Genomic DNA, 72,089 nt, shown 5'->3' with positions numbered 1-72,089 from the left:
AACATATATTTTTTGAATTTGATTTTTTTTAATGGATGTCTACTAGAGAAAATTAATTTGAAAATTAGAAAACGTAGTGCAAATGGTCAAAATGCATAGAAAACTTATTTTGTTTTTTTTTTAAAATATTTTGAAAAAGAGTATAAAATTGGATTATAACAGTTGTCCTTCATCTTTATAGTACTTAAGGCACAAAGTCTTGTAAAAGGCTTTGTGTTGTAAGCTTGTAAAGAAAAAGATAATGTTTTGTCATTATCGTGTGGATTCATAAATAAAAAGGAAAGTTGTATTAAAAATGCACAATGAGTATGATCAAAATGCAAAAGAGAAATATATTAAGTATCATGTAAGAAGGAAATTCATTTAGATTAAAAAAAGGTAAATGTTGTTTATAATGTTATTTAAAAGATTGTATGATGATGAGTTGAAAAAAATGGTCCTACTTTTCATAAAGATAGCTTGAATATATGTTCTAAATAACATGCAAATATATGGGATGTTACATCGAATAAATAAACTTGAAACACTTCTATTGTTTGCTACTACATCATGTTCTTCAATTATCCTTTCTTTTCATCACAAAGTATAAGAATTGCAAGGAATTTTTTTAAAAAGTGAAAAGACCTTAGAATTTACTTTAGTCTATAAAAGATGTATCATAATTTGTTTGATTTGGAATATTTTTATGAAGCTGATTTCTATAATCTTACAAAATTACTTTATATAGTTGATAGTAGACTATAATTTATGATGTCTTTATCATTTATTATTTTAATAAATTTAAAAGTTTTTCTTTAGCATTTATGTAACAAGAGTCACATGCCATTGACTCTTGATTTTGGTTTGTATGGTTCCTACTTGTATTCTTCATGGAGGACACCTATCCTCCATTGCATCATCATTGTTTCCTTTTATTTTATTTGTTTTTATGTTGTTCATGTATAATAATAAAAATATGTAGACATTAAATAATTTATAGAAGATGGATAATATGAAGGTTACCTCTAAAAAACACCTTCTAGTTCCAACTCACTTGCAATTTGGCATGATAGATCCGACATATATATCCCACTAATATTCTTATTTTTTCTTCAACAGATCCTATACTTCTATTTCTAGTAACTTATAATCCAAGTGTGAATGAAAATAGCTGCATTAAAAAAATAACACTAGAACTTTTTAATATCTCAAAAGAGGTCAAGAAACATACAAGTTTCATTGAGAGGTCAATGTATTTATTCATTTCAATTTAAGAAAGGTATAAAAAAGGCTTACCATATTTAACACTGAAATTGTCCAATTGAATATGATAAAAAAATCAAAACTTTAGTTAATCACTTTGTAACACAAGCAGTGATGAAGAACAAAAAAAATTATCATTAACAAAGAGCAAAACTATTATCCACACTAAGTTCTCTACGCCATGTTGATCATTTTGCTTCAGTCTCTAGCACATCACATACTAAATTACAATGAACCATTTCAAGTTTTTTTTTCAAAATTAACAAGAATTAATTAAGGAAGGGAAATCACCATTCTCCTCCTCACATGTTACTTCATTGGAATGGTAACATGACTTTTTTTTTAAAATTTTAAATTTTAATTTGAGTTTATTGAAAACTAGACTTTGTTATTTATTTCGTTTACCTTTATACGAGATCATCATGGTCTGATAAAAACATCATGGTATTAGGTTGATGCTCAGTTTACAATCATCTACTTATTTCTATCATATTATTAAATAAAAAATGGTATATGGTCTATCATATTGTTAAATAAAAAATGGTTCTTAAAAAAATGTAATTATTATGAATTGAGCTTCTTGATTTATTTTGATTTACTTTCTATAAGGTTATCATGATTTTAGAAATACATACCGGTATTGGATTGGTGCTCGGTTTTTTGAGCATCTATTTTTTATCATATTATTAAATAAAAAATAATTTTAGAAAAAAACATAATTATTGAGAATTAAACTTCATAATTTATTTTGATTTACTTTTTATAGGGTTATCGTGGTCTCTGAAAAACATACTGTTATTGAGTTGGTGCTTGATTTTTCAAGTATCTATTTTTTATCATATAATTAAATAAAAAAGTTTTTAAAAGTTATTAAATTCAATGAAGTTTATGACTCAGGTCGTGAGTTTGATAGGTTAACCTAGATTGACTCGGGTTGATCTAATGTGTTGTTGTTTCAATATTTTTTTTAAAAAAGATACCATTTTGAAAATATCTTTAAAGTTAAACCACATTTTTACTAGTCTTCCAAGTTTTCTTTAACTTGCCAAGGACCGGGTCACGCCAAAACAACTCCTATACAATTTAATTTGAAGCTCGAGCTAGGTAAATAGTATGGCCGAGAGGTTTTAGGTTCAACCCACTATGTTGGATTTAATGACACTATCTGGGCACTTTTTTACATGAAAAAAGATTTAGTCCCGCCACAACATAGCATATGGAATTATCTAGTCTAACTTTAAAACAATTCATTTACTCCCTCTCCTCTCGGTGTCGTCCATAATGTTATTATCCACTAGACCTGCTTCCAAAATTTTCCCTTGGTCAATATTTTATAAATGCTTGCCAACAAATAATATGTCTATTCTTAAACTTTGTCTAATGATTCTTCTTACATATAGTCTTAAGCCAAAGTGATTAAAGTTAAAATTACACATTTTCTTAAAATGTCATTTGCCTAGAATTTGCTAAAATATGAAATTGAACTTTTGCCTAGGATTTGCTAAAAATATGAAATTGAACTCGTACTTGTTTATTCATAGATACAAAGAAAACACCTTTATCCTTCAACCATATTTTCAATAACCTTAAAAGTAATGTGCCAACCGAAAGCATTCCAACCATTTAAAATATTCATATCCACAACCAACTTATTAAGTTACCTCACTATCAATGTAATTCAATCCCTATTTTGTCTCCTTTTTCATTCTTTATGATACACCTTCATAGCCATTATTTCAATTGAGATGAATTAAATATTTTTAAATTAATGACACTTCAATCCCTTTTTATAGTAAAAATATATTTCCCAACTTGACTAGGTGATACTTCACTCGTCACCACTAAATTTAACACACACTAAGTGTCTTTAAAGTTTCTTTAACTTCTTTGACACATAGATCAAATTCTAGAAATGAACATGAAATATATGATAAAACTATCTAAAATACATGTCGTTGAGGTTAAAAGGGATAAGAAATTGGATTAAAAAAGATATGAATGCAATAAAATACATAACCTATCATTAGTGAATCTCATTTTAGGGTTTAAAAAGTATTGTAACGATGTAGTTCTATTATTTTATGTAAGTTCCCATTGAAATTACATCCAACAAAAAAAAATGGTTGGATGAATAAAGATAAATTGGCAGGACTGGCATATTGTGTTTAATTTAATGCACACAGACAAAATGAAAAAAAAAAGCCTTCACGCTGCTCTAATGATTAACCATATACTTTACATAAGTAAATGTATAGATAACCATATTAATGTTTGAATATACACAACACTTTTTTCTAAGTATACATAATGTTTATAGTTTTTTAGATTCACAAAGGGGTTACTTAGAAATTATGTCAAATAACAACTAAACTATTATTTTTAAAATAAATCTATCCATACAAAAGGTATAAGTTGCCAATCAATCTTATTGATGATGGTAATTAATAATAACAATAAGCAATTACATAAAGAGCAACATCATTTAAAGTTATCTTTTAACTGTTAGTGCTTTAAAAAAAAAGGGATTTGATTCCCACCGATCTTGACTAGTGTTAGAGGCCTCTCAAACTTATTTTGACTCAAAATCTCCATCCTTATCCATAATGTCAATGTGGTTTACTCTTACAGGTTACTTTCATTATCAATTCCTAGATAAAAATATATTTAGGAATAAACCAAAAATGGTAAGAAGAGGAATTACAAATACATCAACCAACTTATATTAACAAGATGCAACATAAAGATCCTGGAGCAATACATAATGTGGGCGAGCATAACATATTTTTACAACATGTGAATTGAAAGGTGGATAAAGAAACAATTGTGAGAATGCATAACTTAGTAATCAAATTATATCACAAGGAAAATAACAAAAGATCATTACATTTAGGACCTTTGGTGAGATGTATGAATGAGTAAGTTATAATCCTTAAGAAAACATAAAATCAAAATAAAGAGTTGGTTAATCTAATTAAAGAGATAACAATACTCACATATAAGAACAAAAAGCCAAATATATTTAAGAAGCCACGAAAGGAGAAAGTAAAAAGCAAGATATTTTTGGTAACTAATTTGAGAAAATTTCATCCTTAAAACTCTTTATAAGATTTTTAGATTTTGATTATGTCAACAAAAAATGGATCATCATCACCAAAGGATAAGAATAATCCAGAATAGGGTTATTTGGTTATGCAAAAACAATTAGAGATGATGAACTCAATGTTTGGAGAGGTTATGAATGAGATGACTAGATTGAGAACTAAAATAGCTAGCCTTCAAAATGGGCTAGTCTATAAAGGTCTCAAGGGCAGAATGCCTACGAGATGAGATATTTAACCTTTAGAGAAGTTTATAGTTGAAACTACAAATAAGAAGGCTAAGGATTTTGATCATGATTATGGTGTGAGGATTTAACAGCTTAGAATACACAAACATGGGGAGTTTAGCCACATGATTATTTCACCCGTAGAAGAGCAAATAGGGAGGATGGTTTTTATGATGGTTTGGATATAAATTTGAGGAGTATTAAGATGAAGATTCTGATGTTTTAGGGAAGAAACTATTTTAAAGCATATTTCGAATGGGAGAGGAAAGTAGAGTTAATTTTTTTATTGTCACCATTACTTTGAGAAAAAAATAGGTAAAACTTGTTGTTATTAAGTTTTTGACTATGCTATTATTTGGTGGGTTCAGATTATTTTAGATATGATAAGAAATAGAGGAAGACCTGTAGAGACGTAGGATGAGATGAAAGAAATTATAAGAAAAAAAGTTTGTCCTTGGATATTATTACAGAGACTGCAAAGTTTGACTCAAAAGTCTAAAAGTGTGGAGATTACCATAAAGAAATGAAGATTGTCATGATTAGAGCTATTGTTGTGAAGTATAAAGAGACTATAATAGCAAGTTTCTAAATGATTTGAATAGAGAGATAACTAATGTGGTTCAATTACAACATTATATTGAGTTAGATGATATTGTTCACATTGCTACCAGGGTAGAGAGGTAGTTGAAAAAAAAGGGCACTACAAGCCAAGTGGGTAATTCAAGTTCTTTTTCAATTTTGTGGCCAAATTATAGGAGAGAGGGGGTTGCCCCTTTAAATCCAAATACTATAAGAAGCACAGCTGAACCACCTAAGCCTACAAAGAAGGATTCAACCACTACTGTCCAAGGTAAACTGAAACTATAATCATGATATTAAGTGTTTTAGGTGTTTGGAGAATTGATATATAGCTTTACAATGTCTAAACAAAAGGGTTATGATTATGAGATAACATTGAGAGATTAAATTCAAAGGTGACAAATCTGAGGAGGGTGAGATGCCACTACTTGAGGATTGTAGTGATGTTGAGTATCTAGTTGATGGAGAGGCTTTGATGATTATGAGGTCACTTAATATTCAAATTAAGGATGATGATGTGAAGCAACAAATGAAGATCTTTCATACTAGATGCTATTTAAATAACAAAGTATGTAATATAATTATTAATAATGAGAGTTGTTCTAATGTTTCTAGTGCTACAATTGTTAGAAAATGAGTCTAAATATTATTAAGCATGAAAGACCATATATACTTTAATGGTTGAATGCATGTGTTGAAGTAAGAGTTACTAAACAAGTTTTGATTTCTTTTTTCAATTGGGAAGTATAAGGATGAAATTTTATGTGATGTGGTTTCTATGAATATTACTAATTTATTATTAGTGTGTCATTTTTATGTGATGTGGTTCCTATGAATGCTACTCACTTATTGTTAGTGTGTTATTGACAATGTAATAGAAAAGCCAAGCATAATGGGTTTAAGAATAAATATTATATTGAAAAAGATGGGAAGACATTCACACTTGTACCATTAATACCTAGATAAATTTATGAAGCTAAATAAGAAAGGTAAAACTAAAAGTTCAGAACAACCATGTAAAGATGTGAGAAAGAGTAAAAAAATAAGAGCATTGAGATAACAAATTTGGCCAAGGTATAGACAAATAGGGTTTTAGTTGAGAAAAGAAAGAAGAAAATAGAAAAAGAAAAAAAAGGATGAGAAAAGAAGAGTGTGGAGAAAATAAAGAAACAAATTAGATTTTATAAAAAAAGGAAAATAAATAAGCATATTTTAACACTAATGAACTTGATACTTGTATTTGGTCACGTTTTTTCCTTTTGTTTTCTTGGTTGTAAAATTATGAGGATGTATTGCCCATAGATGGTGTTTATATTATTGATTCAAGGAAGAATCCTTTTGAGGAGAGAGAGAATAATACGAGTCAACAAGCATCACCAAAGGATTCATTAGAGGTGCTAATTAGGCTCATTACAAGATCTAAAACTAAAAAGATCCAAGAGGAATTGGTTGTACTGATTATGGATATTTGGGTTAACAAGTTGCTAATCTACCAAACTAGATATTTGTGTACTATTTGGGACATATGCAGATCTATATGTTGAATTTCAATGTGATTCTAACTGGTTTAAAAACTAGATATCTCAATCTTTCCATACATATATAGTAGGCCTAATAATTCATCTAAACGAGAGAGAACAACATGTTTGAAGTCAGGCTAGAAATTGTTATACAAGTTTTGCTATTTGTTTCCTTTTGATTTATAAACTTCTTATTTAGTAAGGATTCCTTTTCTACAAGGAAAGCATATGTGGTGTTGTTAACCAATTTTTTGACCCAATTTTTTTTTATTTTTTTTAAAAAACCAAAAAATAGCAAAACAAAATAAATAAAAAACCCAAAAAATATGTTCTTAATGTCTTCGTATCATTTTTAGCATTTTCAACATCTTTTCCAAAGAATTTAACATTAAAAAATCTACTTTCGACACGTTTTAAACGCACTTATATAGTCTACTTTGATGTTGGTATTTTAAAAAACTCAAAACATAAAAAAATAAAGAAAGAAAATGCATTTATGATTTTAGTGGTCTACTTGTAATTGTGAAAGGAAAAATACTGATTTTAAAATTAGAAACCTTCTCACAAAGTAACCTAAATTTTAATCAAATGGTCCACAATCAATATAGTTAATCTAATGGTCCATATTTCTTTGCTTTGCCTCCAAATTGTTCCTACAAAGCAATAAAAATCAAATGAGTGATAGAGAATATTTCACTCTAAACATTTCACCATTCTAGACCGAATTCTTGATTGAGAAAACCAGGGTTTGTTCATTGTAACAAACCTGTCATAATAGGATGATAGAAGCATCATCAGATTATGACAGATAAAAAGAAAAATGTTATGGGTTCTAGCAACCTATATTAGGTAAAACATACTAATGGTGCTAATACCATTCATTTACGTAACTAAACAATTTCCTAGAATCTCTAAAAGACCAGTTCGGGATGCCAGTAACTATAATATTAGGTGATGACTCCTTTATCAAACCCAAGATCATTCCAGAACACCACCCGGGAAGTGTCGTCGCGACGCCACGCCCCCATGAAAAGGGTACGATAAGATAGCGACTCCACTAGGGATCTTAAGACTAAGCTTTGTTTTGTTTGTTCATGTTATGATAAGATTGATGTTTGTAATGAATGATTTACTTTGTTTAAGAGCTTTAGCATGTATCCTTTTTACATCTTGTCATGCAAAGGTATTCATGCATCACTTATATTATTTGTGAGGGCACACATTGAAAAACTTTAAGTTAAGTGGAGAACTGACAGTTTACTTTATGACTTTTAGTCAATGTTTAAGTTTGTGTAAACTCTAACTCTTCATTGAGTGCTTAGACTAGTAATAATTGGTACACATGTTATCCCATTACCTACTAAACCCCCTCATATTGTCTTCACCGGGGTGATCACTAGGATAATAAGAAACGTTTTTTAGAGATCAAGTAGAAAACTTACCGGGGTGATCACTAGGATAATAAGAAACTTTTTTTAGAGATCAAGTAGAAAACTTACCCTTTGTCTCACATAAAAGAATTATAACCTATCTCTAGGGTGTATACTCCCTACACATATTTTGCATCAAGGCAAGCCCTGCATGTAGCATCTTGAATTCAGAACTTGCGAGTGACACAATAGCCGTCATTTAGGAAATTCTCGATGTAGAGTCAGGTAAGAATCAAAATTTTTGTTCATCATACAATAGTAACGACCATGTATTTTGATGTTAAATTAAAGATGGATTATGTGAAATAGTATTTTTAGATTGTAGTTAAATTGGGTTTGATTTAAATTAAGATTCTATGTATGCTGTGGGTTGGTTTATTTGGCTGAAAAATGAACCAATTTTCAACCCGTCAAATATTTTTGTTACATATTATGATTCCATTTGTCATTTAGTGAACAACTTAGCATACATTTTATACTTACTTGATCCGGTTCAAAAAGGTTAAAAAAACTTATTCGGTAAAAAATAAATTTTGTATACTTGACAAATAACAACACAAAGTTCATGCACTAATTAATTAATAACTCAATTTTCGATTGGTCAAATGTTTTGGCTACCTGGGTTTCAAGGAAAAAAAATTATTGATTTTTAAATAATTCTACACGATTTATCCCTTGATTGTAAAAATTCATTCAAGTCGCTATATTTTTCTCATGCACTGCTCGCTCTTGTTAAGTCGTCACTGCTCTTCCTTCACCAACTGACCCTCTTTTCAGGGCTTATTCGTGCACAATCCAAACCTCACGTGCATGCCTTTCCTCTCATTTGCATGAAAAGTTGAAGAATTTGGAAAAAAAATTCATCCATTCCCTGGGAACTGCAAGAGAACAACATTTATTTTTTTAATTTCTTGAAGGTGTTGATGGGCTCTCCTTAGGATCGGACGTTTCGAGGGAACTACTAGACTCACGAAAAAATCATTTCAACAAAGTATCTACGTATCTTCATTTTTCTTACTCTTGAACATGGCTTTTAAATACAACTTATTGTAGCATTCGCAACTCGATCTCACTCTTATAATAATAATAATAATAATGGTGGTGGTGGCAATCAAAGGCTCTTATATAGTGAAACCTGCCAAACCAACATGGACCGGCCGCGTTTCCCTCTCTGAGTTGGATCAAATTGGAACAATAACGCATGTTCCCACTATCTACTTCTACAAACCATCGCCAAACTGGCTAACATCATCCAATGATGTCGTCAATAACCTTAAAGATTCATTGAGAGATGCTTTGGTGCCATTTTATCTACTAGCTGGCCGTTTACACTGGATAGGCCGTGGCCGCCTCGAGCTTGAGTGCAATGCCATGGGTGTTATGTTCACTGAGGCTGAATCTGAATCCAAGCTTGAAGATCTTGGCGACTTCCTACCGTCTTCAGAGTACAAATACCTAATCCCATATGTTGACTATACCGTTCCAATACATGACTTGCCTCTATTATTAGTGCAACTCACCAAGTTCCAATGTGGTGGTATTAGCCTAAGTTTAACAATATCTCATGCTGTTGTTGATGGGCAAAGTGCTCTTCACTTTATGTCAGAGTGGGCAAGAATCGCCCGTGGCGAGCCATTAGGCATGGTTCCTTTTCTTGACCGAAAGGTCTTGCGAGCTCGGGATCCTCCAATAGCTTCACAGTTTCATCATGCGGAGTTCGATCTTCCACCATTACTATTGGGGCAGTTGAATAACGCTGAAGAGAGAAAAAAGAAGGCAACTGTAGCCATGTTGAGGCTAACCAAAGTTCAGGTTGAAAATTTAAAGAATGTGGCAAATGAGGAAAGAATCAGTACAGATAGTGGTCGTGGTTATACTAGATATGAGACCTTGTCTGGACATGTTTGGAGGTCTGTTTGCAAGGCTCGTGGACACAACCCAGAGCAGCCAACTGCTCTAGGTGTTTGTGTTGATTCACGTAAACGGATGCAGTCACCTTTGCCTGATGGTTACTTCGGCAATGCTACTCTTAATGTGATCGCGGTTAGTCACGCCGGTAAGCTCATGTCAAAGCCCTTGGGATATGCCGCAAGAAAGATAAGGGAGGCAATTGAAACGGTGACAAATGCGTATGTGAGATCTGCGATTGATTTCTTGAAGAATCAACCAAACTTGACAAGGTTTCAAGACATTCACGCACTAGGAGGCACTGAAGGACCCTTTTACGGGAACCCAAATATCGGGGTGGTTAGTTGGTTAACCCTACCTATTTATGGCCTTGATTTTGGGTGGGGAAAGGAGATTTATATGGGACCAGGAACTCATGATTTTGATGGGGACTCATTGCTTCTGCCAAGTCCTAATGGAGACGGGTCTGTAATATTAGCAATATGTTTGCAGGTGGCTCATATGGAAGCTTTTAAGAAATACTTCTATAAAGATATATAGAACAATCCAGCTCTAGCGCAAGAAATAATAGCAGTATGACTAGAGAACAAGAAGAAATAATCAAGAAAGAGAGAATGACTAATGGATATGTTTACTTTATTACAATATTTTGATAAATATTGATAATTTGATGTGTTCTTGTATTAATAATGAGATGTTCAAGTTAAGGTTATTGCCTCATTACCAGTGGAACAATTGATTTTATTACTTTATTACATTGGTATCAAAGCTTTTATTGTTGTTTTCGTACTGATAATGAATTAACAACGAGTGTTTTCATGGTCGTATGGTAACTCATTGTAAACACCTTCTTAATTGCCTCTTGGCATGAGGATTAAATCAAGAAAATTTGTTATTAAACGGATTTGTATGATTCTTTATTCAAAGTTTATTCAAATGATAAATGGATGATTTTGTAGACTTGTAACTCCAATATACTTCATTGTTGTTGTTAAATTACAAAAATAAAAACAAACTAAATTTGATATCAAAATCATTGTGATATAGATGCAAAACACTGTGTCCACAATACTGTTCCACATTTGTTTTTTAAAATGATCCTTGGAATTTGTTTAATTTGATCCCTAGACCTTTTTTTATTTGTTCATTTAATGTCGCTTTTATTTGGGAATATGTTTTGCGTCTTGCTTTGGCTACTTAAGTTAGGGCATTTAGCATTGAAAAAAAAATTATCGCTCCATTGATGCTTAATCTGAAAAATCAAATAAAATTTTATTGATTTAGAACAATTAAAGTTATAGAGATTGAATTGAACAATGATAAATATTCAAAGACTGAATTGCATGAGCATGAGAAAGGTTCAAAATTTTATTTAGTCACCTATTCATTTTTATTTTTATTTCAATTAAATCCATTCACATTGTGTTTATTTGAGGTTAGACATAACCCTTTTTTTGGTTGTCTAGATATTAGGATCTTTTGATGTCGAGAAAAGATTTTGGTGCATGGTTGATACTCGATTTCATAAAATAAAATAAAATTTTATTGATCTAAAATAATTAAGACTTAAAGGATCAAATTTCAAACTCAAACAAATAGGAAAAATTGGGCTAAACGAGCATGGACAAACTTGCTGACGTTTGCATTGCATGCACCAACACTTGAAGGAAGCCGATACACTTTAGCAACGCATGTAACTTCCTTTAGTGGTTGAACATCACCTTCTTTGGTGGCATTGGAAGCAACTCAATGAGTTTTTTCATTGGGGCAGCACATGTCAACGAGTGGGCGGTGGTAAAGATCTAATGGCCTTTTCTTTTTTCTCATCCCTTTCTTCTCTTTCCTATCCTTGATTTTCAAGCTGAATTATCCAAATTTGCAAGGTGTCCTGCCACGTTCTTTTTGTCAATTTTAGTCATCTTTTTATCACTATTTGTTTTTTTATGTTTTTTTTTTGAATTGATATTTTTTCAATTTCATCCTTCAATATTGTCTTATTAGGGATTGAGTTTTGTGATTTTTCTCGTTTGACTTCTATAAGATAATCCCAGCCTCATGCCCTAAGTCACGGGTTCAGAAGGTTCCCAGCCTCATGCCCTAAGTCACGGGTTTAGAAGGTTGACCCCAGTTAATTTTTTCTTAAATTTTTTTAAAAGTATTTTTTTAATTTCTTTCTCTAATATTAGGCTGATTTAGGATTGGACTTCATGAGTTTTTTTTTCCTATAGGATTATCCCAATCTCATTACCTAGATTGCAAATTCAGGGAGTTAGCCTGAGATGGTTTTTTTTTTTGTTATTTTTTAAAGTTGATTTTATTTTCTATTTTTGTCATTCAACATTAGGTTTGTTCGGAAATTAAGCTTTATATTGTTTTCTCATTTTACCTTATATTTGTTTACCGCACTCACATAACCAATTTTCAATAGGGGTTGGTTGGATCACCTGGGTTTACTAGGATTTTTTTTCTTAAGTCCTTTTTATTATTTGAGTTTTTTTTTATTTCATCATTTTACATTTGGTTTTCTTAGAAATGGTGATTCATGATTTGTTTTTCAATTTTCTTTCTATAGGGTTGTTATAACCCATTTTAACCTTGAGTAATTTTTCTTCAGAAATAGCCAAAAATACTTTAAAAAACATTTGAAAAAAAGAAAATCTAAAAAATATTTTTTGCATTGATTGGACAAATGTTTTTCAAGCTTTAATTGGATATGATAATTGTTCCAATAGTGTAACTAAACTAAATCAGTTGTAATTAAAGGAATTAAAGGATCAATGATCAAATTTGACAAATTGGTATTATTTGGGAGGTCTTATTAATTCAATCAAGGTTTTAATTAGATAAATTTTTGACTTTTATAGTTTGTGACTTTAATTGAAAGTTTTGCAAGCTAATAACCACTTTGAAAAATGCAGGGAGAATGAAAGGGTTCACTTAATTTTGGCCAAAGACCCAATTGAAATTTTTTATTTTGTTTAACTTAAATTTGGTTATAGATTGCAAAATTAGAACTATAGGACTATTAAAACTGAAAAGAAAAGATATTAGTTTGTAAGGACTGCTTTGAACTTTCACCACATCAAATATTGTCCTCTTAGAGGTTCCATATATATACCAAAGCAGTCTCTTTTGTCTTCTTCCTTAAAGCAAAGTTGGAGGAAATAACCCTAGCTATTATTTTCAAAGAGTCGAATACCCAACCTTCTTCTTCCTTTGACTTGTATAAAACCCTAGTAGCTAGCCCTTTTAAAGCCTCACAATCGACATACCTCTTCACTATTGGTTGGCTTAATTTTGGGATTGTTTGGAGCCATGTTATTTGTCATCCTTTAATAATCTTGGCATCGTCTAGTCTTTGAGTAGTTTGTCTTTCACCATAAAAGGTTTTTTGTCTCTTTTTTCTTTTGCTGTTTTATTTAGCTGCTTTTCCTCAACAATTATCTTACTACACCTCACTATGACAACCATTGCATGCTCTTGTGTAAAACTTGTGGTCTTAGTTTATGTCTTAGGCCCTTCAATGATTGATTTTGGGTTGCTTGCACTTTGACAATTCATGTCGATCTTATTAAGTCGATTATCTTGCTTATAAATAGGTCTAGTTAGAAAATAAAAGAGAAAGGAAAACGAGGAACAATGCGAATGAAAGAAAATAATTTTTTTAGGGAGAAAACCTGAAAAGTACTAAGAATATAAAAATTAAGGTTTTAGGTCTCTTATGATTTTAGGAAAAAGCAAGTTGTAAAGTCTTAATTTTGTGTTGGAGCCTGAGATTTAGGGTTTTCAAAAGCCCTAGGTATTCATATATTTGTCTAATTAATCCTTAAATTACAAGTTTAGGTATACATCTATGCTTATATAGTTGATATTGTTGTTGTTGCTTCATTTATTTTATGTTTGATGTTTTGATTTTTAGGCTTTTGAAAACACACACACATTATTGTTGCCTTTATTTTGCTTTCCTTTTAAATTTGATATTTGAACTTTGGGCATTGTAAATATACGTGTTGTTGTAAATGTGTTAATAATTTCTATTGAAACCTTTAAGATTTTGAAATGGACTTGCGAATATTTGGGATGTGTTGCGTATGTGATATTCTAACGAAAATGGCATGGTTGACACCAAGGCTCATCCTTAGTAAGCCTAACTAGAACTCTTTAACTTGATAACTAAACTTATATGTGTTGCATATTGACTACTTGTGAGTTGTGTTGAGATTGCTTGTTATTTGATCTTCTTGACTATTAGGTATCTTAAGTCTTTTACTGAAGGCAGTCACATATGTATGAGCACTCATTATGTTTCCTTTGTGATACTTGCATCAGTGTGGAGTTTGGGGTTTACATGACATATTTCAAGTTTAGCTTTTCTTTTTTGAATTTATAGCATCAGCCTAAGCCAACCAAGATAGGTCTTTTGAAACTTTTTTGTCTAGGTGTTTTCCTTGCATATAGCAGAAAACTATGTTTCAAACTCCATCTTGTATTATTAACGTGTTCTTAAACATTTATATACTATTATAACCTTCTATTTTGATTTTAAACCTCAAACTATCAAACCATCAACAATTGTTAGTTATCCCTTTTTGGTTTTTAACTAAAACAAATCAAAATCATTCACTCATGCATCATTGGGCATTTGCAAGGCCCATTAGGTTCTGTCCCACATTAAAAGGCACAATGGGCTAACATTTATTTTTTTTTAAATAATTCATCTTTGTTTTAAAAATCATGTCAAAAAATGTTTTGCTATTCACTCTTGGTATTTAGGTTAAATACATTCAACATGGACCATTTACGTGGATATTAAGAGAAGTAACCAATTCTTTTGATTTTAAATAAAAATATAAAAAATTTAAGTATGGAAAATGTCTAAATCAAATATTCACCGAACAATTGAGAATATTGACCTATTTTAAAAATTCTCACATATGCATGTTAATAAGAATTTTGTTGATACTGTGATAAATAACCTAGAAAATGATAAGAAAGGGGACTATGTTAGAGACCTCATAACTGACAAGGACTCTCGTAAGATGATGCCCTAGTTGATAGTGAAACATTTGAGAATGCACCGCTAACCAAAGAGTTTTAAAGGAAATGTGCTAAGGGAGAGGAACTGGACAATTTGAAAGCTCATAAAGTTCATATTATCTTCTTAAAAAAATGTGTGCCTTATTTTTTTTCTCTATATTTACCTTGGTAGTAATTATGACTCAAATGTTGGTTAAAGGATGTTAATTGTGTTGAGCCTTTTTCAAAAATTTTAATGAGATCATGTATTTTCTATCAAACTCTACCTCTTTTATTTTATTTTATTTTATTTATCTTTTCTATATTTTACTTGTTTCTCCAATTCAGTTTACATACTAACATTAAATAATTTTTACTTCTAGGAATCCTGAAAGTTAATCTTTAATAAATACACAAACTTATTACACTGAGAATAACTGGCCTATCTTCAATGGAAACTTAATTACCATAGATGAGAAAGAATGGGAAGAAGTTGATATCAAGTAATTTAATAAGCTAGTTGATTCTTCAGAATGTACTTGGAAACTCATTAAAAAAGAGTTAGAATTAGTGAATGTGGGCACCAAAAAGAATAAAAAAGAGTTGAAGATAGGATGTTAATCTCAATAAATATGAGAAGAAGAGGAACACACAAATATGTTTTCATGGTCTTATACAGATATATCAGGATTGGATACAAACATTATATTGTATAGGCTACCCCTGATGCCAAGGTATGAGCCAATCAAGCAAAGTTGAGAAGAATAAGGCTTGCCATACTGGTTAAGGTTAAGGAAAAAGTGTGAAAACAGTGGGATGTTAGCTTTGTAGAAATGGTTGAATATCCATAATGGGTATCAAACATCATGGTAGTCCTTAAAAAGAATAACAAGATCTTGGTATGTGTGGACTTTAGGGATTTGAACAAAGCTACCTTAAAGGATGACTTTCCTTTGCCTTATATAGATATCCACCTATTCATTTACTAACATCTTCTTTAGATATAGTCAGATCAAAATGGCTAAAGAAGATAAGGAGAAAACCACATTCATCACTCCTTGAGGTACCTTTTGGTATAAGATCATGTTGTTCAGTTTGAAAAATGCTTGAACAACTTACTAATGAACAATGGTAACACTCTTTCAAGACGTAATTTAGAAAGAGATTGAAGTGTATGTCTATGACATGATTTCTAAATTAAAGAAGGAAGAACACCATGTTTAAACTTTTTTAAAGCTCTTTGAAAGATTGATGAAGTATCAGTTAAAGTTGAATCTATCCAAGTGTACATTTAGATTAAAATCAAGAAAGTTGTTAGGATTTGTTATGAGCGATGGAGGCATTGAAGTAGATCCTGGCAATGTTAAGGCCATACAAACCATGCCTACTCACGAGACTAAAAAGAAAATGAGAAGTTTTTTATGCAAATCTCTTGATCAAGTGGTCAAGCAACCCCCAATGAAATATGTAACATTTCAGAAAGCTGAAAATCAGGTTGATAGAATCCTAACCCAAAGATAACCTTGTATCTAAGAACCAAAGGTATAGAAAAAAGATTTGGACTCAAAGATAACCTTATATTTAAGAACCCTAAGTATGCGAATGATGTCATAAAACCAGTTAATATTCAATAAGTAAATGTATGATATTTGTCCCATTTAATATTCAATAAGTCTAGTAATAAAATAAACCTCTAAAAAATATCTAATGATCCAAAACAAATTCAAATTAAAAAAATTATTTTAAAATAAATAAATAAATAAAATAGAATAATAAAAATAAATTGTCCATGCTAAAATTTCTTCATGTAACCCGAATCTCCAACTTCACATTCTTGGTAGATTTTAGTCTGAACTTCAAACATGTCATTCTCTCTCATCTAGATATATTACTAGGCCTACCATATATGGTTGGAAATATTGAGATATCTAGTTTTTATCCTAACTAGAATAATAGCAAACTTTCACCTGTAGTGCCAAATATGTCCAAACATAACATGAAGGTCTAGCCTAATAGATTTGACAAGATTTATTTAGTAACTTCAAACCTCTGAAATAATATGTTACTGAATTCAATTTCACCGGAACAATTACCATAATATAGTTCCATATGTCTAGTATCTCCCTGTAAAATTATAGCTCAATCTGATGTACAGTTTGAAAGATACGCGCAATCTTGCAAAACTGGTCAGCAAATATTTTAAGGCAGACCTGATTTGGTTCATATCATTTTCTTAGGTGTTTGAACTACATAGCCTACTTCATCTCTCACTTGAAATCTACATATAAACCAAACTTCCACTTGCTCGAAAAGAAGAATCATGGGATATAGGATGAATAATGTCAATAAGCTGTTGATAAGATTAAGTAGTGCTTGCAAAACCCATCTTTTTTGGTACAGCTTGTACCGACTCCTTATTTTATACTTGACCGTAACTATATTAGCTATAGGATGTGTATTGGGCCAACGATGATTGTGGAAGGAAACACCAAGCCATAAATTATTTCAGCTAGAAGTTCATTAGTTGTGAGTCTCGTTATAGTATGCTAGAAAAACTATGTTACAGTCTTGTATGGAGTGTCAAACGACTTCAGTGGTAGATACTAAATTACAAATGACTTTAATAGAAAAATTATTAAATTGAGTTTGAAAATAACGATGAGAATTTTATCTAAACTCCAAATACAAATCAATCCAAATAAGTGGGTTTTTTCAAATAATTACCTTACTCAATTGAAAATGAATATGATGTGACATTTTCAAACCCAATCTAAACCTAAGTTGAGAAATATATATTTGTAACACACAAACAAACACACACACACACACACACACACATATAACATTTAGAATTTCATCATATAATATACCAATATATATTACTATTTTATTATATATTGAATAATAAATTACACTCAGATAATGATACCTCAATCTTGATAAATAAAATATGAAATTTTAAATTTTTTTACTTGTTAGATAATTAATAGAGTATGGATATAGTATAAACTCAACCCGTGTATATCCGTTATCATTCCTAATTGCATATTTAATAAATTAAATAAGGTAATTAAGATCTTATTTGGTTATTTTTATGTAATGAAGAATCTCTAAAATTTAATCAAGATATTGTTAGATTGTTTTATGCAATGAAGAATCTCTAAAATTTAATTGCAATTATTTTTATGTAATGATGAAAAATATCTAAAATTTAATCATGATTGTCGTGGGGCGCAAGCGCTGCGACGTCGTCTGGCGACGACGGAGGCTCTTTGTCATGCCTCCTGTATGAGGTGTTGTGTGTTGAGAAGGGTTTTTGAATTTAATCATAAAATTATGATTAATGTTTAGGAGTCGCCACCTAGTATTATGGTTATTAGGAACCTATGGTCTGCGAGAGTTTGAGTAAGGGACTGGTTGTGCAAGGGGAAGACGCATCACCTCCAGTGCACCTTACCTAAGGTAAGCTGCATTGTTGTTTGATTGTTTTTTTTTCTAAGTTAGATTTCTATTCGTTGGTCTTTTCTAAGGTTCAAGGTAGATTTCTCTTCATGAGAAAGTCTCTACCTTATTGGGTTAAATCCTAACCATTCTAAAGTCTGAATAACATTTATTTACACCTTGTATCTTTAATACCTGAGGGTGTACTTTATCGTGTAATTTTAGTCGCCACCTAGTATTATGGTTATTAGGAACCTATGGTCTGCGAGAGTTTGAGTAAGGGACTGGTTGTGCAAGGGGAAGACGCATCACCTCCAGTGCACCTTACCTAAGGTAAGCTGCATTGTTGTTTGATTGTTTTTTTTTCTAAGTTAGATTTCTATTTGTTGGTCTTTTCTAAGGTTCAAGGTAGATTTCTCTTCATGAGAAAGTCTCTACCTTATTGGGTTAAATCCTAACCATTCTAAAGTCTGAATAACATTTATTTACACCTTGTATCTTTAATACCTGAGGGTGTACTTTATCGTGTAATTTTACACCCACAAATATTAAAGTTTACATCTGGATCTTAAAAAAAATTGAAAAAAAAGTTTTTGATATTTTGACCAAACCCTAATAGATGATCATAAATTAGTCATGATATCCATTTTTATTTTCAAAACATGAGAAAGATGTAAGTTTTTTTTTTAATAAAAATATGCTTGGAAATGTTTTTAGGTTTTGGCCGTATGCATGGAATTTTTTTCGGAGAAAATTGGGTATTTTAATACTGGATTTGTATTTTATAATGTAAATATACAGCCCGATATTATGCAAAATTGGTAGAAAAATGTTTGAGGAAATCAAAAAATTTTCAAAAGGACTTTTGAAATTTTTTTGGAATTTTTTTGTTTTTTTATTATAATATATTATTATAAATAAAATAAATAAAATAAAATAAAAATCTACATAGGCTGGGCCGGCCCAACCATAGAAGAGGTTGGGTCGATCTCGGCTCGAAACTTTTTATTTATTTCTTTAGGGCCGGGCCGGACCTAGCCCAGAACTTTGGGTTGGGCCAGATACGGCCTGGCCCAACGTCCACTGCATGAGCAGTGGGCATGAATTATAATTCACGCCACTGTTCATGTGAACAGTAGGACCTGAATTATAATTCACGCCTACTGTTCACGCAGTGAACAGTTGCGTGAACAGTAGGGAGGAGGAACAAGAAGAGGGGGAAGGAAGAGAAAGAGGAGAATTACCTGACATGAGGGTGGTCTGACCGAGGAGGACGACGTGGTGCAAGCGATGGCAACGGTGGAGAGTTGAGCCGCCGGGGTTGCTGCTGCTCGAGTTGCAGGTGCTACTGCTGTCACAGTTGGTGTTGCGGTCACTGGCGGTTGGAGCGGCTGAGGAGAGAGTCGCTGCCTCTACTGCTATTAGTAAGGGTGGAAGCCGCTGGAAAGGGTGGTCGCTGCTACTGTTGGAGTCACGGTGGCGGAGAGAAAAAAGATTTTCATAAAGAAAAGAGAGAGAGAGAGAGAGAGAGAGGTGGTACAAACACCACATAAGGTCGTTGGAGTGTCTGGTTGTGATGAAGGTTGTGGTGGGAGGGACAGTGGCGAGATTAGTGGCGGCCGAAGGTGCGGCAGAGAAGGAGGAAGCAGAAAATGATGAAAAACAAGGGAGAAAGGCTGCTTTTTTTTTTGTCAACTTTGTACTTGATTTTCTTCTCCCTCAGACCATGAAATCCACCTATATTTATAGGCGGTGGAAAAGGGCAATCTTGTCTTCATTAGGGAAAAATTTTCAGCCCTTGATTTGACTGGAAGCATCCAAACCGTCGATTCAAAGTGTGCACCTTGAACTGCCAAATTTGACAGTCCAAGGCTGTCCGAGGTGGCCATTTTAGGCCAGTCACCTGAGCACTTTTGACGTTTATAGGCCTGAACGAACCATACACGGTGATAGAGGGATTTCGGGTGGCCATTTTGGTGCATGAGTTGTTAATTTTGGGGGACAAACAAGGCATTAAATGCACCTGCCAAACTGCTACCTTGACAGCTTCACGCGGAAGATGATGAACAGTGACCACGCGATGCGTCGCCTGGTATTTTTTTTTTTAACTCAAAAATGGCGTCGTTTTGGGTTAAAATTAGGGATTTCTGCCGATTTTCAATTTAGTCCTTCAGCTTTCAATTTCTTTCAATAGAATCCCTAATTGACCCTAAACTTTTGATTTAATGCAATTTGGTCCCGGCGGAACTTCAACTTCAGCCTCGGATTTACGCGCCTTTTGCAATATGGTCCTTGGTCTTAGATTTATATAATTTTATCCCTAATTGACCATTAAACTTTCAATTTCGTCAATTTGACCCCCAGATTTTGTCAATTAAACCCCTATAGTTTGGCACCTTTTGTAGATTGGTCCTTGACTTCGAATTTTGTCAATTTAACCCCTAATTGACCCCAAAACTTTAATTTTCTTGCAATTTGGCCCCTAATTTCAATCAATTAACTTGGTAAAAATTAAATTTGGTCTCTTAAAATTTCAATCTTCTCAATTAAGCCCAAATTAGGCTCTCAAACTTAATTGTTCACCAATTAAGCACCAAATAAAATTAATTGGACCCATTTAAAGTATAATTAAGTCCTTGCACTTAATTAAATCCTTTAATTATACCCAAATTAATTCTTAAACATAATTAAAATTTAATTTAGCCCGTGATTAAATCAAATTGACCTATTAAAAATTTAATTATGTCACTGGACTTAATTTTTATGCAAATTCATCCAATAATCATTTAAGTTAACCTTGAATTTCATTTTTTCTCTATTTTTGGGCATAATAGGGCACAATTAGGTCTTGAATTTCCTTCAAAAATTACAACTTGATTTCCCGACCTACTTTCTCCACGTTGCCAGCCTTTATTATTATTTTTTGTTTTTATTTTGAAAAAAAAATGAATTTTAAGAAATAACCCAAAATTGAGTTATGACAATAATCATGTTTAAATGCTATTTATGTAACAAAGAATCTCTAAAATTTAATTGCATATCTGCAATTAAATTATAGAGATTCTTAATTACATGAAAATAACCACCAAGATCTTGATTTTCTTATTCAACTTATTAAATAACAATAATTATGGTAAGAAAAGAGAATGCTATCAGCAACAATAAATATACTAATAAAAATATGATATATAAAATAAAAATATTTCTAAAACATAAAATTTATTATTCATTCTAATTATTTTTGTGTTTGAATAATTCATCAAAAATATAATGATAAAAATTAATTATTTCTAAAAATAAATTAATTTTGTTAGCAATTTATTTTACAAACATTAATGTGACAATTTATGATAGATTCTAGATTATTATATCATGTTACCATGAATTAAAAATTTTATTTGTATGAAAAATATCACATCAATTACTAATATGGAAGTTTTATTTGTTTTGGCAAGTAACTAAAATGAAAGTTAATTAATATAAAAAAAAAAAGTGATTTTTCTGTGATTGTATTTTTTTCGTTACCATCATCCACACTGGTTATCATATTCATCATCCATGGGATAAAAAAATATATAAATATTTATATTTATTTATCAAGTTATAAATATTAATTTGGGTAACAATTATCCAATAAAAGAGCAATATACATATATAGATATATGATACTAATATATACATTTCAATTAGATTTGAATCAATTTCAAATCGCATTTAATAATATTTATAATCTATCTATTTTCATCACATCAGATAAAGTAATTGTCTAACAAAACCAATTCATTTGAAACGATGATTCGTAGGGCATTATCATCCTCATACATCCTTCGCTATATATATATATATATATATATATATATATAGAGAGAGAGAGAGAGAGAGAGATCAGAGACACGCACACCTCATAGTCAATAGAACCAGCAAGATATCTCTTAATAATCTGTGACAACAGAGAAGATGGTTAAAATTATCCCATCTTATTGCTTTCCCCAGCTTTTTCTGCTTGCATTAGTATTTGGTAGGTATTATCTTCTCATATATTTCTCTTAATCATATATAGTCGTCTTTTTTCTTTAGTTTTTCTAATATGTTCTTAATTACATGTAATTGGATTTTGATTCATATATATACAGGGACAATCATGATATCAACAGTGGAAGGGAGATGCTCGGAGAACGTGGAAGGATGCTCATCACCACAGCAATCGAATAAAACATGCAAAGAGACTTTTGGTTTTTATCTGAGCGGCTGCAGGGATGAAGATTGTGACGTAGCTTGTTATAACAGACATCCTGGAATTCAACAGGGTCATGGCTCTTGCATCAGTGTTCCTCCCTACCTATCTTGTAGTTGCGCTTATTATTGTTAGAAGTTTGGTAATGTCTCTTGTCATGTCTGAACCTATGTATGTAGACATGGATTAATAATTCAAGAGATCATTTATCTTCCTCTATTTTCGTATCTCTCATCCTTTTTTTTTTAGTTTAATGTAGATATCCGGGTTAGTTTATGCGTACCTCGACTAATTTCACGGGTCCTGAAGTTAACGACTATATAAACCACCAGTGACCATCATATAAGCAATCACATGACTCGAATATGAAACTATAGAGAAAACAAATCTCTTAATCTCAAGTTTTTACCACTAAATCATCATCTAAGTAGTTTCATATCTCTCATCTTTGAGTTTTATGGAAGTCATATGGATTCTACATGTAAGATTTCTTTTAAGCTATCATACGGAAAAAGCACACACACAGAACATGAATTCTATGTTCAACACTTTATTTTGACTATTAAAACTTTAAAAATGATTACAAAAAATTAATAAAAGCCAATAACTAAAATATAAATAATAATCAAAAAGAGATTCTTTACACTTTTAAATAAGAAATTCATAAATTGTATGTTGTGTTTTTTTACCATTAATTGCTACTAATATTAAAACAACACTCCTTTTTTCTTCATATTTTTCATTTTCATACATATCACATCTAATTAAAATTGAAAAGTAATAAAATTATATCCAAATTCAATAAATTATTAAATTAGACCCTTTTTTCTTTTCTTTTCTTTACTTTTTTTTGTATAATTTACCCTTGATTAATTTTTTTATGTTATTTTTTACTCCTTAATTAAAAAGAATTTATAATAATTTAAAGATGCTAATATAATAATTTTAATTTACGAGATGGCAATTGCGGTTAAAGCAAAATGCAGGAGCCAAACATTTGGTTAAAAAAAAAAATTATTTACTGTTCATGGCCCCAACGCAGACGCAGGGTTAGAAGAAGCAGTCAAGGGCAAGGTTGTCAATTCCGTTTCGTTTCGTCTGGAATGGCCGAAACGTTCCATACCAATTCAAAAAACGGAACAAAACGGAACAAATTTCATCTCATTTTAAATCTCGATCCGTTCCGGATTTTTCGGCTAAATTCCACCCGGAACGTTCCTGTTTCATTTCACATATTTTGTTCCGCTCTTGAAAAGTCATTGAATTAAATTGAACCTTGTTCAATTTAATTAATTAAATCACCCAATTATAAAAAGTTCTTTTTTATTACAATTTTCAATAACAATGATATTAATAATAATATTAAAAATTATTATTACTATTTTCATTAACAATGATATTAATTTTTTAAAATTAGATTTATCACTAATATATATGGTTTATATTCATGTTGTTTTTTTCATGTTTATACTTTGTAGGAATTTGAGCAAAACAAAGGATGCTTTAAATTATATTAGCCTTGATAACATTAACCTAACTTTGTATTTAAAATATTTGTGTTAAAACATTTTACTTTCATAATATTTTGATATTTTGTTTAAGTTGAATTGTTTTAAGTTAAAGATCTATTTAATCTTGACTATTTAGAAATATTTTAAAATTTAAAATTATATTTGTTTGGCATTGTGTTTGTATTGCATAATTTATAATTAATTTATCTTGAATTTGAATAATGTTTGTTGAATATATATATATATATATATATATATATATATATATGAACAGTACAACCCCGAAATGGTACACCAAAATATTCCAAAACTGAAATATTCCATTTCAATTAAAAAAACAAAACACTTGCCGAAACAGAATTGACAACCTTGATTAAGGATGCTTTCACATGCTCCCTGCTTGTTTCAGTAAATAATTGAGCTCTCATTCTCTACGGGCTCTATCCATCGTAATAAATTAAATCCATGGGGTGCCAGATATTAATGCGAATGCCAAGCCATCACTAGCTTTCTTCTTCTCAATGATGATTAGGCTATATGTTTGGATTATGGTTAAATTATCTTATTTTTTTATTTTTTAAAATAAAAATTAAATTAAATTTTTATAAATTAATATCAAAAATAAATTTTATAAAATAAAAAAATATTACTTTAATATATTTTAAAACATAACTACCAACCTATCTGGTCTAGTAAAATAAAATAAAAAATTTAATTTTTTATTTTTAATTGTGTTTTATTTAAAAAATTAGTGTTTAACATTATTCAATGACACTAATGATAAATTAGACGGAGATCGCAATCCCAATTTTATTTCTGATGATATTTTACCTGATGTTGTTGCGCTCTTAAAAAATCAAGGAAATTGTAATCCTTGTCGGATGTATTTCATACGTGATGGAATTGTAAATAATTTAATAGAACAATAAAAAATATTTATATAAAATATTATTTATTTCATGATGTAATAGTAGTAGTTAAATCTAAAATATTTAAATTAAAAATCATCAATATTAATATATATTTTTTGAAATTATTTTACAACCTCAATTTGAAAAACATTCTTAACCAAACACATTAAATTATTTTTTTGTTGAACCTCAATTTCAACCACAGTTTTAACCAAACATATATAAATATCAAACCAACCTCAACCAAAAGTATTTTTTATTTTTTTATTTGAAATTGATTTTTTTATGTTTTCATATGGTTTTAATATGCTAGTATTAAAATTAAATTTTAAAAATAAAAAATATTATCATATATTTTTAAATAAAAAACATTTTAAAATGAATAAATATAATATAAAATATGGTTTTATATGGTTTTAATAAGCTAGTACTAAAATTAAATTTTTTTTAAAAATTATCATATATCATGGCATTGCGGGTAGGCTGGCGCCTCGAGATATAATATATGCACCGTATGCACGAACTGAATTCTAGTATGGAAATTATCATTATGCCCAAGAATTCTTCTTTTTCCTTTCTTTCTCTTTGACCAGCACTGTCCCATCCATGATTTAACTTTGAATAGTGAAGAGCAGAATATTCCAAACAGTTAAACAGTGAGACAAGAAAGATATACAAAATAATCAGAATGGAAGCTTTACAGGTAATTGGAATGATTCTTTTCCGGTATTTTTGTTATTGTTTTTTAATTTATATAGTTTTTTTTCTCACCCTAGCAATACTATTTATATAAAAAAAATAAAAAGTTAAAAAATCACTTATAGCCCCTTTAGCTTGATAGTTGTTCCAATTAATACATTTTCAAATAATTTGGTCACATTAAACCCTTGCTCTCAATTGCTAGTTTTGTGAGCCCGTTTGATTAATTTATCAAATTTGATGATGGCATGTGTCCACCATAAAATATAAAATAAATTAAAAAAATTAAAAAAAAAGGTCAATCAGTACTGTTAACATATGTATAAACATATCTAGAAGATGTATGTATTTTTTTGGAAATTGAAGAAAATAATTTAAGAAATTATAATTAGCAGCAGTATTGCATTTACATCACATTATTAAATCACAGAAAGAGAAATTAAATATCAAGAAGTAGAGTCCATCCAACTTTTTTGGTTTTTTTTTTCCTTAGAATACAATAAAATATATTTTTACTCTTAGAAAAGATAAAAAAAAAAAACAAGGCATATCATTTTTTTTATATATATACATAGATAATTATCGATTTATTTAATTATATCCTGCCATAAATTTTATTGTTTACACTTAGAATTTGTTTTATGTAAAAAAAAACATAAAAAAATATATGTTCATTTTTTTTAGATAAAAAAGTCTATAACTATGAAAATTAAATAACTAGTTAATTCCATTACAAGAATTATGGGAGTTAGTTCAAATATTTAATAGGATTATATTATTTAAAAAAAAAGGATCCGCACATGATGATTTTAAGACCAAATCTTATTAAAAGTTGCACAGACAATTTGGTCACGTTATTATCCGCACATGATGATTTTCAACCGTAGTTTTTTTCCCCCAAATAACGGTGCATTCAATGCTTATTTTCATAGTTTTGAAACTTAATCTAGTTTAATAATTAAATCACAAGTTAGATAAATTAATCCGGATTAACCCGGATAAAAAAAAAACATGAGACTCTCTATTTAACACAGAGTTACAGATCATCCACTCTCACTCTCCCTCTCACTCTCCCTTTGTCTCACTAGCTGCAAGAGCTCTTTTATTGTGAATATGGCAGCTGAGGTGAGCCTAGACTACTACTTGCTTTCCTGCTCTCTCTCACGATCCTAATGAAAGGTCAAGCTGGCGATTGAGTGAGGGGTCTTCGGGAACCTCTGTACGATATGAAGAGTTCTCCAGCCGTCAATATCAACCCGGCTTTCAGCAGACAAAGGACGCGCACTCATCCAGATTACGAAGAAAAAGAATCTCTCAATTCAATTACGAACCGTTGTGAGTGAACCTGGAGGGGCAAAATCAACAACTTTGATCACTAGGGATTTGTTTGGTGGTGGTGATTCTGTAGAGAGCGAATCTCAAGAATTGCACCTCAATTTGCAAGTGCCAAGTGGATGGGAAAAGCGCTTAGACTTAAGGAATATCTTTTACAAGTGCCAATTCTTTTGTTTGTTTCATGAGATCATCGAAAGGTTCTTGTTTAAAATTATGATTTTTTCTTCCTTTTGTTTTCTTCAATTTCTTTCTGTTGGTGCGAGTATTGATTTACTTTGAAATCCTCTGTTTGGTTTCTAAGAAAATGTAGAAATAGGAAATGAAAGTTTAAAACAACTTCGTTTCAGGTCTACGTAAAAAATAAAAGAGGTCGGGTTTCAGCCAGGTTTATCCGGGTCGTTCGGATTCCGGATCGACCTGTCGGGTCGACCGGGTTTTGCCGGTCTAACTCCCTGGCAGGTTTTTACTAAGACCCGGACCGGTTCCATGCCTGGGTCGCCCGGGTCCCGGGTCGATCCGCCGGGCCAGTCCGGGTTTTAAAACAATGCTTATTTCCTTGAACTTTTAAATTTATTTCTCAAAATAAGATAGTTTTTGCAACATAAACATCAAATCAACTTAAAAAAAAAATTATTACGGTTACAATTAAAAAAAATACTAAAACGTATATCAATAAAATTTTACTATAATACTAGATTTATTGTATCATGTATTGGAACAATGTAATAATATTTTTTCATTCTTAAAAAACTAATAAAACTTGATATTAGGGGTAATTGTTTTTTTTTTTTATGGGATCCATTGGATATTACTAAATTGATTGGGGATAAATTTGTCTATACATATTTTTTAACACAGTGAAATCATTTTATTACCACTAAAAGCAAAGTTATTAAAAATGGGATTTAAGAGTGTTTTGATCTTTTTTTTTTTGTTAGCACAGTGAAATAACTACATTACCTTTAAAAACACAAAAATTAAAACAAACATCTAGGGGATTCTTTGTAATTTCATTATGGCCTTTTAGTTATAAGCAATGTGAATGGGGAGCAAATTATTTTTTAACAGATATAAAAATAATTAAAAAAAAATAAAAAGTGGATAACATGTGCAACGCACCGGCCAAAGATTAAGAGGCACATGTCCTCTTTAGGTTGTGTGTGTGGCACGTCCTAATAATCAAATGTCACCTTCCGTGATAGGATTATAAACGTAACGACATCCTCTTCATGATGACCAGGTGCGTGTACATGGTTGAGCTAAGCAGTTAGACTCTGGTGGACTTTTTCTTTTCCTTTCTTCCTTTTTTTCTCGCTCCTCGCCTTTAATTTTGCGTCATCCCTTCCAAAAATAAACGTGTACTGTAGTTTATATTTATATCAATTTTAGTCATCATTATTTTGATTGTTATTTCTTTTGCTTTCAATGCTTTTTTAAGTTGTTTTTTTTTCAATTTCATCCCTAAACATTTTATTTCATATAGTTTTTTTATCCAGTTTGGTCCTCAATTTTTTTATTACTATTTTTTATTTTTTTTATTTTTCTTGAATTGTTTGTTCAATTTCATCATTTAAAATTTTATTTCATTTAATTTTTATATCTAATTTGGTCCTCATTCTTTTTATTACTATTTTACTTGATTTATTTTATTTTTCAATTTAAAGCTTCATTGTTTCTTTCATTTACCTTTTATACTAGATTTTGTCCTCATTGTTTTTATTGATATTTACTTTATTTTTTATGATTAAGAATTTTTCTTTATGATTTTTTTTGTATTTGCTTTGTATGGTGTAATCCTAGTCTCATGGTTTAGATCACTTGGTTTTGAAAATTAATCTGATTTAATTATGAAGTTTTTTTTAGTTCTATTTTTTAAATTAGTTTTATTTTAAATTTTATTATTCGACATTAGATTATTGGGCCCTGAGTTTCATTATTTTTTTTGCTTTTCTTTTTGTGAGATTATCACAATCTCATATCATGGGTCGCGAGTTAGTCAAGTTAATCCGGGTTGACTCAGGTTTTTTCTCTCAAAGTTTCATTTTTTGAAATTGATTCTGTTTTTTATTTTTATCATTTGGCTTTAAGTTATTGGGCCTTCATGATTTTTTTTCCTTTCTTTTCTATGGGATTGTCCTAATCTTTTATCTTGGGTTGATACTTAGTCGAGTTAACTGAGGTTGACTCAAATTGTTTTTTACATTTTTTTTAAACTGATTTTCTTTCAATTTTATCCTTCAACATAAGAGTATTAGGCCTTGAATTTCATGATTTTTTCTACTTTTCTTTTTGTTGGGTTATCTCGATCGTATATCCTAAGTTGTTGATCAGTTCACATAACCTGGGTTGACTCGAGTTTCATCATTGTTTTTACTTGATATTTGACCATCATTGTTTTATTCCATTTATCATGTACAAAGTTATCCTAATCTCAAGAACGGGCCATAAAATTGGCATGCTAACTCTAGTCAGGTTTTTATTTTATCCTTTTTTAAAATTGATTTTTTTCAATTTGTCCTTCAACATTTGATTTATTAGTAATTTAACTTTGATTTTTTTTCATTTCCCTCATTATGAGGTTATCTTCATTCTCATTCATTTCTTGTTTTGTTATCAAATAAAATCATTGCGATCTATTCAGAATATTTAGAGGGTGTTTTTTATATATAATATTAACAAATATCCATTTTCTTATTGTAAAAAAATAATGATTTCAAAAAACACATTCATAACATTTACGCTCTCTTTTCCTGCGTTAGAAATTAACTTGGAATCCTATCAATATCATGTTAGTTTAACATGCTCTCTAGCCAATCAGTTGGTTACACGTGACATTATTATATTCATATAATTACATATTTTCTATTAACAAAGGCTTAATTTATCTTTAATATTTATATATTATTAAATTAATAAATCTAATATTTAATTTGATTCTAGAGTATAGTCCATGGGACAAAAACTCTTTGCAAAGAAAATTATAAAATTGTTATAATTATGAAATTTCTATTGCATCAAAACATTGTTCCTAAAATATTCCTGGTCAATGCTATTTTAAATACTAAACATTTATTAGAGTTATAAAGACTAGTACATATTATTTTTCTTCTTTATAAAAGAAAGTAGTTGTTCTCATAAGCTAAGGTATAAGGAATATCTAGAACTAATATATAAGTGTTTGTCATAAGACATGTACACTGAACTGACCCGCATGAGAATTCCCTATGGAAAGATCATTTATATCCATTAAAAGGCTTACATGACGGTTGACGGTTGTGTAAGTGATCTTTAAACTTGAAATCATTAGTTATCTTATATAGAGAATGTTATGTTTTAATTTTGATTCACGTTATCTTAATTAAGGTAACAGAGGGGCATACATTGGGTATAAGTATAACATGAACTATACAAAGATACTTAAGTGATCAAGAGAGGATTCATCACCCTAGGTAAATTAGGGAAAATTTTTCATATGTTCTCAAATAGTTTTGACTGATAAATCCTTGGCCAAGGTGGAATGAGATTTGAAAAGAGTTTCAAATCTTATTCAAACGATCAATGACTACTATTATGTAGAGAACAAACATGATTTAACTTGGCAGACATACTTCATGCTTTAATGTTAAATCAAAATATTATTGATGAAAATATATTAATTATACTAAGAAAACAGTCACTGAAATGTTATGTCAAACCACTAATAACATTTCTAATATTTAGGGAATTGATTAGTATTTAAAAGTAAATTTTTATCAAGGTTTTATATCATCATTTTACACTTGAAGTATCAATAATTCCTTAACTAGAGCATGTTTTATAATAACATGTCTAATAATATAAGATACCTTTAATTTATGGTAAATATTCATCTTAAATGTAGGCCTATCATATAAATCAAAGGATTGATTGATGAGTTTAAATACTGAAATTAAGAAGACAAAGAGAGGGCTAAGCTTAGAAAAGAGATGCTGGTTCAGTCCAAACTGGAACACCATTTGGTTATTGATTCATAACTGGAGTTGTAGAACTTGGATTTAGGTCTGGTTTATATGTATGGAAAGTTAAGACATAGGCCTAAAACTTTCATGAATAGTCTAAGATTTAAAAGTGCCATTTTCGAGTTCAAATGGTAGCAACAATGGAGAAGTCGGAATCTGTCCTGCAGCCCAGACATTGTTCAGTGTTCAGCCCATATCTCGAGTTCTAGAAATCCAAATGCATCGATTCTTATTTTGTTGGAAATCTGAGACAATTTCCCAGAACTTTCATGAAGACTATCTATTCAAATTATGATGTTAGCAATGACGTTTTGTTCAGACAAGAAGATAAGAATTGTCATCAAGTCAAGATGTGGCCACCCACTCAACAATTAGTTATCAAATCAATAGTTTTGAATTTTGGCCTATAAAAGGAGGCATTTGCCATGCATTTAAGCATCTTAGTGTTTAGATCAAGATCACTCTCTTTCTTTATATTTTGTAATATTCAAGTTTTATTCCATGTTATATTTTGCTTAATCTCTTGTTTATACTTTTCATTTCCTTTACTATACTTATATAGTTATGTTCTTATCTTGTTTATCTATGTTTTTTTTATTCATAATGTTCAACTAAGTTTATTATGTCAAGGTGAAAAGGTTACACTAATAGTGTAAGAATAAGTATAGTATAAACTTAACATGGACTTTAATGTTTGATACTAACATGTTTTGTATTTATTATCTTACTCACTCTTAATACTTTGCTTGTTAAATGGTTAATCTAGATTTGTGTTGAACAACCCTTGATACAACAAATACTTGACACTTTCATAGCACAAGTGTCGGTTATACCATGAATAAGTTATCATCATGAAAGGAACTTGATTTGTTGTTAACATAAGTTATCACCATGAATACTTGACAATATTTACAAGTATTGACATTACTCAAATAAGATAATTAATATAATCATGTTAACAATTTATAATCCAATTGGAAACTTCTTTGTGTGTGGTTTCTAATTGAATAATAAAAAGAGTTTATATTATACTTATTGAAATACCATTAATGGATCCTCTAACCTTGATAATTGTTTTATATTTGTTTAAATCCTTACATCAATATCATATCTCAAAGCTCTTTTCAACTCCTTTTCTGTTATTATCTATTTCTTTATTTGTAGTTTATACAGTTAACCTCCATGTGGTTCGACCTCGGTTTTCCTGGGTTATTTATTACTTCAACACTCCTGAACTTGGGATAAGACATCAATCTTTTGATCGTGTCAGGAATCATGACACGTTGCTAGATGATACACATGATCTTCAAATATAAATTAATTAATTGTTGAATTGATAATAAATTAAATTGCTTAATTTATTTAATTCTATTTAATCAGAATTAGAATTTATATCTGGGCCAACATATTAAGAACCTAATAGATCACAAATATTAAGAACCATTAGTCAAAAATTAAATTCAGATGATTTAATTAAAGTATGACTTGATTAAATTATATTTTAGAAATTAAGGACTATAATATAATTAATACAGAGACTATATTTCTAGACCTATAAAAATCAAGTAAGGACTTGATTGAGTTAATTTATAAAATTATCTTGAATTAATATATGAATGTTATTTAGAGGGAAAAATTGATATTTTGCCTATTTATAGGTTTTTTCATATTTCCCTATAAATAGTAAGCTATATCTCTTTTTTTTTGTATGATTTAAGACATTTCTTACTGTTGGTTCATGTGGATTACCATTGGAGGTCGGATAATTGGATGACTTGTAGTTTGAGATAACTCAACCTTTAAAGAATTATTCAAAGCCAAAGAAGATTAGATTTTCAGGTAACAAAATCCCTAAACAACTCTAGATCTATCTAACAGGATCCTGAGGACTCTCGAATAATTTTGTTTTATTGTTTCCATTGTGTTTATGATATTTGAAAACCCATCATTTCATAGTGTGAATACAATTGCTAGTTACTTCCTAAACCCTATCCTTTCATCTTCTACTTCAATTCTATCATTATGAAATTTGTATGGCTTGGTTCATAATCGATTATGAATTTGGTCTCTAAATATTTACGAGCAAAGTTGGGTATTTCTAAATTAATAATGGGTGTTTTTGGCCCTTATTCATGTGAACTAGTAAAAGAATTGGCAAAAAGAAGTCATGCATATGGTTTTGTATATAGAACCATTGTTCTTATTTTAATTAAAGGGTCAATCTTGTGGAATAAAATAAAAGAACTCCCATAACTTTAAATTTTATTACTATTTTATAAAATAAATAGAAAATATTAATAAAACATTTCACATGAAACACATTTTATGGTATTTGACAAGTAATGATTTAAAACATGGTGATAGTTAAATGATGATGATGATGATGATGATGATGATGTTGTTGTTGTTTAAGTAGTGGTGATGATGGTAGTGACAATGATGTTAGTGGTGATGATGACTGATGGTGAGATTGTAGTGGTGGTGACGTGTTGGTAGTGGTAATGATGATGGATGAGATATGAGTGATGACAACAACAACGATACTAAAAGAAATGGCAATGGTGGTGTCAGAGGTAATAGGGATGGTTAAAATTGTTAGATGATATTGTAAGTTAATTATCATAGTAAAAGCGTAGAAAGATAATGAAATAATCTCTCAAAAAACTATCAACATGCAAAATAATTTCCCAACGAATTAATCAACTACTTTTATAATTTGATTATAAAATATTTTTTATTAACCATTTTTATTATGAAATATTTTACTTAAAAAAACAAAAAAAAAATATATATATAGGCTCCGTTTGTTTGCTGGAAAGTAGTTTCCTTTTGGAAAGCGAATTCCGGGGAAAGTGAATTCCGGGAAAATATTTTCCGATGTTTGGTAGTGTAATGAAAAATAAGTTGGAAAACATTTTCTAGTGTTTGGTTATGTTATGAAAAATGAACTGGAAAATAACTTATTAATGTTTTATTTTTTTCAAGTTTATTAAAATAATGAGGAATAAATCTTACAAATTAAAAAGTTGAATGGGAATAAAATTGAAAAAAAAATATAATTTCATAAATTATCTCATATAAAATAAATAATAATCAAAATAATAGAGATCAAATAAAAAATAAAAAAAAATTGAAAGATGAAGAAATTAAAATAATAATAATTAACATTTCATAAATTATTTCAAATAAAATAAGTAACAATTAAAAGAATGAGGACCAAATTTGATAGATAAAAAATTTCAATAAAAAAATGATAAGAAAAAAGTAAATAGCAATTATAAAAATAAGGACCAAAGTTAATATAAAAATTAAATTTTAAGGGATGAAATTAAAAAAAATAAATATTCAAAACAAAACATATATAGCAATCAAAAGTTTGAGGATCAAATTTGATATAATCAGCAAATAATGATATTTCTAAATTTTTCACAACTTCTGGAAAGTGTTTTCCGCCCAAATTTTTCAGGAAAACACTTTCCTGAAAACCAAGCCAAATTTTTCTTTGACTGGAAAGTGTTTTCCGTTGACCAACTTTTCTAATAGCAAACAAACACATGAAAGTTTGGAAAGTGGTTTCCCGGAAACTACTTTCCGGAAAACAAACATTGCCAAAAGGGAAAACACTTTCCTGGAAACCAAGTCAAATTTTCCTTTGACTGGAAAGTGTTTTCCGTTAACAGGAAAGTGTTTTCTTTTAACTGTAAAGTGTTTTCCGTTGACCACCTTTTCTAATGACAAACAAACACAGGAAAGTTTGGAAAGTGGTTTCCCGGAAACTACTTTCCGGGAAACAAACATGGCCTAAATGTAAAATATTTACTCAAAACAAAGCGCCTTAAACAATTAAAATTTTAAGTACCTCCTAGTTTATTCAATTAAATGAATTATTTATGCCCAAAGAAAATGACAAATTAGTAAACTATTAATTTCCTATTAAAATATCAACAATGATGTGAAAAGCCTCTAATACAACTAGTTGAGTAATATTTCTCGATGAGACAATATTTTTTAACTGTAAAGATAATTTTAAATATGTTTTCATGTATTAAAATCTAGTACCTCTTTTATTATATTTAAGTAAACTATCCAAGTTTAGATTGACAATTCATAATAAATTATTTTCTTGTAGTCTTGCAAATCTATTTACTAACTAAATTAATTTAGTAGCAATAGATTAAAAAAAGTATTGCATGTGAATTACTCTAAATGTGTTGGATTCTACACAATTTTATATTTTAAAATCTATTAAGATCTAATTTTCAATCTATTGTGGGATGTATCACATACATAAGGAAAAAAAAAGTTGGATTTTAATGTTATGATAAATAAGATTTATTAATATAAATTTTTTTTGTTTCTTATTATTTGGTGAAAAAAGAAGATTGAACATTAACAAATATACTAAAAAAATAGGGTGGCTATAATTGTTTATATAAAAAGTAAAACTACTCCCCAGTTCTTTCAATTAATTATTATACTTCAATTTTTTTTAATTAAATCTTTTTGTGACATAATTTTATGAGATATAGTTTGAGATTGAGAAAGTAAAAGAACTAAAACTGAGAAGACCAAATTGTTAAACAAGAGGAAACTACATTTCAATCCCTTTTGTTTTTTGGAATTTTTTTCTTTTGATCAAAATGATCATTTTTTTAAATGTTTTTAGGTTTGAGAAAGGAGAGAGAAACTCACTGAAAAACAACAAAAAAGAGAGAAATTTATTGGTTTGCCACGTTCCAATAGCTTTGATTCTCACCTTTACCTTTTGTTTTAAGGACCCTTGTTGGTCCAATTCTAGGGTCTTTTTGCCCCAAAAGCAAGTAAATACACATTTCCTTGAGGCATGTGCTCTCACTGTGGCCACTCTCTTTTTAGTAGTGAACTTTAATGACAAGTACCTGGTGCTAATAACAACATTGATTTGATGTAGGAGAGGCCTACCTAGAATAACAGTGTAAGCCAAGGCCATGTCAATGTCCATGAATGTTTGTTTGAGAAAGACACACTCAAGGTGAGTGCCAATAGTATATGAGATCTCCAATGTGCCCTTCACTAGTATGCCCGAGCCTTCTATCCAAATTAGAGGAGTTTTCACATGAGTTAATCTTAAAAGGGTTTATCCTTATCTATCACTTCTCTAGAAAGGATATTAACTGCACTGCCATCATCCACTAACACTTAATGAACTTGATGGTTAGAAAGGATTGTGGAGATGACTAGGGCATCTTTATGGAGGAAGGTTACCCCCTTTCCATCTTCTAAAGTGAAGATGATGGGCTCGTGTCACAGGTTCTAAAAACAAGTAGCTATAAAGACTTGTTTTCCACACTTTCTCTTCTCGGTGTTGGAATCACCCCCTGTTGAAGTGCTATCCAAGATCACATTAATTTCAGATAGTGCCTAAATAGATTGGTAGGGCTCTTCCCTACTTTTTCCATGATGGAAAACCTTTTTCACAAATTGACAGAGATAACTTTTAGCTATCATCCTTTTGATTTCTTTCTTCAAAGTGAAACAATCTTATGTGTCATGTCCTTTATCCCTATGGAATAGACAATACTTCTTAGAAGTGCAAGTGTTAGGTGGTGATCTCATGGGCGGAAGATATTGAACAAATGCTTTACCCTCGATGGCAGTAAAGACTTTTGTAAATGTGGCATTCAATATAGTGGTGTACATTTTAGGGTAGGTTAGGCGTTTCCTGGTTGGTCTCTTTTGACATTTAATAGGGTTATTATCCCTTCTATAAGAGCGATCTCGCTTGAAAGATCTCTTTGATTGACTTTCTTTATAGAAATAGAGAGGCATATATTATAGCACATTTGCCTCTTCACCTGTATATAGTTCTTCATGGTTTGCTTTAATTTCAACAAACTTCTATTTGGTAGAGCATACAACTTTTTCCACAAAGCTTTCCTCTTACCGTATTTATCAAGGCCTTAAAAGCCATTAGCTTGATTAATTCCTCAACCTTGATCATTTTCTTATTAAACCTCTTCAAATATACTCGTGTGGACTCATCATCTGCTTGAGTAACCCCAAAGAATTTTGTGAAACTTTTTTTAGCTGGGATGCTTGTGCTAAACCATGCTACCAATTGGTGTGAAGGTCACCAAAGCTTATAATGGAGCCTGACTTCAAATTATTACACCTTGTATTTAATACCATACACATATTGACCCTTTAAAGGTTTAAGAAGGATCTTGCACATGACATTATTATTCTGGATGACAAATTCCAGGATTCTCTATATATTTTATGTATGTTTTTTTTTTTTACCATAGTTGTACAAAGTCATCTTGGTGGAAATATAGTCATTGGGAGTACAAGTGCATAACACTTATCTTGACAAGAGAGAATCTCATATCTAATGAAGAATGGAGACATCTTCATGTGTATGCTCCCCCTGCAACTACTTTCTCACTCCTATGTCTATAAAGTTATAAGGAGTTTGAGGTTTCTGGCGTGGAATAACGAGATCGATGGCTAGCCTTCTTCTCGTAATGGCTAGATGAGTGTCGATAATACTTGTTATGTGCATGAGCATCATGACAACGTGAACGCCCTTTAATAGGGCTTAGTGACCATTAAAGATGAAAGCCTTATAACGTGTCATTCTGCCAAAAATCTTCTAGATAATGCAATTGTTTGCGGGTTCTTAGTGCAGTCTACAATGGTAGAGCTATAAAAAGGGTGTTGTTGTAGGTGCTAAGACTTGTTCAGGTGGCAAAACCTGATTTTGCCTCTAAGCTGCCAACATAACCTATGTGAAGAGTTGCACTTGGTTGATAAGCTGTTCAAAGTTTGGTTGGACAGAAGTGTCCACTATGGCAAGAAGATCTGTCATACATCCTATTCTAAGAGTGTCTTAGTTATTTGTCATTGATGGTGATTAGAGATAATAAAAAACTAGTACTGGTAGAACAATTGATGACTTTTTAATCATATTCTTATAACGATACCATTTGATGATGTTCCAAAATATAAAGTGCTTAGGAATAATATATTTAGCGATTAGATTATAGGTTAATCATAGGTTCTAGCAAGATAATCTATTCTCCATTATTTATGAAACTTGTAGCTTGTTGTAAAAAGCCTATAACCTGCAAGGTAGTCTCATTTGGTAGGATTTGAGAACCTTTAGATGACAAAGTCAGTGATCTTTAAGTAAATATTTACAATAAATGAGAGAATGGACATTTATTTTTAAGAAAAAAAGTGTTTGTTTTTAATTTTGATACGATAAATGCTATGAAATTAAGAAGGTATTTTTGTTGAGAATAAAGAATGTGAACCCTTTAACCTATATGATTCTAGGGGTATTTATACTCTTAGAACCCTGTAGAAAAGATACCTCTTAAGGGTTTACAAGGTCTTTCTACCCTTATAGTACTCATTAGAGATGAATATTCCTGACATTAACATTAATATGTGATGAAATATTCTTGATATTAATTTTAACAGGGGATAAGAGATGAATATCCTTAACATTAACATTATATATTAAAAGTCATAAGAATAAGTAAATGGAGCCTCATGGTCTAATATTGAGCCTATAATGATCTTCAGACCTTTAGCTATTTTTTCTTGACACGCTACAAAGCCCATGGTTAATGGGTATGGCAATGAGCTAAACCTGTATCCACTTGGGCTCGACACAGTACCAAACTTAAGGGCGGTGAGTTTGGCAGATCGCAAGACCCACGCCCCATTGAGCTTGGCATGCAGATAGGCCCAAGAATACTAGGTTCGACAGCTCACCAACTGCATATTCACATGGGTTCGGCACGATGATAAGCCTAATAACAGAAGGTATGATAGTTTGTTAGAACTATATCTACTTCAGCTAATCGCTAGAAAAAAAAAATTAATAATATTTAAATATTTTTTTATATTAGAAAAATTAATCCGGTCAGCAATGTAACACAAATGAATACTCTAGTCCATTTTTGAATTGAAGTGTCACGTAACGATACCTAAGACAGGGAGAGCATAAAACGAAGAAAGGAAGAAGAGATGTGGGTTAGTCCTTCCCTGTAATCAAACCCCACCTTTTACCTTTATCGCAAATAAAAGAGATCTACCTGAGATTTGTCCCCATCATATAACCATTTTCTTAATTAGTTTCCTAATCTATATTCTTATCTAGTTGAGTATCCAATAAATTCAGAAACCATGAATTAGATCCTTCCATGAACAAATATGCATAGCCTTTCTCTCAATTAGCTCCTCAACCTAGAACAGTGTTAGACAAATTTGTTGAAACAAGGATCCAATTGACTAAAAATATAGTTCCATGACCTTATTGAAAAGTAGTTGTATGATGGGCGGCGACCGACCCCTCTCGCCCTTTCCTCACAAAGCAGAAGTCAGCCCTCTCCATGGCCAACTAGTCACTCTCGGGCCATCTCTTTTCTTTTCCTCATTTTTCTATTATAAGTAGCATTTTTTTTTAAATTCTGTTTACAGAAAGAAATCTACCTGTAAAAAAGATGGATGAACTCACAAAGGTACTTTCCCTTCTATCCATTAAATTTGCGATGCCCTGTTCTTTACTTGAACATTTGTATATCACAAGAACATAATAGATTCTGACATCGACAACAAACACAGTAAATTCTACCTCTGGCATGCAGATTAACAAAAAATATCATGTATAGCCGACCCTAACTTAACTTAGATTGAGGTCATGTTGTTCTTGTTAACATGCTGTAACTGTTCTTTCTTTATTTACTAGATTTGATGAAGTCATAAAGGAACATTAACCTTTTCTTTTTTATATTTCATTTTTATCGATTTAATTTACTTTCAATTGAACCCTTAAAAATACAGCAACCAATGCATGTTTATACCACAAAAACAGCAATGGACAATGAAACCCAGATTTCTAATATTTATAATAAAATCTTTTTCTTCTCCAAATTTCTCAATAGTATTCGGTGTTAGAATCTTGACTAGATATTTTAATTAATTAAAATAGGAAAATGCAAAAATAAGTAGAAAGAAAGAGTTCATGTGTTCTCGTGGGGTGGCTTTTGTTGCCGTTAGTGATAAGCACGCCTGGCAACTCATCATTCCCTCCAACTCCCTTCTCTCTCTCCCGTTCCCTATTCTTCCTCTTCTTCTTCTCTTTAGGCCCCCACCTCTCTCTCCCTCTCTCTCCCCTTTTTTTTAAGCCTGTCCAGCTTTTCTCTCCTCTTCTCTCTGTCTTGGCAGCTAAAACAAGAAAAATTAAAAACAAATTCTAATCTTCTCTTAATTTTTGTGATTAGATTGGATCTGGGGTTGGTTCTTTATTGGATTATCGGCTTCATACACCAGGTATTTTCATGTCACGATTGTGAATTTCCCATTTTTTTTAGTATCTGTGTTTCTTAATTATCATCCCTTTTGCTGAATCCATTAAAGTAGACCACAATTTTGGTTCCTCTGTGGATGTTTGACATGTGGGGTTTTCTTGTTCGTATTGAAAGTAGCAAGATTTTGTTGTTTACAGTTTTTTTTTTTTTTTGGTTTTGGGTGCTCTGGGTTTGATCTGGTGTTTTTAGATTGGTCCTTTCATTGATCTTGGTTACGTTAGCTTATGTTGGCAATGGTAGGCTACTTGATCCAGCCAAAATTGCATCTTTTGATGTGTGGTTTAGTAAAATATTGTTTGTTTTTGAATTTCGATATTTTGGAAGGTTTATTTTGTTGGATTTTCAATGTAGGTTTGGTTAGTATTTCGTTTTCTAATGTTTTGTTATAGATTTTCTCGTCAAATTCTTCTCTTCTATGAGTAGTTTTGCTTTGATCATTGGTTGGTGTGCCAAATGTTTTCTAGTTGTGATTCCATGTTTTGACTCACATATTATCCGGGTTTATTGATTTCATATTATGGCATTGTCTTGGTTTTTGTGTCATTTTTATAATATTATTTTGTCTGGGATTTTCCATTTATTGGTTAGTTGCCTACTTAATACCACCATGCGAGTATATACCAAAACATTGAACTGTTTGATGTACGGTTCTACTTAGATGGGCAGAAAAGGGTTGGTTTTTGTTTTTGTGTTATAATCTGCTTTTCAAATTATTTTTCACCTAATAAAACACTAAATTAATGCTTTTTGGTATTTTTGAATGATTTTGATGTTTTAATATCAAAAATAAATAAAAAAAATTATTATTTTGATGCATTTTCAAATGAAAAATATTTTTAAAAAGTATCTTATATCACAATACCAAACACGCACTAATGTGATTGGCTTGAGTAAATGGGAGATAGAACCAATTGACAGACATACCTAGTTTGAGGCTAATTTCACATTTCAGATAGCCATGCTTTTAGTTGGATTAGTTGATATGCTGAATGGCATTGGCATGTTGTGTTTTATTAATCTAAAAACAAGTCTAGAATTTATAGCATCGATCTTCCAGTTGCTTGCACCATCTATCCTGCTGAGAATGAAGTTCTTTGATACTTTTTGGAAGCTAAGAACTTGAGCAAAAAGCAAATGATCGTAGTATTATGAGGTGACTAAGGATGCTAGAATGTGATTATGCAGTTTCCTCTAGAGATGTGATGATAGGAACTTAGTTACTGATTATATCTTAGAAATGGGAAAACATGTTGAATTGCTGAAACTGATACTCAATCTGCAAAAGGTATGAGTAAGTACATATGTATCTGGAATTTCATAGTTTTTAGTTTCTAAAAATTGAATGACAATATCATCCACCAAAGTTCTTTGTCTGGGATTCAGGAATAGGATACAACAACATGCAATGTGAAAACAAATTTGAGACTGCAAACTTCTGTTGAAACATCAGAGTCAGAAACAGATTTTAAACAGATGCATACATCTGTATAACGTTCTTATGGTAAACTTTGAATTTGGCTATGAAGCATTACAGTGTAAATGGGGCTATTCTCAATTCCAGAATTATTTTAGATGACTTACCTTGGGAAATTTTATACTTTCTGAGCTTCTGCCATTGACACACATCCTTAAAGGCATGTGTTTCCACTGTTTAAGAGGTTCCTGCAAAGTGTTATTAAACAGTTTCCTGTTAGTGTCCTCCTTTTCCAGAGACAAGTTTTTTGTATCGATGCTCAGTGTTGGAGATGAGATATGTTTAAGCATGCATTGTCAGTATTGAAGGATTCATGTTGAGCAGCTAATCAATCTGAAAATGATTCAGATCCGTCATACTTATTAAAATTAAGTCACACAAGCATGTTCAGATTTATTATGATCCTTTACCTATTTTGCATGTTCTTCCTTTAAATTGTACTAATAGGCATGGAGTCTGAATTGTTTTTGACTTTGTTCTATTTTAATTGCGAAGTTATTTTGTTTGCCTCACACCAAGAAGTTTCCGAGTCCCACCTCCTCTCCATTCTATAGAGTATAGAGTCGTTGCCTGAAATTGTTTCATTACTTGTGCCTTTTCAAGTAGTTTGTATCCTTTCTTTTCCATTCCATTAACTAATATAAATGATGCCAATTCATTTCAGGGTAATCCTTTCTCTATATTCAGCCTGAAGTTGTGGCCATCCAAATAATTGAAGAGCAGAAACAGTATGGCTGTGTCCATGAGAGATTTAGACTCAGCCTTTCAGGGAGCTGGACAAAAGGCGTATCCTTTGTTTGACAAAATATAAACCATATTTGAGTTATCTTTTTATCTTTGTTCACTTATGAAATTCTTTTTTGCGAGTTGCACTTTCTGAAAGTTCTGATTTCCTTTAATGTGGCTTGTATTTTAGTTGCATAGTAACTCAAGGGGTGTGAACTATTACAACCACCTGTGTTAATCTTAGATAGATATAGTTTTCAATTGTTCTATCTCTGCAAGACCATTCCTTGACAAATATAGTGGACTTGAAATATGGCGGATTGAAAACTTTCGTCCTGTTCCGGTGCCGAAGTCCTCTCATGGAAATTTTTTTATGGGGGACTCCTATGTAATTTTGCAGGTTGGTGTTTTGTTTCCTATTCATTGTGCTTCTTGTGTGTGTGTGCATGCATCTGCATCTGCATTTGTTTGTTCTATAAATGGTTGCAAAAGGAGAAGGGTTCATATGATCATATGATTGGGTAAATTGTTGGTTATCTGATTTTGTTTGGAGCTCTCTCCACTAGCTTTAATAGTGAGAAAGAAGATCAATCAGGTAGAAGTTTGGGGGGGGGGTGCATTGATGTCCTTTTTAATTTGTCTGTACTAATTAGTAAGTTGACTTGGTGAATATGGAAGAAAGTAGTGAACAAATGATACACTAAGAAGTAATTTTGAGTGAGCAGAAAATAGAATATAGCCTTTGATAGACAGAGAAATGGGGGAAACAAGAATTGGCTGATTAAGGTCTTGCTGAGTATGAATGGGAAGAAAGACTGTTTCTCCAACATTTGAATCTGAAAAGAGAAAAGCAAAAGAGACTGGCAGGTGTTTTGCTTCTCTTTTGAGTCTTCGCTGTTTGATATCAATCATCCATTCTGTTTTAGAGGATTCACTTATTATTCCTATCGATGGCATAGACTGTTCTTTTGAGTGAGTGATATAGTTATTTCTTACTCTCTCCCTCTCCCTCTCTCTCTGTTTTTATTTTTTGGATCTTCAATTTTCTGTGATATATCAGAGTGAAGCTTTTCATGAATTTGTATTGTATGATGCAATGTTTGTTTTCTCTCTGCAGACGACTGCACTAAAAAGCGGTTCCTTACGTCATGATATTCATTATTGGCTAGGTAAAGATACCTCTCAGGTCAGTCACTGTTTTTCATATTCTAGATGCTTTGCATCAACAGATTTGTGTCCATGATTTTGGTCTTGTGACCACACTCTTTTTAAATAGGATGAAGCAGGTGCTGCTGCCATTAAAACAGTTGAACTAGATGCCGCTCTTGGAGGCCGTGCTGTACAGTATCGTGAAGTACAGGGCCATGAAACAGAGAAGTTCTTATCTTATTTTAAACCATGTATTATACCACAAAAAGGTGGAGTTGCGTCTGGCTTCAAACATCCTGAGGCTGAGGAACACCAGACGTGCTTGTTTGTTTGCACAGGAAAACATGTTGTCCATGTGAACGAGGCAAGTCTGAAATTTGATTTTGTATTTATGAGGAATAATTATTAATATTATCAATCGTTATGTCTCTATATTAAGCTTCAAACTTTGGCAGGTTCCTTTTGCTCGATCCTCACTCAACCATGATGATATTTTTATTCTTGATACGAAGTCAAAAATTTTTCAATTTAATGGTTCCAACTCATCCATTCAAGAGAGAGCTAAAGCTTTAGAAGTGGTCCAGTACATCAAAGATACTTATCATGATGGAAAATGTGAGGTGGCTGCTGTTGGTGAGTGGAGAATTAGACTGGAGACTCTATATTTGATAGTTTAACGGCTATTGCTTGTTGAGTCTTAATTATTTGTCCTTTTCACATAGAGGATGGAAAATTGATGGCTGATGCTGAAACTGGAGAGTTCTGGGGTTTCTTTGGTGGCTTTGCTCCACTTCCAAGAAAAACAGCTAGTGATGAGGATAAGACTGATGTTTCTCTTTCTACCAAGCTGTTTTGGTAATTTCTTGTTTCGTCTCAAATTTCTTTCCCCAATGACATGTCTTTGCATGCCATAATTCTTCTCTACTCTACAAATTGTTATCATTTAGTGGAAATAGATATATCCTTGTGCGTCATTTCCTTGAATGGTAGCTTTCTCCTTTTCATCTTCTATGAAGTGTTCGAGGATTTTCTATGAAAAATAACATAACAGCTAGCGTGAATCACATTTCTTTCCTGCAAAAATATTACCAAAACTGTATAATTAGATACTGAAACCTTTCTTTTGCTCTCTTGCGTTAAAAATAAGATTTAGTGAATTACTGATTATTGAACCCAATAGTAATATCTATAGTTTTAACAGAATTACTTTATTCTAATTAACATATGTGTTGCCTTCCAAGTTTTGGAAGGGAGAAGAACCTGATGGGGTTGATTATTTGGAGCTAATGAACGAAAATTACATGGCAATCAATACCTATGATTTGATTTTCTCCATTAAGATAGATCTTTAAAGATGTGGTGGATGAACTATCATGTACAATAATGATGTAGTTCTGACAAAAAAAAATGTTTTCAATGAAAGTGTTGAGAAGGGGCAGGCAGAACCTGTTGAAACTGATTCTTTGACAAGGGAGTTTCTAGACACCAATAAGTGTTATATTCTAGATTGTGGAGCGGAAGTGTTTGTATGGATGGGGAGAAACACTCCTCTTGATGAAAGGAAAAGTGCCAGTGTAGCAGCAGAAGTAATACTTCATCCCATCTTCTTCAATGCAGAGATTATAAAATGTCTGCAATGATATAACTTCTCAATTTTCTTTGCTTGTTGATCTTGCTGATCAGGAGTTAGTCCGAGCTGTTGAACGACCAAAATCCCGTGTTGTTCGTGTAATTGAGGGGTTTGAGACTGTGATGTTTAGATCAAAATTTGAATCATGGCCCGAAACAACTAATGTGACTGTGTCTGAGGATGGTAGAGGCAAAGTTGCAGGTCAGCAGTTGAATTATCTCATAGATCTTATTCTTGTATCTTGTTTTCATTCCTGAAGTAATCTTGATCATCATTAGTTTTAACTACCATTCATTCTTGTCACCATTTTCCAATGCTCATGGATCTTCTTTTCAATGAATCTGCAGCTCTTTTAAGACGCCAGGGGGTTAATGTCAAGGGTCTGTTAAAAACTGCTCCTGCTAAAGAAGAACCTCAACCGTACATTGATGTTACTGGAAATTTGCAGGTGCTGTATGTGTTGTCCTAGTTTGTCAATCTATTAGGTTTGGACTTTGGATTCTAGGACTGGCATGAGACCCATTGTTTATAATTTTATTATTTAAAAGAAAGAAAATCCCATCCTTAGTTGAACATGAGTTGGAGCTCTAGGGTAAAAGATATATGGGATACCTGAAAGAGTAGTTCTCCAAAATTAATTTTGGAATGTGTAATGAAGTAGCGAAACTAGAGGATATAATTTCAGAATATGCAACTTATCTCAAACAAAAAATGCATGAAAAATATAATTTTAAGAGATGCATTTTGTTTGAATTTCAGAATGATTAGAGCTCAAGTCTTTCATATATGGTTTTGTCAGAAAATCAAGGGTTCCAAGTATTTCTGAAATGCTTTTTAAGTATTTTAGATATGTATGTTTGAATGCAGTTCCTCTCAAAAATCAAATTTATGTTCTCTCTTATTCCTCTCAACTAACCATGCTTCATAATACACAAGTCATATCCACAGAAAATGCTTTTTGATTAAGTTCTAATTATAGCTCCATTGTGATTGCACAGGTTTGGAGTGTAAATGGCCAGGAGAAGGTTCTCATTCCTGCTACAGACCAGTCAAAATTTTACAGTGGAGGTTGCTACATTTTTCAGTATTCATATCCAGGAGAAGACAGGGAGGAATATCTTATAGGAACATGGTTTGGGAAGAAGAGTGTTAAGGTAAATTTCAGGCATCCTATACTAACTTGTCCCCCCATTTCATTTTGAGTATGTGGTGCTGTCACTAATACCTTAGGAACATGTCACAATAGGAGTGGGGCATTCTAGGGTCCACTGTGGAATGCTATTATGGCTTTATTTGTTTTGTTTCCATTTCACTCATTAAGCTTTGAGATCTCATGCTTATTGGGGAAAGTGAAAGTGTTTGAGCATAAAATATAGCTTGTTTATATGAAATTTTCTTAGCACAAATACAGCTTGTTCATACTGCTCACCAATGATTCTGTTTAAGCCAGAATCTTCCTGGACTTTTAATACAAATAAATCTTTGCATTAATGTGCATAATTAATTGTGGTATTGGCATTGTTGAGACAAACATTTGGTAATTCGTAACATCCATATGTACATCCTTGCATAAGGCTTCATGGCTTTGCTTTCTTGTCTTTTTAACTTCCACCAGCTTAAGAGTTTTTTTTTTTTGGCTCCTTTGCTTCTTTTAAACTGTTTTTTTCTCAATGACTCTCATTTTGAGTGGTATAGAAACTGTTAAAATCTGTTTATCATCATATATTTGCCAATTCATTGGTCAGGCGTCTGCTAAGCTAAATCGGATGTGGAAATAACTATCAATTTTGGTTCAGAAAAATAAATGATTTCTATTTTTTAATCTCAACAGTTGTTTCTGTTGAATGGAAAATGGTGCATTGTCATATGTTGGAAAATTAACTCTTAAATTTGAATAATGGATGATTACGTATGCACACTTTTTTCCTGCGTATGGTATTCTGCTGAAAGCAGGATTGGTGCTCTGTGCAGGCTAGAATTCATTATTTATGTGCAAAACCCAGATTTTTATATACTTTGGTAAACATGAATTAGAGGCCTTGTCTTGCCTTCTTTGCCCTTTCTAGAAGTTTTGTAATGCTACATCTTCTATGCACTGATATATGGTACCTATTAGTTTACCCTCATATAATATATCTCACATTGAAAAATAGGAGGAAAGAGCTTCTGCTATTTCACTGGTGAACAAGATGGTTGAATCATTAAAGTTTCTACCTGCCCAGGTGGTATTCTTTTTCCTTTAATTATTGCTGTCTTGTAACCAGGAGATTTCTGTTCACATTTGGTACCTTTCTGATTCTATTTTGTTAGTAATTCTTAGGTTCGAATCTATGAAGGAAATGAACCAATTCAGTTCTTTTCAATCTTCCAGAGCTTCCTTGTCTTCAAGGTTTGTGATACACCTGATGAAACTTCAATCAAGAATTTATAGTGACAATAGTTTAGTTTTTAACTTTTTTTCCAACTTTCAACCAAATCAGCTAATTGTAAACTTTATCAGGGAGGTCATAGCTCTGGATACAAGAATTATATTGAAGAGAATGAACTCCCAGATGAGACATACAAGGAGGAAGGCATTGCATTATTCAAGGTTCAGGGTTCTGGACCTGATAATATGCAAGCTCTACAAGTTGAACCAGTATGTCATGCCTTTATCATTTTTGCTACAGCTTGTTGTTCAGTGTAATATTGAATGTCTTAATATTTTTAATCTTTACTCTATTTTTATCCTGACTCTTGATTGCCTTTTTTCATCCCTGGCCAATTTATACTTACAGGATACAGATATCCATAATCTTTTGTTCATTGCTTTTGAGTTGTGGAAGTGGCCATGAATGTATCAACACATTTCCTGAATTGAATTGCATGACCAGGCTGAGTTGCACAAGTCTTCTCATTAGGAAAAGGGAAATGGAGAAATAAGGAAAAGGATTCAAAATTAATCTGACATACCAAAATTAGTGTAAAATTCTTTGCTAAATTTACTCAAATTTTAATAAGACTCTGTTATATTAGAATCTGTTTTGTACATTTCAAAGTGAGCAGTTTAAATAACTAGTGTATAAATTTTTTAAACAGGTCCTAGTAATATGGTATTACCAAAAATATTTCCCCTAAATGCCTCTTGGTCTTATTCTTTTTTTTTTTAATACTTCTTGACATTATTCTAGCCGTGTCAGGTACAATTTGGAGTTTGGTCATGAGCTACATGTTGGTTATGGATCTAATTTTTGTCTAGTCTTTAGATTTTCAAGTTCTGTAACATGTTGGTTATGGATCTAATTTTTGTCTAGTCTTTAGATTTTCAAGTTCTGTATTGTTGTGTATATAAGATATTTATTTTTCTTCATCTGTACATTGAATCCAATCAGGTTGCATCATCACTGAATTCCTCCTACTGTTACATATTACATAATGACTCCTCTGTTTTTACATGGTCTGGAAACCTTACTAGTTCAGAGGACCAGGAACTTATCGAAAGGCAGCTGGATTTGATAAAGGTTTGATATTTCTTCCAAATAAGTTCTTTAAGTAAATTAATATAGCGTATCAGATTTCTTCTTGTTTGCTTAACTAATTATCCGGAATGGATAATACAATTACATGGAGATACATCATTTTTCTGGGTGAATGTGCTCATCAACTCATCTAAGAATTATTTTATATCAAATTAGATTCTTGTATACTTCATTTTTAAAAATTGTATGTTGTATGCATAAAGCTCATTTTTAGTTCTCAGATTATTTTGGTGTAATCTGGCCTCTTTTAATAGTCATCTCTTGTTTGCCTGTGAAATTTCTGCAGCCAAATATGCAGTCAAAACCACAAAAGGAAGGTTCAGAAACTGAACATTTTTGGGATTTGTTAGGAGGAAAATCTGAATATCCTAGTCAAAAACTTGCAAGGGAAGGTGAAAGCGATCCACACCTATTCTCATGCATATTCTCAAAAGGTAGGGAAAATGACCTTTCTGGTTTTGAGATTTGTTGTGCTGCTTTTCACGTATTTTAGAAGTCTAATTCTTTCCCTTTTCTCTCATGGTTTTGTTATTGCAAAAATTCACGCTCATCTGCAGGAAACCTGAAGGTATATTTACTTTCTAGTCAATCAATTCCAGGGTCATACAACTCTCTAGGTGTTATCCAAACTCCTGCTTATTTTAAAGCTGCGATCATCTTTAAAATTCTCATTTCACTTTATGTATTCGAGCTATGGATCTGGAAGGGTAGTCAGTTTTCAGATTTTTTCTAATGAGTACTTTGTCACAAGACTCTTATGTACTTTAGTTCTGTGCGGTGGCTATTATAACAAGTTCTTGTTATTGCAGGTGTCTGAGATATACAACTTCACCCAGGATGATTTAATGACTGAAGATATTTTCATCTTGGATTCTCACTCTGAGATCTTTGTCTGGGTGGGACAACAGGTTGACTCCAAGAGCAAACTGCAAGCCTTAACTATTGGAGAGGTATCATCGATTAGATAGTTAGATGCAGTAATTATGCATTACTTTGACAGTTGAAGCTTGCACTTTTTGCAAGTTTTTGGTCTGATGGCCATTCTTGACTGCCACTCAACCAGTTGAATCATTTATAGCTCTAAAACTAAATTAAGTGTGACTTGGCTTGAGCCTTGGTTAGGTTGTCATGCAACCAGTTTACAATAATTTACTGCTCATATCAGCTATGTTTTAATTTCGTTTTTGTTCCACTTTCTACAGAAATTTCTTGAGCATGATTTTCTGTTAGAGAAGTTATCTAGTGAAACTCCAATATATATTGTTATGGAAGGGAGTGAGCCGCCATTCTTCACACGTTTCTTCACATGGGATTCTGCAAAATCTTTAGTGAGTTAAATTACAATTCTTGTTAAGCAATCAGCATATATTTTAGGTTTCTGTGTGAGATCTTAGAGCTTTCATTTGGATGCAGATGCATGGAAACTCATTCCAAAGGAAACTTGCGATTGTGAAAAATGGGGGTACTACACTTTCAGATGTAAGATACTTACAGTTCTGTTATACTGTGAACAAATATCTCAGAATATCATGTAGTTAGTTTTCCTAGTTGCATATTTGCTTCATGCATCTTTAATCTATATTGGTAGGATGTTCATCTTTCTTCACATCTTTGATCTTTTCAAGAATCTCATTTCTTTGATCTCAAACATGGATCTCTTGTTGTTTAAAGCAATAGTATGTAGGTAATCTTAAATTCTTACTGTTGTTGATTTGGAAACTTACTATTTTGATTTTAATTGAAATATAGCATTTTTTTTCCACCCCAACAATAAATAGACAACTAATGAATGAGAAAAGAAAAGGATGAAGGCTGGTGCAATTGTTGGATTCAACGAAAAATAAATAAATATATATATATGAAAACAAAACTATTGGCAAGAATATGCCCTTTCCTGCTCAGAACCATACAGTAAAAGGTGTGGAACAAAATACACAGATGAAGGCTGGTGCAATTGTTCTATCTTGATTTATGTTAGGTTTAGATTGATGTAAGTTCACATGTTAGCTCCATTGGTTACTGATCTGAGCTAGCATTTTTTTCCACCCCAACAATAAATAGACAACTAATGAATGAGAAAAGAAAAGGATGAAGGCTAGTGCAATTGTTGGATTCAACGAAAAATAAATAAATATATATATATGAAAACAAAACTATTGGCAAGAATATGCCCTTTCCTGCTCAGAACCATACAGTAAAAGGTGTGGAACAAAATACACAGATGAAGGCTGGTGCAATTGTTCTAATGTTAGCTCCATTGGTTACTGATCTGAGCTAGCATTTTTTTTCCACACCAACAATAAATTGACAACCAATGAATGAGAAAAGAAAAGGATAGCTGTGAAATTTCTGAAGAGCTCATAAATTCTACCTTCTGAGCCTATCAAGTTTGCAATATCTTGTGATTCTTCATTGAATCCAACAATTCGTTGACATGCTTACTGATTTTAGTTCCCATATATTATTGTTACCACCATTCAATTTAGATTTGATTTCTGATTACATGTACTATGTGTTCTTAGAAACCCAAACGCAGAACACCTGTATCACATGGAGGCAGGTCCAGTGTACCTGACAAATCACAGCGTTCCAGAAGCATGTCTTTCAGCCCTGACAGAGTTCGTGTGAGGGGAAGGTCTCCAGCTTTTAGCGCTCTAGCTGCTAACTTTGAGAGCCCTAGTGCCAGAAACCTTTCAACTCCACCACCAGTTGTTAGAAAGGTATATCCAAAGTCTGTGAGCCCTGATTCAGCAAAACTGGCTTCCAATTCTTCAGCTATTGCAGCACTTACTGCAAGTTTTGAACAACCACCACCAGCACGACAAGTTATTATGCCTCGGTCTGTCAAAGGTATGTATCTTTGAGCTTCTTGTAAGCTATTTTCTGCTGAATCTCAAATCTGTAATTGGTACATAATTTTGATATTGCTACTTGCAATGTCTGAAGCGAGCCCTGAGGCACCAAAATTGACACCTGAGTCAAACTCCAAAGAGAACTCTATGAGCAGCAGAATAGAATCCCTAACCATACAGGAGGATGTGAAAGAAGATGAAGCTGAAGATGAGGAAGGTCTCCCAATTTATCCATATGAAAGCCTTAAAGTTAACTCGTCAGATCCTGCAACTGAAATTGATGTGACCAAGCGAGAGGTAAAATATGAACAGTTGATGATACTTTTTCTTAAGCTTTCGTTATTGACTTTGTTCTGAGATAGTTCTGTTCAATTGCATGCAGACTTACCTGTCAGCAGTTGAGTTTAGGGAGAAATTTGGGATGGCAAAATATGCCTTCTATAAGTTGCCTAAATGGAAGCAGAATAAGCTTAAAATGGCCCTTCAACTGTTTTGAGTCTCCCTCGTACCTCAGCTTTTCCTCCAGCTCCCTGCTGTTGAGATTGCAGGTGGAAAAGGCTTGCTTGTGAATCTGTGAAATTTCTTCCTGTGCAAAAGTTATATGGCATCGTCAATTAGTTCCGTTAATATTCTAAATGCCACACTTTTTGTTTCTTGCTGCAGTGGACGAACTTGGTTTCTCAGAATTTAAAAGGGACGGCATCAGTGCATTTTTAGCTGCTTCTGCCCCCAGGAAGCTTCTTTTCTCGATTGATTAAACAAAATCAGAGATTTTTCCCGTTTCCCCTTCTACACCCCCCCCCCCCCCATATGGTGGTTTGAATGTCTAGTTTATATTTACTTTTTTCCTTTATTTTTTGGGTTGAGTTAGCTCTATGGTATTCTTTTATGGCCACAGGTTGATTGAGAGCTTGAATTTTTGTTTTTCATTTTCGGATTAAATCAAATTGTTTTCATTGGAGAGTAGGGGCTTGAGAATGAAGAAAAATTAGGTGCATTGTACAACTGAGGATGTGAGTGTGTACAGCAGTGTAAAACCAGTCAAAGCATCATCTATTTTCAATAAAAGTGTGTTCTTTTTTAGTCTTTTTTTATTTTATTTGTGCTGAGTTCCTTGTGAGCTATTTTTCACCATGTCTGGATGTTCTCTTCAATATCTCATGTTTTCTCCTTGAGTGCACCTAATGCATTATCCGTTACCTCTGTGAATAGACGCAAGATATGGGTTTGGACTTGGCTTTATCCGGGAGATGGGAACTTAAGGACACCACCTAATTGTAATACTAAAAACAATATAATATACTGTCAATCATCCTGATAATTTTATTTTTTTTGGTTAAAGATGGCTTTATTTCAAATATTATGTCATCGTATATTATTAATTGTGTTGTTCCAAACATTATTTCATCAATATTATTAATTCTTTAAATAATATATATATATATATATATATTAATTATTAAAGACCAATTCTAAATTCCGAGACAACCTAATAATAAATGATAAAATTAAAAAAAAAAAAATTTAAGTCAACTTGAGTTAACATACGGAACCCGAGATCTAAGTCGTGAGGATGAGATAACCCCAAGTAAATAAAATATAATGTTCAATTTTGCACAATCCAAAAATAAAACAATGAAATAAAAAACAAAAACAACTAAAAAAATAGTAGAAAAATACTCAGCGAACCTAGGTAAGACAACTAAATCTCATGAGCCAGATCATGCAAATGTCATAACCTAATAGACTTCAAAATAGAAAAAATTATGAATCTCAGTTTTCAAACTAACTCAATGTTGAATCATGAAACAAAAAAAAATCCAATCTTAAATGAACGAGTTATTTGGTTAAGGGAAAATCTTTTGAAGAACTTTTCAAAAGATTAAAAAAAAAAAACTATCTAGGATAGGCAAACCCATGATAAGCACTTTTGCTCGACTGCAAGTGCTGCTCTACCTATTGTGTTCTTACCATAATTATGTTTCGGATTGTCCTTCCTTATATGAATATCCATGTGATAAGGATAAGAATATCATCTTCAACCTTTCTAGTCTGTTATCTTCTTAACAGATTGATATTCATGTTTTATAAAAACACTTCTTTTATAGTTATCTTTGGATAAATTTGTAATTATTTTCTTTTGATAAAACCTATTTGAAGTTCCTAAATAATTTATCCAAACAAACTAGGAAATTACAAAAATAATCTTGCTATAACTAATAAAATAAACTTGAATAATTCTTTATCTTATTTGGATAAACTAACAATTTAAACAAATTTATCTTTAACAATACAAATAGTTCTTCACTAATCCATGCCATATATCTTGATAGTTACAATCTTTCTCTTTGGCTAATTTGTGACAAAATATAATAAGGATGAATTAATATTCAAGTAGTTCATATAATTTGATCATAAACAAATACTTCATTAAAGTATTCTTGTAAGTTCAAATGAACAATGTTATGTAGCATGTGAATGGTTAATAATATTTATGTTACAATATCCTATTAGTTCCTAACATGTTTCATACAAATAGTTCATAACATAAAAATGTATAGGTTGCTTCCTAATAGTTCATAATATGTTCAAGAACTATTATGTATTAGATATTGTTATGCAACTACATGCTCAAGTTTAAAATGCATTAAGTATCCAATATAAAGGTTCCTATACTGAAAAGAATATCATAGTTATTATAGACCATAATATTTAAAATCCAATATTTATTACTAATTAAAAAATAAATAAAATTTTATAACAACATTTTTTTTCCTAGTGGGGTTTGGCTGGCTATTAGCTTGCTTGCTTCCTCTCCCTTCTCTTGCATGCATCTTTGTCTCTCCCTTGGTTTGGCACCAATTCTATTCCTCATCATCACCAGCCATAAACTGATGCAGTTGTTTGATGTCCAAACTGAGTTGAACAAGTTTGTCATTGATCTGCATAATATCTTGTTACATATATGTTAGTAACTTATCAACTACATCAATCCTCTGTTTTCTACTTACCAGTAAAATTATCAAACTGGTTTAATAGTACTTGTAATTGTTATATTATATTAAGTCAAATTTCTTCCTGATAATTTTCTCTAGTCGATCCAATACTTTTTATAAAATCCAAGAAAATGTTGACTAAGAAAATTTAGATTCTAGCATAATTATGTCTATTGTCTATTTCAATCTAATCGTTGAATCCAGCTGAAATTTCATGAGGGGTCTCTTGATATATATATATATATATATATATATATATATATATATATATATATATATATTTTATCTTAGATTAAAATTTTAGGTCAATCATAGTTTGGAAAGGCCTTGCAAGAGTGTCGATGGTCTGACAAAAAAAAAATACATAAATTAACACATTGACTCATTAATGATATTGTATAATTTTAGCAAAATTCTCCTCACTGCCATTTTTCTAACCGACAACCATTAAAGAGAAGAGGAGACTTGATTTTTGTTCATTATTCTTCTTCCAATCTAGTGCTTGTTCTTTCAAAAATTTATGCTAATGAATATGTAAGGGTGATTTTTGTTAAGAAAGACCAATTTAAGATATAAAACTTAGAGAGAAAATGAATTAGGAGTGTAAAAAAAGTAGAGAGAGAGAAACAAGAAATTTAAAAAAGGAAGAAGAATTAGAGGGAGAGCTTGCAAAGAAACCTTGGAAATGAAGTTCAAATGGATTGGTAAGATACTTTTTCATAAACTTTTACATTGTTTTAGTGTTTAGTCATAAAAATAGAAGAAATGCCTAAAGTTTCTTTCAAGGGTTCTTGAAAGAAAAATTGAGAAAAAGTGTGTTTAGTTGTAAAATTGTTAATTTGACATAGAATGAATGCTATATAGAGTAGAAGTTGACTAAAATTGAAGAAAAAATAAATAGAGATGGTTATTAGACTAGGGTCTACCATGATGGATACTTGGGGAGGGGATGTTTAATTGTTTATCATCTTGTTAAATTGGTATGTGATGAATGTTATTAGAGGAAAAGATGGGAAAAAATTGACTTATGTTAGGATTGGAAAAATGATGTGAGAGATATTTTTGGAAAAGAAGTTGTTAAGGAATAAGATTTTTATATTAAAGATATGTGTTTGGAAAGGATGTGGACTAGAGGTTTGAATACTTTGGTAATGGAAAAATATTGTTAAGATAATGGAAGGCTTTGAATTAATAAATTTAGTGGCCTTATTAATTTGGATACTTGTTAGAGAAAGATGAGAGTAAATATAAGGGAATTGTATGTGTGTTTGTGTGTTGTAATGTAAATATACATAGATTATTGAAATGTCTTAAAATTAATGGATGAAAATGAAATTGTGACTTGATGTGTGTGTGATATGATGGATATATGGAAGTTTAAAAAGTTTAAAAAGGTATATGAAATAAGAAAATAAATAAATCGAAACATAAAAGCAAGACAAGAATAATTGGCTTTATAATTGGTACATTTATGGCCATATAGAAAGAAGAAGAAGAAGAAGAAAAAGAAGAAAGGATGTCATAGTTTTATGTGAATATTAAATTGGATTGTGTGTGTGTGCATGTATGTGTGAGGATATTTGTTATGATATAATGTTTGGTCATGTGCTAAGAAAGTTTAAAAATTTATTATTGTTATTTATTTTGATTAAATGGTTAGTTGTGAATGTTGAAAAGTTTGAAATTGATATATCTATTGGAGGATTAATGTGAAAGCAAGAAAAAATGAAAATTAAAGTAGAATTTAGATTTAAATAAATGTTTTGTATGTTGTGTTATATATTAGAAAGAATAAGTATATATTTTTTTAAATTAAGATGTATAAATGATTAATTGAACCATGCACAATTATGGGTTAAACTATATGAAAATAATGAGATAGAGGAAAAATGTTTAAGTTTTATGTGAATTGGCTAATTAGACTTGGGTGTTGCATTTATGTTTTCTTAAATAAAAGTGCTTGAAAGTTAGTAGTTATGATAAATTGTAAATGTTGGTTCAATTGTCTAAATTGATGTGGTAGGTATGTATGAAAATTAGGTTAAAATTTTTAATGTTATATGTTTACTTAAAAGTGTAGACATGATAAATTATGTTTGGAGAAGATTTTATTAGTATGGGTGAATTTCATGATTAAATATGTATTTAGGTAAAGTGGGGAATGTCAGATGGTGTGTGATATATATCTTTTATAATGTTAAGTGCTTATGGACGATGGAAAAAGCCTTAGAAATTTACAAAGAAAATAAACTCTTATATTAAATGCATGTTGTCATGCTATGAAATATGTTCGAAAGTATAGGAAATAGGTTCGAACCTTTGATGTTAAAAATATAGAAGGAACAAAAATGAAAATAAATAGTCCAATGAATGTTTAGGAATACTTGAAAATATTGTTGAATGTTTTAACGAGGATTATTAAGTATTTAGTTGTTTTATATATGTAGTGAAATATTGAAATTTTGGAAATTGGTCAAAATGAATGAGATTGTGTTAGTTTTGATGTTTTAATGATATTAAGAATACTTAAATGTGATTATCATTATTGTATATTGGTTTTGATATATAGAACATTAATTGGGGATTTTGGGAAGATTAAAATGTATGAATTTATGTATTGGATTGAATTTATTGTTAGACAAATAGTTGGACGTATATGTTAAATGAATATTTATGGTTTATGTTTGGAAGTTGTAGGAGAAACATTTGAAGTGAGATTTGAATTCTTGAGAGCTTGTATAGAAGAAGATCAAGGTAAGGGATTGCCCTCCTTTACTCTTTTTAATTATTTTAATTGCTTTGGTAGTTATTAGAATTCCAATGAATAATTAATTGTGTTGCATATAATCTGAAATTTATGTGTTTTGTAACTAACTACAATGGCAGTAACCAGTAGAAAATTATAATAAATCACAATGGTAGCAACTTGTAGATAATTAAAATAAACTGCAACAATGGTATTCAATATATAAATTGAAATTGACCGTAACAACGGTAACCATTGCGTAATAAAATTGACCGTAACGATGGTATCTAGTAAATAAATTGAAATTGACTGTAACGACAGTAACCACTATATAAATAGAAATAGACCACAATGGAGGAAATAATTGTGCATAAATTGTAATCATTCATAAAGGTAGAACTCATAACACAATATTTATGAGACAACCACATGAGTGGAGGCTACCGATTAGATGTTTATGAGCCGACCACATGAGTGAGGGGCTATTGATCAGGTGTATATTGAGTCCGTTACATAAATGGAGGCTACTAATCAATTATTTATTAGGTCGATCATATGAGAAGGAGCTATGTTTTGGAAAGTATTTAAGCCAGCCGCAAGAATATGGTAAGTAGTTTTAAAATCAAACTTGGTGTAAATATTGCTATGGGCAAGAAAATAAATGGTAGGTGAGATATGCATATAGAGTAGAAAAATAATATATGAAAATTAAATGGACAGTGATGGTGGAAATTTGGATAAAAAGAAAATTGAAAGCAATAGTAAAATTTAATATTTAAATCAACCTCAACGGTGGGCCTAGTATTTTAAATATTAATCCAACCACAATATTAAGAGTTATTAGGGTTGAAGTATGAGATACGAATTCTTAAAAGAATTAGTGATTATGAACAATGAAGAGTATGAGTTTAAATATAAAAATGGATCAAATGAATTCAATGAGTTGATTAAATTGTTAACAGAACTTATAGACGAATGGATAAATCTAAAAATGCATGGATAAGACATAATTATTATGTAAATGAGCCAAGTAGGCATGAAAAATAATTGAGTGGGGAAAAAAATATTGTAATGTGCTATAAATGGGCATGTAAAATAATTGAGTGAGAAAAGTATTGTAGTGTGCCATAAATGGGTAGGTGAAATATTTGAGTTGGAAAAATATTGGAACTTGTCACCAATGGATGTAAGAAATATTTAAGTTGGAAAGAAACATTGAAATGTTCCATAAATAATTTAAAACAAATACTTAAAATCAAAAATAATTGTAGAAGTCGAAAGAGCATAAAATATATAAGAATTGAAGAAATCTATGTAAGAGTTAAAAATAAGTTGAAAGTATATTGAGTTAAAACATTTATATGAATGAGCCTTAAAGGACATAAAAGACATTGAGATTAAAAGTGATATTGATAAGCCAATAATTATATAAATGGATGATGAGATGAATTAATACTTTTAGTTGGTTGGAATGAAACAAATGCCTAGGAAGGCCGAGAAGGCATATGATGGTAATTACAAAAATATAAAATGTTGTATGAATTAAGGGTGTTATGAAATAACACCATAAATAAAATATATTTATAAATACTATGTGGAAAGGGAATATGATATAGAAACATTACTATTAATTCAATGAACATAAAAAAAGTGAGTTGAAAAGTGTATTGAGATGAGTTATGTAATAGATTGTAATCAAGGAATAGTTTACATATGTGATGACAATAATTAAATGTATTTAATGGAAAAAAGAGTTCATTAGTGATTGATAAGGAGATATTAAATTAAATAGGACATAGATTGATGTGCTTATAGAAAGGGCTGATGATATTATTTTATTCATATAGTTGTAAAACGTAGTAATCATGATGGTATAATTACTTATGGTAATTTTCATGATCTTATATGTTTTACAAGTATTTTTTTAAGGCCTTGTTGAGCTATATGACTTTTCCTATTGGATAGGTCTTGTTATTGATTGATGATTGCTATTTTAGACAAGTTTATGCTTGTAATTTATAAGATATTCTAACCACACTAATATGCAAGTATAAATTGTATATCAATATAATTGTGGATAAATTTTTTTTGGAGAGGTGATCTTGATGATGTCCTCATTATATTAAAACAATCTTCAACATACTTGTGAATATAATTATTGAAAACATGCAAATTCAATTAAAAGGTTTGGGATGTTACTATTGTTAAATAGCATACCATAAAGGTCATTAGATCTCACTTATAAGTAGATGAACCATTAGAGATCATTACTTGGATAGGATTCATGTATATAATCTTCATTAAGCAAATATTGCAAATGAATCTTGGGTGTGATAGAACCTTAACAAGGTATTATTCATGGAACCTTTCTACGATTTGTGCTAGGTTTAATGAGCCTAACATAAACTCTTTAGTTATTCATTGACATGGATTGATAGACTATTAGTCACAAGTCATGATCGGGAGTCACTAGCTGTAAATATGTCAAGCCACTAAGTATTATTAAAACATAATAATTGAGAGTGATAAAGACGGACCAAACCTTATAATGGTTAGGTTTAAACAAACCACCCACAGTTTAACTCATTATAGTAAACTCACTATCATCCATAGAGAAAGACAATTAGTAGATTAGACATAATAGATTGTTAGGAATACAAGACAAGGTTAGCAATGTAGGATGCTTTAAGGTGATAATATCTTTCCTTTTACATAACAAGTCCTTTATTATAGAACTCTGTAGATTAATTAAGGTTTTTTATTGACTATAATACTAGGTAACAATTTCTTTTTATAAAGTTTAGAACTTTTCTCGCTCACTACACGGAAAAGGCTTTTCCTTTTTAAGAAAAAGGACGGGTTGTCACGAAATCAGGTATAAAAAAATTATCGATAATCAATCATTAAATTATTTTTAAACCAACATTGTGTTTTTTAATATGAAAGAAAAAAAGATTGACTCAAAGCAAACAAAACAAATTGGTTTTCAAAATAGTGCAGATTAGGCATTGGGTAGGGTTTGTGCATGATTTGACCTAATTGGTAACCCATTGAACTTTCTTAAATATGATAAAATGACAAATAGTCAAAAGTGTGCAAGCTTGAGTAAATTATTTTTGTCCCTAATGTTTGAAAGGGATTATAATTTAATACTTTATGTTTATAAACTTAAAACTTAATCCTTTAATTCTTCCTAACTATGAGCTTAACAAAAAAATAAAGAAGATTTGTTTATACCCAAGATCTACATTAATACTTTTATTGGGTTTTGTTAAATCCTTACTAAGTTGATGTTTTACAAAGTATCTAAATGGTCAAATGATATATTTTAGAGTTAAAACATTGTTAATAGCCCGCACTCTACTGTTAGTTGGACCAAGTTTTTTGTAACATAAAAAAAAAAGAATAAATAAACATTATTAACATGTTTTCTAATAATGAATCTTTTTGTAATGAATTCAGAAAAAAAAGTAATATGATTGAGGTAGGAAAAAAATTAAAGAATAAAAAAAGAGAATTACCATTACAATCCACAACTAACTTATATAAGCTTCGTCATGGGTCGGGTCAAAAGTTAATTTCAATAAAAAATAATTATAAACGTTGTTAATGTTTTAATAAATTTCAATTAAAATTATATACCTGTTAGGTTAGGGCTTTTTTGACCCGAGTTTTAAACTAAATCAGGTTAGAGATGATCCTTATATAATCCGATCAACTAATGGGTGAAAGCACAACCCAAGTAACTTAGAAAAATCCAATTTGACTTACAAAAATTTAAGGATGACAATGTTTTAACATAATTTTTTAAATATGAGATGATAACGTCTTGGGCCAAACTAGGTTAATTTCATAAATACATGATTTGATTGTGTCTAATAATTTTATTTTTTGAATTTTTTTTTACTAAATCATGATAATAGAAATATTTTCAATAACCAGCACTAGAATTTACAATTTATAAAGTTCCTTCTACAATAAAAAAAATAATTAATTATTCCAAGGTGTCGAACACCTACCTGGTGTCTGTGCTCGTGAAGAGGTCCATTGTTGCTGATTAGGTCCTGCGGCCTCCTCTGTACCAACAAAAATTACTTTGTCATTGTTCATTCATTCGAACCGGTAAAATTCTAATACCCATTACATATTATTTGATTAAATCTAACATCTTTAATTAAGTTTAATTGACTTTTAATTGAAGGAGGACAAAACCCTCCTTTTTGAAACATTTACTTATTTTTTTCACAAAAGTCTCTATACAAGTTAACCTATCAACATCAATTGTTTTCAATTTGGTAATATTCCTTAATCATGTACAAGAAAACGATTGAATAATTATAAAAAACATTATGAAGGGTTTTACAAAATAGCACTTACAAATATAATGAAAAAGCTATAATAGTAATAAAAAAAATAAAAACTAAATGGTATTAAATAAAAACAATCTCAAATAAATTTTTAATCAATATATTGTCATGAATCTAAATTAAAATTCAAAGAAGAAGAATAAAAATAAAAATAAGTTAGGTGCGTGGGTCTGGATGGGCCAAGATGCTTGGCCCATAAAGGAGGTTGGCCCCAACGTGTCAAGCCTCTCTTTTTTTTCTTTTTTCTTTTTATATTAAGGGGCGTATCGTCCATCCCATCTTTTTTTTTTATAAAAAAAATAAATAATGTGTCATCTGTATTTTTAAATTTTAACCATTAAAGAAGTGGTTAGAAAATCAATTAATTCCAAAAAAACTATTTTGCAACCTACATTAATCTAAAACCACTCAATAAACACTTTTAAAACCTCAATGAACCAATTTCTCAACCAAACACTCTTCTAAATTCGTTTAAAAACACAAAATTAAGCATTTTTTTCTTAAACCGTTATCTATTTTTATCGGTAAGATAAGGAATAAAAAGCATCTTAATCAAATCCATGTAAAATAGAACCCATTGATGCCAACAATAACTTTTTTGATCATTGGAACATGCCTAACCAATTATATTCTGTATTTCCTTGTTTTTCAACAACTCCCTCTCTTTTTTCTCTGCCTGGAAAGGTAAACAAAATTGATTTTAAAATCAAAATGTTAAAATATTAGAAAATAAGGATTAAAAATGAAAAAAATAAAAAACTTTTTCAACACTGCAGGAAATCTTGGGAAGTTAGTCAAAATAAATGGTCAGACCTAATTCTATATAAATTAATTTTGAAAGAATCACATTTAAAAAATAAAGTAAATATAAGAGAATGAACAAAAAGAGTCAAAGGACTAGGTACTAATATATAAGTATATTGAAACTCCAGGGACACTTCAGCCAAAAAAAAGAGGAGAAATGCAGCACTGGCAGTATCGTTTATTATCAGCAAACCACTCAGCAAACAAAAAGAAAAAAGGAAAAAAGGAAAATACACAGAGACACAGAGAGGGGTTTGTGTATAAAAAATAAAAAATATATTCAAGAAAGAAAGAGAAAATAAAAAGAAAAAGAAAAATAAAGACAAGAAGTGCGAGAGAGAGGGAGAGGGAGAGAGGGAGAGGGAGAGGGAGAGTGAAAATGGCGGCCAGTGGTAGCGAGAGAGTAGCGGTGGAGTTGTGTAAAGGCATCAACGGTCTTGATAAGGTTGTGCTCCGCGATCCACGTGGCTCTACTGCTGAGGTATTATTCACAATAAAAACCCCCACCTTTGATGATTTTTTTTTTGATCTGATCTGAAATTGTTGAAAAAAATTTTTATGCTGAAAGATTTAATTCAAGATTGGATTCTATTAATATTTTGGATTATAATAAGAAATACATTAGGTTTTAGGATAATTCTTAAATTAAAACAGAAAGTATTAAGTTTAGGTTGCTTGTTTTTGCTTACTTTTTAAAACTGTGTTTGCACATCAACTTTCCTCCTTGGATTTCTAATGCAACTGTTTCTTTGTTTAATTTTTACTTTGTTTAGTTGTTTTTGATGATTTATCAAGTAAAGCGAGTGAAAGATTTCCTACTTGGATTTTTCGTACAAATTATGAAGTGATAGTTTCCATTTGAATTTTGATGAGACTAAGATCTGTGGTGTTTAGGATATCTTTGGCATATGCTCTTTAATTCGAGAAAACCATAGATTGGATCGGGTGCTTTCCATCTAAAACAATATCTTGATCATGGAGAAAATTTTAATGTTGTTGAGCCATGCATAGTCATTGTTTTATCGTTCAGTTTTGGTCAAGAAAAACAAGCATTCAAGTTTTGTTTTCTGTTTAAATCAATGATGATATGTTTCTTGTTTCTCCAGGTGTATTTGTATGGGGCTCACGTGACATCCTGGAAGAATGACCACGGGGAGGAGTTGCTTTTTGTCAGCAGTAAGGTGCATGCAATATTATAATTACTTTCTCCCTCCCTTCATTGTTCTGCATGTTTCATTCTGGGATTTCATGAAATTGTTTCCCATTATTAATCCTGAAGCAAAAGTTTTTAATATTTCTTTTCTGTAATATTTGTTACAAACCATTAATTAGATGTAAAGAGTGGTTGAGAAATAAAAAAGTACATTGTTTAAATCCTTAAACTAGAATAGTAGTGGACACTCTTGCTCTATGGGGGTGTCCTCTACTCAAACTATCACTTCCAAAAATATGCTCAAAGAAAACGTAGAATAGGGACATTTAAATCGTTTCACAAAATGATAGGGTAGTTAATTACATCTTTCACATTCACCAGGCTGTGTTGAGCTTTATTGTTTTGCTAGAAAATAAACCTCTGATTGCTAAGATATCATTAGAAATTCAGTCACAGGCGTTGGTTCTCCTTTGTACTGTAGTGAATGATATTGTTTAGAGTGAGTTAAATCTACTTTTCATACATTGGATATCTTGCCATATTTTGCTGCTTTGGATTTTTGTATTTCTTATGCTGCTATCACAATATTTTCATGTTCTTAGTCACCACTGTGCTTGGATGATATGAGAAAGGTTAATTGACCTGTTAGATATTTCCTGTGATACTTTGATCTCGGTCCTCCCCTCCCAAATACCATATGAAAAAATCAAACTGACAATAATTAATTTCTTGTGCAGGCAATATTCAAACCTCCAAAGGCAATTCGTGGAGGCATTCCGATATGCTTTCCTCAAGTATTTACTTACTCTGCAACTTTTCTTTTTCATTTTTTCAATTGGCTTCATCTTTGCTGAGAAAGCTTGCTCTGAATTTGCAGTTTGGAAGTCATGGTTCCCTTGAGCAGCATGGATTTGCCAGGAATAGGTTTTGGAGCATTGACACCGACCCACCTCCATTTCCCACAAATTCTAAGTCCTTTATTGATTTGATCCTTAAGCCGTCTGAAGAGGATATGCAGAAGTGGCCTTACAGGTGAAGTCATATAATCTTTTACCCCTTGGATCTTTATTTAGCAACATAGGTTCTAGAATCTTTATTATCCTTTCCCCACTCCTCATTCCCAATGGGATAGACAAAGTTACTTATTAGATCATCTTTCTCTTTGCTGTTAGTTGTGAGTTCCGTTTGAGGGTAGCTTTGGGAACCGGGGGAGATCTGATGCTGACATCTCGCATCAGGAATACCAGTGCTGATGGAAAGCCGTTCACTTTCACATTTGCGTATCACACTTATTTCTCTGTCTCAGACATCAGGTATTAATTAACTTGCTGTATCCTTCCTGATATTACTAAAATTGCATTGTATTTCTATTTACATTTGCAGATAGCTTTAATCTCTCAAAGTAGAAGTTGCAATTTTCTGCATTATGACAGTATCTGTCTTCTATGATGTAGTTGTTGCTTGCATGTTTTAAATTTATTCCCTTATTTACCGTTTAGATTCTTGATCTGAAAGTTTGATCTTGTCTTTGACAATAATATGTCATGGAATCTGCTATAACATTCTGTTGCTTGCAATGTGTTTTTGTAGCCATAAGAAAATTTTTGTTGTGGTATATTTTTCAGGAGTCTGTCTTCTAGCATGCTCTAGAAGGATATTTTTGTGCATATTTTTTTAGTATTCTGTTAGTTAGAACCCCTTCTAATTCTTATTTGCTTGTTTTCAGTGAAGTGCGGGTTGAGTGTTTAGAGACACTAGATTATCTTGACAACTTGCAGAACAAGCAACGATTTACTGAACAAGGGGATGCCCTAACGTTTGAATCAGAAGTAGGTTAAGGATACACGTTTCCCTTATGCTTGTGTTCTTCTGATTGCAATGTTTTAACTTGTGCATTTACAATTATATAGGTTGACAAAATATACCTTAGCACTCCTACTAAGATTGCTATTCTGGATCACGAAAAGAAGAGAACCTTTGTATTACGCAAAGATGGACTTCCAGATGCTGGTAAACTTGACATTCTTGTTAACCTTGTTAAATTTGAGGGATCTTCGAAAGAGCAAGGATCTTTTTTTCCCCTGGGTGTGAATAAAATAGCATAGCCAATGGAGTTTTTAAAAACAAAGATACAAAATCCTCTCATGTTTATTTATCCTGATTGACTTCTTAACATGTTTTTAGTTTTCCATAATGATGTTACAATGTCCTTTTCAATTTATTCCCTGGTTTGCTTCTTCCTACTGTCAGTTTTTTGACCATTGCTGTGTGTATCCAAATTCATTCAGTACCTATTTACCTTACAAATGGGAAAATAATTGACCATGCATAGTTCTAATCAATGTCTATTCATAATTTTATATCCTAGATTCCAATGTCCAAGTTTAGAAGTTAGGTTACAGATCTTAAGTGTACCTCTAAAGAGGGTGGTATTCGCTCTAGACTCATGCTTCGTCTTATGAGGGGCCCTCTCCATGCTCCAACGTAGCAGTTAAGAGTTGTTTCTACTCTGGCATGTTAGCTTTATTTCTTTTTCTTGCATTTAGTGGTATGGAATCCATGGGACAAGAAGGCAAAGACTATGGCTGATTTTGGAGATGATGAGTACAAGCATATGCTCTGTGTGGAGGCTGCTGTGGTTGAAAAACCCATCACGCTAAAACCTGGTGAGGAGTGGAAAGGAAGACTGGAACTTTCTGCTGTTCCTTCCAGCTATTGTAGCGGGCAACTTGATCCACAGAAAGTTCTTCAGAGCAGCTAAAAAGGGATCCATGGTTTTGATATACATATTTTGTACAGCTTCTTTGGTTGAAAGTTTAAACACAGTACTCTGAATGTGTAGTTGGTGCCTTTGAGGACTGGAATTCACTCACTTTTATGTTGATGGATCAAGTATGCTGTGCTGTGCTGTGCTTGAGAAGACGTTGTGTAGAAATTTCCATGCATCATTGAAATGAGATGGTCCTTCCCTTTTTACTTCTTATTTGCATTGAAATGATTTGCAAGCATGCTTGCATCAATAAATCCTTTTTTTTTTAATCATTAAATGGTATTACTCCAAAGAATATTGTAATAAACTCATTGCTTTTCTCTTCAATAAATAAATTAATATTTATTTGCCTCCATTGTGCTGTTTTCTGCATGTAGATGATTTGTGACATCAAATTCATAATGAGATCCAATAATGATATATCACATCAAAAGCTTTTTTTCTTTTCTTCTCAAATTATAGGGTGCCTCTGGACACTAATCTCTGAGTTCATATTGAAAAAAAAAAGAATTTCTTGAAGTTGATCTTGGCGCAACCTACGACAGTGTGCACATGCGATGACCAATAATTAAGAAATATGTGAGCTGAAAAAATATTAATTATTTACCCTCAATAATATAATAAATGTATTACTAGTAATGAATGGTTTTAACATGAGTTTTATTTAATTCATAATCCTTTATAATATAATAATACTATAATTTTGTATTTTACAATTTATATATTATAAAGTATTATAAAAAATTAAACATAATAAAACTCAATGTACATTGGTTTTGAAATATTACTTCACATAGTACCTTTTCCATTATTTTCAATGTATAGTGAATATTAGCTTTTTTTATTGAATATAATGAAGGTGATTGACATAATATTCCATGTGGATCAACTAAATCTTATTCTCTAGAAGTCGATACATTTCGATATTCTAATGAGATCTCTCAAATATTAATACTAAATCGTAAGAGAATAATAAATCTTTCATAATCATGTATAGTGAATACCAGTCTTTTTATTGAATATAGTGAAGGTGATTGACATGATATTCCCTATTGATAAACCAAATCCTATTCTTTATAAGTCGGTATACTTCGATATTCTAATGAAATCTCTTAAATATTAGTACCAAATCACAAGAGAATAATAAATCTTTCATAATCATATATAGTAAATACTAGCTTTCTTATTGAATATAGTGAAAGTGATTGACATAATATTTTCTATGGATAAATCAAATCCTATTTTCTATATGTCGATACACTTCGATATTATAATGAGATCTCTCAAATATTAGTACCAAATCACAAGAGAATAATAAATCTTTCATATAATTTCACTAAAAAATCTGTATTGATTTGCATAGAAGTAACAAGAGAATGGCCAGATTCTCTAACAATGCAACAATCAAAAGGACTCTTAGATATATGTGTGTGTTTGTTTTGTTATGTTACAAAATATATATGAATGTCAATTTTTTTTCTTATAATCTTTTAAATTTTGTATTAAATAAATCTATAATATTTTTTTTATTAGCATAAAGAATGTCGGTTCATTTGAATTTGGTAGACATAATATTCTTCAATTCGATAAAAATTCCTAATTTTGTCAAATAAAATTTATCATTAATCAACCCAATTTTTTATTTTAGATTTTTTTATTGGAATTTTGTTTACTCACTTTAAATTGAGTATCATTTTCCCTCATTTTCCTGCTAAGATTGGAAATCATGTTTTTTTTTTGAAAGAAAGTGATACAAACCCCACAGATATCTAGTAACAATCAAGATAGTCACAATCCTGGAAAGCAAAAAATCAAGTTTGATATAAGCGTGACACAGATTACTTGAACCTAAACACCAACATCTTTTGAACAAACCTCCACCCAACAATTAGTAAATCATGAATAAGAAGTTTAAGGAAGATGCCATGAAGAAAATTGTTCTTCAATAAGCCAAATTTAATTCTTTAGATAACAAAAAAATACGAGAATACCTCACACACATATACAATATTATTCTAAAATCAAAGTTTGTAAAAAAAAACCTAAATATAAGCTATATAACCCTATTTATAATAGATAAATAATATCCTAAACAATTATGGAAAAATAATGAAAGAGTTCTAAACAAAATAGAAAAAAAAATCCAAAATCAACTAGGAAACTAATATAAATTCTTGGTTCACATATTAATATTTATAACATCTTATATTTTGATGATAACAATTAAATGAAAAATGGACTGATAATATGCTTGAATGACATTAAATTTAAACAAGTTTTATATGAAGATCACATCAACAAGCATATGAAATTGAATGAAGAAATCCATTAACAAGTCCAAGATGCAAAGCAAGTAAAGACTTAGTTATAAAGGAAGTGTTTTAGAGCTATTTGTTAAATATTTATATCTTACTCAATAGCAAACTAAAATGAACTCACACACTTCACATTGCATGCATAAATAGGATTGATATATATTTAATCGGTTCAAGTTTCACTAGGTTTAAAACTGTAAAAACTGGTTTTTAAGCTAAACCGGTTGACTACTTGGGCATACCAAGTTAACCGGTCGACCACTATTCATCCATGATGAACACCTGAGAATTTTGCAGGAACCATTCGACTGAATGATATGGTCATTTGAACCAGTCAACCGCTTTAGGCAACAAAGACATTATAACAGCTGTAAACGACTAGTTTCTTTTGGAAATATATATAGCTCTCTTTTATGCAAAATTAATGAAAGATTCTGAACATGTATAATATAGAAGTTATTCCAAAAGAAAATACCAATTAGAAATCATCAATCATGATGTACTCTATGTTGTGCTAAATTAAATCTTTATATTCTAGCACAAGAGTATAAAATCTCACACTCATTACTCATTACACTTACACACCTTCAATCATTCTAACTGCTATTGAGTGAGCTATAGAGATTATAATTTTCAATTATATAATCTATTCTTTGAGAGAGTGAATCTTGTTGTAAACAAATCATAATAATAAACACTTAAGAGTTTGGATAAAATCTTGGCATTGGTGAGGTATTGTCACCAAAAGGAAAATCTTAAAGAGGGGACATCTTCAAGTAGTGTAATTTCTTGATGTGGATTCATTAAGGGCATTGGATCTTTCACTTGGATTAGTAAAAGAGTATAATACTCAAGTATGGTTAGTACTTAAGGTGTGGATGTAAGCTTGTCGAACCATGTTAAAAACCGAGTTTGCAATCTCACTTTCCTTATCTCTTTACTTTAAGCACTTAAATTATGTTGTTGGTTATTTTGTTATATGTTCTCAGTGTGATTATTTGCATTATTTGACATAATTAGTGGAATACCTAATTCAATCACCTTTAAGTGTTGTTGCCTTTAATCCTAAAACAATAACACGAACAATAGCTTCTAGACTTTATTTTAAAACAATTGCGATGTCTGATTGATTTAAAATTTTAATCGTATATAAAAAAGACCTCTGAAAACTTATAGGGAAATTTTCTAACAATCAGATTATAATTATACTTGTTAGTGTAAAACAATGCATCAGAAGAAACCAACCCAAAACCAACTTTAACTCTTCTAAATAAACATGAAAATATTTGTAATAGCTCATGCCCCTTAATTTCCTTGTAGAATTTGGAAACTACCAAAACATTCTTCCAAAACATTCTTATAATGTTAGGATTAATTATTCAAACAAGGATGCCATCTTAATGCTAACCCTAAGTCTATGTTGTGGAAGAATTGGGCCATTCTTGCACTTGGATTAGGTTGTTTATAGGTTGACCCATATGTATTGTAGCCTCTGATGCAACCATATTATTCAATAGTTTCACCCACATTTAACTAGTGTTTTGCCTATGTTTTATATATAAAATGCCTTGATATTCTTTGTTTTATGTTTTGAAGGCACTTTTGGATGAAAGATGCAAAAAGGAGTAAATTGGAGATAATTGGCAGATTTGACCTTCAGTCGATGTTTTGTGCAGAGCGTGAGCTCTAGAGGTTGAAATGAAGTGATTCCAGTGGAATTAAAAAGGTAACATCCATACCTTTCTGGACATCTAAGGCAAGAAAATAAAATAAGGAAGAGCATGGAAATCGCAGCCTTCAAAGTCAAATCTCGCAATCTGCCAGTGTTGACCTTTGGCCATTCCAACTTGAATATCTGGAGCTACAGAAGTCCACTTGATGCAAACTCAATTTTTTTGGATTCATGACTCAAAGTTATATAAACGCTCAAAATTGTAGCCAAAAACGATGTCATATGAGGGAGATATGATTTTTCAAAGATGACATCTGAATTCTGCCAGCAAACAGGTTTCGTGAAGAAACGAGTCCAAATGACATTCCGAAGCATTTAAACCGATATCCAAGTTTTTATTTCAGCAATTTAGCTCCTCTAAATCAAAGCTTGAAGATTTCATGCAAGGCTATTTCTCCTTTTTAGGAAAATAGTTATTGAAGTACTTAAATGTAAACAGTCTACTTAATGGAGGACTATTTTGTAAAATAGAGACCTAGGGTTTCCTAGGATATAAAAAGAATGAGAGAAGAGAAGGGGAGCAGCCAGCCAAGGAGAGAAAAACGCCCCCTTCCTCTAAGAAACCCTAAATTATGCATTCTTTCTTCTTTTTGATTAGTTGTTCAACAAACATGCAAGGCTAAACACTTTTTCTTGGTTGCAAGGACACGGAAACCTTCGGATTTCAAGAACTGTGAGATTTATTTTACCTTTTCTTTTCAGTTTATATGATGAATATGTTTGTTCTCCTATGCTTATTTTTCCTATGATTGTTTATTTTAATTGCTAGAGCGGACTCTAAGTTATTATTGTAGACAATCTATTGTTAAGTTTGATATCAAAACCGGAGTTGTGGTATATGAACTTGTGAAGCAACTGAGTTTAATAATTGTGGCGGATCTACGTTATTAATCTTAGAGAGAACATTCAATCAAATCAAACATAGACTGCGGACAGTTATGTTTTCTTGATTAATCAACTTATCTAGTTCTTAAGGCTGCCATTGAATTAAATTACTAGTGCGGACACTGTGGTTGTTTGATGGTTAGGGCTAGTTATACGGCGGATCCGTTAACTAACCAATGTTAAGAAGAGATAAATATTCAGAATATAAATTGATGTTTCGTTTCCATGATCAGTTCTGATTTCTGTAGGTGGATGTGTGCTTGTGACCAAGGTTTGTTCTCTTGATAATTTTCTGATTTTATTAAATTTAGTTTGATAGTTTTCTGTTTTCTTTTGCTTTAGCCTAGATAACGTCCAACCCCCCCCCCCAAATTGCATATCATCTAGCATAAAAATCTGACTTGAATCTTCCTCGTGGGATCGACCCCTTGCTTGCTCTATACTATCTTGTGTGTTGTGTTTGA

At 31.1% G+C, this 72,089-nt stretch overlaps 3 protein-coding genes across 4 annotated transcripts; all 3 read left to right on the top strand.

Annotated features, from left to right (window-relative positions):
• The first annotated feature begins 9,191 nt into the window (after window positions 1–9,191).
• Window positions 9,192–10,544, top strand: LOC133688661 (spermidine hydroxycinnamoyl transferase-like). Its single transcript, XM_062108232.1, has one exon. It carries the CDS (start codon window positions 9,192–9,194, stop codon window positions 10,542–10,544), a length of 1,353 nt encoding a protein of 450 aa, XP_061964216.1.
• Window positions 10,545–40,134: 29,590 nt separating this feature from the next.
• LOC133689255 (villin-4-like) lies at window positions 40,135–52,940 on the top strand. Of its 2 annotated transcripts, none has more exons than XM_062109057.1 (24): window positions 40,135–40,470; window positions 42,647–42,768; window positions 43,009–43,108; window positions 43,826–43,894; window positions 43,985–44,221; window positions 44,313–44,490; window positions 44,580–44,712; window positions 45,281–45,443; window positions 45,541–45,688; window positions 45,835–45,935; window positions 46,486–46,641; window positions 47,641–47,709; window positions 47,808–47,876; window positions 47,988–48,125; window positions 48,859–48,987; window positions 49,292–49,439; window positions 49,563–49,573; window positions 49,815–49,955; window positions 50,208–50,333; window positions 50,419–50,484; window positions 51,528–51,855; window positions 51,952–52,154; window positions 52,240–52,405; window positions 52,521–52,940. In XM_062109057.1, the coding sequence occupies exons 2-23, from the start codon at window positions 42,713–42,715 to the stop codon at window positions 52,351–52,353; spliced, it is 2,883 nt and encodes a 960-aa protein (XP_061965041.1). In that variant the 5' UTR covers window positions 40,135–40,470; window positions 42,647–42,712; the 3' UTR covers window positions 52,354–52,405; window positions 52,521–52,940. The 2 variants fall into 2 exon arrangements, with proteins under 2 accessions (XP_061965041.1, XP_061965042.1); XM_062109058.1 differs by lacking the exon at window positions 40,135–40,470 and adding an exon at window positions 41,989–42,009.
• Window positions 52,941–62,949: 10,009 nt separating this feature from the next.
• LOC133690197 (putative glucose-6-phosphate 1-epimerase) lies at window positions 62,950–66,899 on the top strand. Its single transcript, XM_062110421.1, has 8 exons — window positions 62,950–63,251; window positions 63,877–63,951; window positions 64,661–64,717; window positions 64,801–64,955; window positions 65,096–65,236; window positions 65,650–65,752; window positions 65,834–65,933; window positions 66,470–66,899. Exons 1-8 carry the CDS (start codon window positions 63,150–63,152, stop codon window positions 66,682–66,684), a joined length of 948 nt encoding a protein of 315 aa, XP_061966405.1. The 5' UTR covers window positions 62,950–63,149; the 3' UTR covers window positions 66,685–66,899.
• Window positions 66,900–72,089: the final 5,190 nt, after the last annotated feature.

Source organism: Populus nigra, chromosome 3 (assembly GCF_951802175.1).
Source record: "Populus nigra chromosome 3, ddPopNigr1.1, whole genome shotgun sequence".
In the NCBI taxonomy this organism is placed as follows: domain Eukaryota; kingdom Viridiplantae; phylum Streptophyta; class Magnoliopsida; order Malpighiales; family Salicaceae; genus Populus; species Populus nigra.
The sequence above is the reverse complement of the archived record's forward strand: the minus strand, read 5'-3'. Positions and strand labels throughout refer to the sequence as shown.

Coding starts and splice junctions, on each gene's coding strand:
- LOC133688661 (XM_062108232.1), top strand. CDS start 9,192: ATGGTGGTGGTGGCAATCAAAGGCTCTTATATAGTGAAACCTGCCAAA.
- LOC133689255 (XM_062109057.1), top strand. CDS start 42,713: ATGGCTGTGTCCATGAGAGATTTAGACTCAGCCTTTCAGGGAGCTGGA. Junction 48,126..48,858: donor AAGCTCTACAAGTTGAACCA/GTATGTCATGCC, acceptor GAATCCAATCAG/GTTGCATCATCACTGAATTC. Junction 51,856..51,951: donor TATGCCTCGGTCTGTCAAAG/GTATGTATCTTT, acceptor CAATGTCTGAAG/CGAGCCCTGAGGCACCAAAA.
- LOC133690197 (XM_062110421.1), top strand. CDS start 63,150: ATGGCGGCCAGTGGTAGCGAGAGAGTAGCGGTGGAGTTGTGTAAAGGC. Junction 63,252..63,876: donor CACGTGGCTCTACTGCTGAG/GTATTATTCACA, acceptor TTGTTTCTCCAG/GTGTATTTGTATGGGGCTCA. Junction 64,956..65,095: donor ATGCAGAAGTGGCCTTACAG/GTGAAGTCATAT, acceptor CTTTGCTGTTAG/TTGTGAGTTCCGTTTGAGGG.